The sequence below is a fragment of the Notolepis coatsorum genome (assembly GCF_963971535.1).
Source record: "Notolepis coatsorum genome assembly, chromosome: 7".
NCBI lineage: Eukaryota > Metazoa > Chordata > Actinopteri > Aulopiformes > Paralepididae > Notolepis > Notolepis coatsorum.
Genome location: NC_140171.1, coordinates 34697695 through 34769783, shown reverse-complemented (window position 1 = coordinate 34769783; position 72089 = coordinate 34697695). Strand labels below are relative to the sequence as shown.

General features: G+C 42.9%; 2 protein-coding genes across 2 annotated transcripts; both read left to right on the top strand.

The window, feature by feature from the left end:
* Window positions 1–12354: 12354 nt before the first annotated feature.
* pgam1b (phosphoglycerate mutase 1b) lies at window positions 12355–19209 on the top strand. Its single transcript, XM_084319511.1, has 4 exons — window positions 12355–12738; window positions 16564–16838; window positions 17781–17961; window positions 18347–19209. The coding sequence occupies exons 1-4, from the start codon at window positions 12600–12602 to the stop codon at window positions 18514–18516; spliced, it is 765 nt and encodes a 254-aa protein (XP_084175637.1). The 5' UTR covers window positions 12355–12599; the 3' UTR covers window positions 18517–19209.
* Window positions 19210–27033: 7824 nt separating this feature from the next.
* exosc1 (exosome component 1) lies at window positions 27034–67722 on the top strand. Its single transcript, XM_084318081.1, has 8 exons — window positions 27034–27073; window positions 38559–38674; window positions 52305–52379; window positions 64238–64326; window positions 64925–64958; window positions 65410–65460; window positions 65600–65684; window positions 66153–67722. The coding sequence occupies exons 1-8, from the start codon at window positions 27046–27048 to the stop codon at window positions 66257–66259; spliced, it is 585 nt and encodes a 194-aa protein (XP_084174207.1). The 5' UTR covers window positions 27034–27045; the 3' UTR covers window positions 66260–67722.
* Window positions 67723–72089: the final 4367 nt, after the last annotated feature.

Below are 72089 nucleotides of genomic sequence, written 5' to 3'. Positions count from 1 at the left end.
TTTCAACTATATTTTATTCATATAGACCCTGGATGGAGCTTATAATAATATATGTTATATAGATGCTGGATGGAGTTTATAATAACACATTTTATTCATCTAAACCCTGGTTTGACTTTATAACAGCATATTTTATGTATATAGACCCTGGATATTTCATTTACATAGAACCAGTTTATAATAATACATTTTATTTATATCGATGCTAGATTTTATAATAATACATTTTATTTATATAGACCTATATACTATTCGTTATTTTAAACTCCATCCAGGAGTGGGACTAAGTCTAAGAAAAATAATGACACTAAAAAAGAATGTCTGCACTCAATAAAAAAAATTACTGTAAGAAAAACTAAAGCCCCCTGGCTTGATGATGAATTAAGAAAGTGTATAAAGAGAGAGATGCTCAGAGGCTGCGGTTGCATCTAGTTGCCCTGTTGACTGGCAAGCATATCACGTTTTTAGGAACACATTAACTAAAATGAACAGACAGAAGAAAAAACAGTACTATAAAGTAAGATTTGAGGAATGTAAAAACGACAGTAAGAAACTCTGGAGAGCAATCAATGAAGCTGTAGGTAGAGATAAAATGGGCAAGATGCCTTCATTCATAGAAGTAGAGGGTACATTTATCACAAAACCAGCTGACATAGCAAACTATTTTAATAGTTTTTTTCATTGATAAGTTAAGCACAATTAGAAATCAGATGATGCAGGTGAATGGCAAACGTTCAGAGTCAATCATAAAAAACAAGATTATGCAGGACAAGGTGTGCAGTTTTGAGTTCAGGAGGGTTGATGCAAAGGAGGTGGAAAATATCTTATTTAATATTAAATGTGATAAGCCCTGTGGTGTAGACAAACTGGACGGCAAATCACTGCAGATAGCAACCGAGTTTGTAGCGGTGCCTATTTGTCACATGTTTCATTTATGTTTTGAGAGAAGTGTATATCCACAGTTATAGAAAATTGCAAAAGTCACCCTGCTGCCGAAAAACAGTAAGGAGTCCTTCAATGGGCCAAATAGTAGACCTGTGAGTATCTTGCTGAGTATCTTGCTGCTACCTGTATTAAAGGGGAACTATCTTATAAATGGCCTTTTTCAGTGTTTAGCATTGTTTCCTAGCTATGTGGACTTATATTAATATGATCTATGTCTCTAATTCTCATATTGGCGCATTCTTCCAATTCTCCTCTCACAATATTCACCCTCACTGAACTGAGTCATCTGAAAATGTGCTGATTTGTGATGTCAGAGAGACACCGCTGCATGTTAATGTCCCAGATGCTTCGAAGGCCACACAGTGGTTTAGGAGCCCAGCCTCAAAACAGCTTAAGATCTTCAGGTAGAAAAATTCTGTTTTTGAGGACTTGATTAGAAATACAAAACAATGAATTAAAAAAAAGAAATTACAGAGGTGTTCCATAAACTCACAGGAATTGTGTAAAAGTGCCCAAATAGTGAAAGAAATAGTAAAATAGTTCCCCTTTAAGTAAAATGTTTGAGAAAATTGTATGTAAGCAAATTCAGGGATATTTTGAGGAAAACAGCATTAACTCATACACCAGCATGCATATAAAGTCGGCTACTCCACAGGCACAGCACTAACATCGCTTACTGATATAACTGGTTGAAACACAGACAGAAAGTAAATTGTGGGTGCTATGCTTCTGGATTTTAGCACGCCATTTGATATCATTGATCATGAGCTCCTACTCGGGAAGCTATTAGCATATCATTTCAATTAATGTTCTAATCTATTCAATGTTCTAATCTATAAATTAAAGTTAAACAAAGACTATCATGCTGGCCGCTAGAAATAAATAAAGAACGGATCAGGATCTACATATTGTGTTGAATGGTGCTGCTATTGAGCAGGTTAGAGAGGCCAAGTTGTTGGGTGTGATTATTGATGAAAAGCTTGGTTGGTCAAGGCACGTTAATAACATAGTGGCTAAAATGAGTAGGAGTATTTCAATGATCAGAAGGTGTGTTCATCTATTGAGTGAGAAGACAGTTAAACTAATATTACAAGCTTTAGTCCTATTCCATTCCATGGACTATTGCCCAACAATTTGGTCAAGCACTTCAAAGCGGGATCTGGAGAAACTTCAGTTAGTCAGAACAGAGCGGTGCGTCTCGCTCTCCGCTGCTCTGTGAGGAGCATGAGGGAATGCATACCGCTCTGTCTTGGCTTAGAGTGGATCAGAGGCTGGCATGCAGCCTTGTAACATTTTTGTTTACAACCCACCAATACTAGACATGGCTATGTCACCAGACACGCCTTGGGTATTAATTTTACTCTACCTCTACCAAGAACAAATTCACTTAAGATAACCGTAATGTATAGAACTGCTGCATACTGGAATTGTATACCTGTGATGATAATCATTATCAGCAACATATTTACTTTTAAGAAAAAGTTGAAAAACGCTGTTCTATTTCATTATGGCTGCCGCTCAGCATCATTCTGCACGCACTTCACTTCGTGCACGAGCACTGAATAAAAAATTCCACAATGTACCTTTACATCCCAACATTCGTCTGGCCACACCCCTATCCGCTTACCTTCATAAGCAGGTGTGTGGTCACCTACTCGCCTCCTTCTTCACTTTCACCACAAGGAAGTGCCTTCGGTAGATCCCACACTTGACGAGGTTGTTAGCTGAAGAAAGTTGAGACGTGTTTACATTTTTTCTTGTTTTTTTCTTCTCTCATATATTTGAAAGAAAAAAGCTAAGTCATAATGTCTACTTCGGAGGGTCGCGCTCGCAACGCCACTCTTCACCAGCGGTTCTCCATTGCCGCCTCTGTCGTGCGTCTTGGAGCGGGGTTGAGGCCTCTCTCGTGGTCGGCAGCCACGCCCAGCCACGCGTCCGATGGGTAGTTTGCCTCTCCAAGGAGCTGGTGCACCAGTGCCGTCTCCTGTGCGATGGCCTGGTTCCGGCTCTGGTTCCTCTGCTTCCGGGGAGTCGTCCGCTGTTGGGCGGCCGACTCCTTTGGTTGCGGGGGATTTGAGACGCAAACTTTTTGCGTCGGCTCGCTCCCGTCGCAAGATGGTGGCTTGCAGACACGAACGGCCTGGTTTTGGTGAGTTGCTGAAGCCAGATGAGGATGCGTCGGTCTCTACATGCCCGATGGAGACAAAGGACTACATGATAGAGGCGGACGGGTTCTTGTTTGAAGGCCCGGTGGAGACGTGTCCCCTGCCTGTCCAGGTAACACTGGAGGGGGGGAGATGTCTCCTTGGGGTTCCCCGCCCGCAGATGTTGGGTTAGAACCTCCGACTCGGCGGCGGGATGCCCTGCTATCAGCCACATCAGAATGTGGCTCCTTGACCAGTAGTCTGCTGTATGTGAGGGACGCGGGCTCGGAGGAGGAAAGTATGCAGGGGGAACTGCGTGCTTTGTTTCCTGAGCTCATGGCGGCGGCGGCAGTCGCAAACGGCGTGCCGCTGCCGCAGCCACTGCCTGTTCCTGTCCCTGATGATCTCATAGGTCATCTATGGCAATGTCGCCCGGTGAGAGGTGGTCTCCCACATCATAGGCCTTACTCCTGCCTACGTGCAAGTCACGTGGGTGGCGGGTTTGGTCAACGGCATGAAGGAGGGCGTGCCACGGCTTGATAGGCCGATGGCGCCGCTCCTTTGTCCGGAGGTGGTGTGGGAGCCATTACGGAAGCCGGTTCCCCAAGGGAAATCGGCGAGGCGGTTGGCATATTGGAGCGACCAGTCATTTATCACCGGAACACAATCTCTAGCTGCCGCGTCTAACATCGCGCAGCTGGCGAGATTCATGTCCGGGATATTGACGGGCGGCACGGAGCTGACTGATTTACAGCATGATCAGCTCGCCCAGTCGGCAGGAGCCATCCTGCATCTGACTCAGCCGCAGGCTATAGCCACTGGGAAAGTGCGCGCCCTGGCCACTCTGATCCAGCGCCACCTTTGGCTGGAGCAGGCGCGTGTGCCGGAGAAGAAGAGGACTCCACTTCTGATGGCACCCCTCTCCGATGCTGGACTATTCGGGACGGCACTGCAGCTGATGACCTCAACCTGCAGGGAGATGCAGGAGGAACGCTCCGTGCTCCAGCCTCATTTCCCCCCGCCCGATGTTGTCGGTGGAGTCAGACGGCTGCTGCGTCGTCGAGGTTCCTCCGCCGTGGCCGCCGCTGCCACCACCGCCACTGCTGGACCTTCAGCAAAGAAGGCCAGGAGGAGAGAGGGCGCCTCCGCTACTGCAGCCGGCCCATCTACGCCCGGAGGTGATGGTAGGGATCGTCGAGACCAGCCGCCGATCATTTACCGTCCCTCCGGGGCTCCCCGGGGTGGCAAATCCCGAGCGGCTCGTGGCAGGCGTCGCTAAGACCCAGTGACTTTTTCCCTCTGTGGTCCCCCCCTGTTTCCCTTCCCGGCCCCGCTATGATTTTGTTCGAAAATAAAGAGTCCCCTCTAAAGGGGGACTGTATTTTTTGTTAACAAACTGTGTGTTTATTCACCAAACATATGATGGGGTTGCAACGTGTGAATCTACACTCGGTTGAAAAAGGGGTTTTTCTGCCTCGACCTGAATCTCCACATAAAGGTAGAGGTTAGTTGTGTGCTCTGTTGCTTACACAGTGATATTGAGCTGCAACACTTTTGTGTTGGGTTTGCAGTAATGCTCTTATGACAACGTACCGCGGCTCAGCCGCTCTCTCTCTCTATCAATGTTTTTCTGTGTTACAACATGGATGCGGGTGTAGGATTCACACACACACACAACTTGGTCTTGCTATAAACCCTGTTCACAGATGTGTCTGTGGTTAGCGTGCATTGTATTAGCTTGCGCTATTCATTGGCATTGCTACTAAAGGTATCATATAGCTATTGTTGTTGTTGTATGCAAGGGTTGGGCTTGTGGGGGGGTGCCGGATAAATCCCTCCTTCCCTCTTCTGATTGGTCAGGGGGTTTATTGGCCTCTTTTTTTCGTTCAGTCAGGGCCAAGCTGTTAGGTGGCTTGGCAGGGAGGGGGGTTCCCAGACTCTGCACCCATCACAGGCGTTTGAGTCTTGGGTTTCCCCCCATCATAGCACACGTCACTAGGCACGTTGCTATTGGACGATGACTTCCGTGAGTTTAGACCCGTATGTAGGGTCTGTTGTTGTCAAGTATCGGGGTAGAGCGTAGGAACTTAATGTTCTACTACGCTCAATATACGCGTAACTTGAGTCGGTTGGTCACATGACTCAATGTTACCGTGGCTTTTCAATCTATGGCTCACGTGGGAAGTCTCTCTGAGGAGTTCCGTCTCTCCTCTGTGGTAGGGATGACGGGATATAAAAATGTAAACAATTTTTACCCTCGGCTGCGTCAAGTGGGATTCATGTCAGTCGGTGTTTCTTTCTTTTTTAATAAAAAAGTGTGGAGAATGTGAAGCACGACAACCTTCTTGTCGTTCTCCCAGGCGCCTTGAAGGATCGATGTGGGGTCTGGTTAGACTGTCCATTGATATGTTTTGGGTCCCGACGCATACATAGTGCTGGCTCAGGGTGTTTCTGATAAGAATCATGCGGGTGGCTAGTACGCCTTGGTTACTTGTTATTAAAACAGCGTTTTTATAAAGCAACTGGGATGGGGGATTTTTTCCTCTTCCGAGAGCCTGTTACTGGGTCTTGACGGATTCTCGTTCATATCTGGGGGATGTTAATGGAATAGATCAGAACATAGGTAGAGGGGTCTCACGCCCTTGGGGTGGGCCACCGAGCGCAGTTTAAACCGGACCGTCTGGGTGGCGCCCTCTTTTCATGTTTTAGATCACGCATATCTGCCCCTTCTCCTGGAGTAGGCATGTCGGCGTGGTTAGGGCACGGGACTGGTTCTGGTCATGCTGGTCCAGGTCAGTTAACCCGTTGTCCGCCGGGGATGCAGATCTGCTGTTCTGGTACCCTGAGGGACTTGGGCTTTTTTCAGGCGGAAAAATGCGGGTCGGCCCGGGTGTCACAGGGTTAGGCGTTATGGAGACCCTTTGTTGGGTACACTTTGTACCTGGCACTATTATAAGGGGCTGGTTCTCCTTCTTTTGCTCCTCTCTCACGCATGGCGAAGAGGGGGCTGTTGGGGTGGTCTTCTGGACCTCCTCTGGTAACCCTGTGTGCTTCCCGAGCCGCCGGGCCCGGTCCGAAGTAATGTTTCGTTGGAACCGTAGGCCTGGGATAACCCTTTTTTGGAAACTGAAACACTTGTACTGCGGTATAGCTGGTGTATACCCGCAGGTGTGTTTTGGAGTTTTTTCTTGAGGGGTTATAGGAACAACCACCGTCTGTGTACCGAGAGGGTGGTTGATTCCCTGGTGTGTTGGAGCAGAGTCAACTCCCGGGTTACCCGGTTGAGTGTGCCCCTGCACGTTCATGACGTCTGCCAATCGTGTCAGCCTTCTCTGCCTTGACCCCTCTGGGTGGTTTTTTTTTAATGGAGGCTTTGTCATGGTGCTCAACAACGCCAGCATACGCCCCTTCTGTCGGGGGGGGCTGTTTTCAGTTGACTCCTTTGGCGCCTGTCTCGTCTGCAGTGCTCCAGGCTCAGGTCTACAGCCTGCTGCCTGGTTTCCCCGGTGCGCTGCCTGCTTCCGTTGGTTAAACTTTTTTGAGTGCTTTACGGCCATGCTGACTGCCTGTTCTGCAGGGTCAGTGTGCCAGGCGGTGTACTATTGGGGGGTAAGGGCCCGCTCTTGGAGGGGCTCTATCCGAATACGCTGGCGATGTGGGGGGCGGTGTCACTGAGTGACCGCCTGGTGGGGTCTTGATGCCTGGCGTCATTGACCTCTCCGGGCCCCCTTTTTCCAGGGGATCCAGTCCCTTCAGTGGGTCTGGGTCTTCCTTCGCGCTCCGCTGCTACGGCCTTGCCACGGGGTTGGGTTTGCTCTTGACCCCGTGATTCAGTGCTCGTGCACGAAGTGAAGTGCGTGCAGAATGATGCTGAGCGGCAGCCATAATTCATAGAACTTGGTTATATACATAACCTTACGTTATGAATAATGAAATACAGTTGAGTTTTTTTATTTATTTAGTTAGTATTGTATTTGTGGTTGGAGCCTTTTTGTGTTGTGATTTTGAAGATATTGAGAATGTACTTAAGCTAAAGTGTTTCTTATGTTTTTTTTTTTTTTCTTTTAATCCTCTTTCTCCGATTTTTCTCTGTTTTTCTCCCCGTCCCAATTTTACTCATTGTGCCAATTCCCCCCCCCCCCCCCCCCTGCCTGGTTGTTGTGCGCATGTTCTCCTACTGGTCGGTACAAGGGAACACTAAAGTCATCCGCACGCTTCTTCCGACACGCGCGACTCTTTTTTCACCTGGCAGCGAGGACTCTCATTGGTGAAGCGCAGGGGTGCACACACGCGGTTACACCGCGTGTTATTAGTAGTCACTCAGGGCAGAAGTGCGCGCAATGATAAGTACCCGGCCGTTGTAGAAAGCTACCCGGCCGGCGGCCGCACACTTCTCACCTAGACTTTGCATAATAATAGGAACCTACGAGAAGGTGGGGGGCTGCTTGATCTGCATTGTTATGCATAATAATCATCTGTTCTGTGCGCAACTGAGGGAACATGTATGCGCGTGCGCGGGAGCGCGCGTGCACGTGGCGTGTAACCAGTTCCCATATTACGACTGCACCACTGGTGAAGCGTAACGCGTGGGAGGTCACGCTGCCTTCATCAAGTCCTGCCTCCGCTGAGCAAGCGCCCAGACCTGACCTGTAGGCGTCGCTGTCCACAACGCCAGATTCCCACCCATGACTTCCCTCCCCCTAACTCAGCCAAACGAGCTATGACGATCAGCCCAAGCCAAGGCAATGCTAACTCCGGGAGTCGAGACCATTGGTGACAAGCGCAATCTCCGCTACGCCACCTGACCGCTTGTTTCTTATGTTTTTATATTTTTTTTTTTTTTACTCCAATGTTGTAAGTTATGTGTTCGGACCCCAGGAATAATAGTCTTTCACCCATGGGTGTAGACTAATGAGGATCCATATAATAAACAAATAAACTAAACTATAAATTATTTGTTTACACTGTGAACTTAATTAACTAAAAGTCAATGGCCTCAGTCAGCCACCAAGCATCATGTTTGCTGTTGACATTAGGATTATAGCACCCTATTGAGGCCATTTATGGTCATAGCAACATTTGGCTTAATGTACCGGTATATGCTTTATCAGCAGGGGTGTCTTTGATGGGGATGTGGTGGGGATTGATGTGTGGGGTGTTTGGGGACTGGCTGTTCCAGGGGGGTTCACATGCCTTCTAGCAACACTGTACTTATTGTACTTATTTTATGCCTATTCTTATGTCTGCACGTTCTACGTTGCACTACTTTTATTGTCTTTTATACCTATTCTTATGTCTGCATTTTATTTTATTTTAATTATTCTGTTGACTGTATGCTGATTTTCATGCCTATGTTCATTTTGTGCTACGTGCTGTGGGGCACTTTGGGCTGCGGCCCATGTGTGAAGGGTGCCTTATAGATAGAGTTGTTATTATTTATTATTATTATATTATAAAAAATGTATGCATTGAAATGTCTGTAAGTCTCAACGCCAATGGACAATGAAAATTGTATTGCCGAACCGAAAGAAAAACACATGTGAATCAATGGGTAGGCCAGAAAATAAGGTTTCCAATTAAGTATTTTGTATGTACCTTCGCAAACTGCATGCTACCATGTCCTCCCTCCTCACTCCCCCCTCCTCTTTCTCTGCCGAAGACTTTGCAATCTTCTTTGAGGAAAAAGTGGAGAACATCCGCAGCTCCTTCGACACAGTCAACCATCAGATCCTCCTCGCGTCCCTCGCAGGAATGGGAGTGGCTGGCTCTGCGATGACCTGGCTGACATCATACCTCAATGACCGCTCCTACCAAGTGTCATGGAGATGGACCCTGTCGGCCACCCGCTCCCTGTGGATGGGTGTCCCCCAGGGCTCGATCCTAGGACCCCTTCTCTTCTCCCTCTACACTAAATCTCTGGGTAACATTATCATGTCTCATTATCATATGTCATATATCATGTCATATAACATATCATATCATATGTCATGTTATCATTATTATGCCGATGATACTCAACTCTTCCTCTCCTTCCCTCCCTCAGATATCCACGTCTCTGAGTGGATCTCGGCCTGTCTGTCCGACATCTCTGCCTGGATGACGACCAACCACCTCAAACTGAACCTAAGCAAAACAGAATTGCTCCACCTGCCGGCCAAAGGTCAACGTCAGAAGGATCCGTCCCTTCCTGACAAAAGAAGCCACCCAACTCCTCGTCCAATCAACAGTCATCTCCCGCATCGACTACTGCAACACACTGCTTGCTGGCCTCCCGGCCACTGCCACCAAGCCTCTTCAACTCGGCCCATGTCACCCCACTTCTTAGGGACCTGCACTGGCTCCCCATTGCTGCACGAATCCGCTTCAAGGCCCTCGACCTGGCATACCGTGCGGCAAAGGGAACTGCTCCCGCCTACCTCCAGTCAATGGTCTCTAACTACACACCCTCAAGACCCCTACGCTCTGCATCTTCTGGCCGTCTCAAACCCACTCCTATCTGAGCTCCGGGAGGGTCATCAAGGAGAAGCCGCCTTTTCTCAGTCCTTGCCCCAAAATGGTGGAATGAACTGCCCACCCCAGTTAGGACAGCCGAAACCCGTCCAATCTTTCGCCGTCGACTAAAGACGCACTTCTAACCCTAACTAACCTTACTGTCATGCACTTGTCCTAATAAACTAACCTACACTGTAGCACTCAACACTTTGATGAACATTGTTACTCAGCTGATAGAGTTGTGCCCTTCCTGTAAGTATAAGTAAGTAAGTAAGTAAGTAAGTAAGTAAGTAAGTAAGTAAGTAAGTAAGTAAGTAAGTAAGTAAGTAAGTAAGTAAGTAAGTAAGTAAGTAAGTAAGTAAGTAAGTAAGTAAGTAAGTAAGTAAGTAAGTAAGTAAGTAAAGTTTATTTATATAGCACTTTTCACAGAGACAGCTCACAAAGTGCTTTACATACAGCAGAAATAAAATTAAATTAAAATAAAAAGCAAGAAACCATTCAAGAGATAAGATAGAACAAAACACAATGCATCACAGAGAAACAAAACAAAACAAAAGACATATTCTATACCTGAAGGAGAAGCTCAAACATTACCCAAAGGCCTGTTTAAACAGTAATGTTTTTAGCTGATTTTTTTAAATTTCAACAGACGATACAGCTCTTAGGCCACGAGGAAGGGCATTCCAGAGTCTAGGCGCTACAGACTGAAAGGCTCTGTCACCTTTGGTGATCAGCCTGGTGCGCGGAATGACCAACAGATCCTGGTCAGCTGTCCTCAGGGTCCTGCCGGGCACATATGGTTCCAGCAGGTCAGTTAAATATTCTGGTGCCTGGCCATGCAGAGCTCTGAAAGTGAGCACCAGGACTTTGAAATTAATTCTAAAATGTATAGGAAGCCAGTGCAAGGAGGCCAGAACTGGAGTAATGTGACACCTTCTGCTTGATCTGGTCAGCAGTCTTGCAGCAGTATTTTGGATGAACTGGAGGCGGTCTATGGATGATTTATTGAGGCAGGTGAGAACCGAATTGCAGTAGTCTAGACGAGAAGAAACGAAGGCATGGATGATCAACTCTAGGTCAGAGTGGGAAACCATCGACCTGAGTTTAGCAATATTCCTGAGATGGAAAAAACAGGTGCGGGTCACCGACTTGATATGGGTGTCGAGGTGCATGGTCTGATCAAAGTTTACCCCAAGGTTCCTGAGGTTAGGGCTCACATTAGTTTCTAGGGGCCCAAGGCAACCAGCCACCCTAGATGCAACGCCATCAGAGGCCACGATGAGCACCTCGGTTTTGGCCTCATTTAGCTGGAGGAAGTTGCTAGCTAACCAGGCCTTAATGGCCGACAGACATTCATTTAAAACAATAAAATTAGAATTAAAATCATCAGGGCAATCAGGGTTAAAAGAGCAATACAGCTGGATATCATCCGCATAAAGGTGGTAGGAGATGCCTTTAAAAGCGTTAATAATGTGTCCTAATGGGAGCAAATATAGTGAAAATAAAATCGGACCAAGTACCGAGCCCTGGGGGACCCCACAGGAAAGGGTAACAGACTCAGACACATGGGGGCCTACTCCGACTGAGAAACATCTACCTGAGAGATAGGACTCAAACCACTCATGTGCACTCCCTGTGACACCCACCCAATCTCTGAGCCTATTTAGCAGAATGTTGTGATCCACAGTGTCAAATGCAACACTGAGATCCAGTAGCACTAAAATGGAGCATCTACCTGAGTCGGCGGACATCATTAGATCATTGGATACTTTTAAAAGTGCAGTTTCTGTGGAGTGTTGCTTATGAAAACCCGACTGGAATTTGTCGAGAATGTGGTGTTCATTTAAAATGGATATAAGCTGGTTGGCAACATGATGATGACTTGTCATACAGAACTTGTAAGTCACTTTGGATAAAAGCGTCAGCTAAATGACTAAATGTAAATGTATGTGGTATAACAAAACGTATGGTATATAACAGAACATGTACTAAAATGCTGTAAATTACAGAATTGCCCACTTTGAATCTTAAAATGAAGAGGGTGTGGCTTTTGATGCATAGCTACTTTCTAACTAGCTAGGTATTTTCATTTTCAAATAGTCACAGAATGTGTACAATACAACAGGAAGATGAAAATGTGATTATTTCATTTAAATGTACATGTTGACTCAAATAATGCTTACATAAGTGGACAATTATAATGCCATCGTGGAATTGCCTTTTCATTTTCAAATTAACATTAATAAGTCTCCATAAAAAAAACACCCACCTTTATAATAAAGATATACATTTCTCCAAACAAGATTCCAGATGTAGTTTAGAAGAAATATCTAGACTGGTTGATTTGTTTTGGAATCAGGTTGGCCACGGTGAGGTTGTTTGGGCTAAGGAGTGGTTGTTCTTGTAGGCCAAGGAGGGGTTGTTCATAGGCCAAGGTGAGGGTGTTCTTGTAAGCCAAGGTGAGGGTGTTCTTGTAAGCCAAGGTGAGGTTGTTCTTGTAGCCGCCATGGACTGTAATTGTGATGCCCCTAGATTGGAGGGGACACAATGTTTCAGAACACTGATATTTCATTATTTATTTTAGCTTCTTCCATAATTTTTTTCAGTTGTATAGATTTTATTTGTGTAGGTAGGCTAATTTATACTGCCAACGTGGGCCACGCATCATGATGTGTCATCCTCCACCCATCCCTGCCGACGTGCAGCCGTGCGCACCATCATCCTCCCTGTTCCTCCAGAGCGCACTCAACTTGGATTCTGATTGGTGGAAGCCAGCAGGAAGAGCGCTCGGTCAGTGCGTGAGAGCTGTCAAGTTCAGACCAGCGAACTCTAGGCTATCCGCATTCCGCACCCATCGGTTCCATCATCCCTTACTAAAATACCGCGCCGGTTTCTTTGTAGCCGTTTATAGGCTACGGTGAACTAACACCAAGCGTGCGGACATTTTTACCGCATTTAAAGAGAAGTAATTTACTCCTCAATTCCCGGAACTACAGCAGAGAGGACATTCGTGCTAGGATGGCCGCGTACAAGCTGGTTCTGATCCGCCACGGAGAGAGCTGCTGGAACCAGGAGAACCGATTCTGCGGATGGTTCGACGCGGACCTCAGTGAAACCGGCGTGGGAGAGGCAAAGAGAGGGGGGCAGGCCTTAAAAGGTGATGATGAACGCTCTACATTATTTCACACACACAATCAGATACTGTCTGTCATCATAATAGGGCCTATAATCTACCTAGTTTCCCCACGGTCGCTGGATTAAGCCCCGGTATATGGCCTCTGCATGGTTATATAACTCTGGCGTGCGTCGTTAACAGGTAGTTGAGGAGGTGCGACAAACCGGGAGATTAGGCCCTGGCCTGGCCAGACCAAGACATTTGGCAATGGCACATAGCACACCAAATTGGGTGTGGGGTTTGGGGGTTCCTACATCTGAAAGAGAGAGGGGGGTTGACAATTTTTTTTTATTTCCTGCAATTTCACACAATTCAGACATCACACTAGAAACGGCATATGCAGACTACTTATTTCCTTTTGAGCTATTTATTTAGTAGGCTATGTTTTGTACTTTATATGTTGAGGTTGGGTGTGCGTCATCATTAATAGAATGGGGTTCATATAAAGTGTAATAAAAAGTCTACTTAAAATTAGCAAAACTGATAAGTAATATTGAACCTTCTCATGCAGGTGTACTATCCCTGTGACATTAGAATATTGACTGAACATTCTATTGATGATGACCATGCAAGGTGCCAACCTGTTCATCAAGGTTCGGTGTCTTGCTCAAGGACATGTCGGTATAAAGTTGGGATAGTTTAGATTACTAACACTAACTCAAGCAAACACTTTAAGAGCCCACAAAATTATTTCATTGTCAGCTTTGGGCACCTCCCAAATCCTGCACAAATTTGAGGTTTCTATTTCAAAGTTTAGCTTTAGGAGACGATGGGTGCATGTTCACCAATATGAACTAAACTGTCGTGGGGCACAGGAGTGACACATGGAATTTTTTTATTTTTTATTTAAGATTTTATTTTTAGCATTTTTACAGCTTTTTCAGGTCAGACATGACCAACAGAGAGCAGAGAGAGGAAGGTCGGGAGAAGATATGGAGGGGGAAGACATGCGGCAAATGTATGTCGGGTTCTGGAGACGAACCCGTGTCGACCGCGTAGGTCTGCAGTGCAGTTACGTGGTGCGCCACCCTGGCGCCCCCACACATGGATTCTTAAAATAGCTGCCACTTATCTTTAAGATTACAATGTATGTAAACAAACCCATACTCTTCAGAACCAGTAAGCTAGGCTATATCCTTGATCTGCAGACAAGGGCTTGAAAGACATACCAGGTGTACAGCAAAGCACAAAGTAAATTGTGGACGATGGCATTGACCATCACATCACTTTTAGCAGCCATCGACCACTGAGCCCAACATTGTGATTTTTAGATGATCTACTTAATGAGGTCGCTTTTAGGCTACATGGAAGTAAAGGAAGACAGGGTGAGACCGTGAGGATGGGCTCAAATGTGCAAAAAAGATTCAACATACAGTACATAAACATCAACATCATCATATAAAAAGTATAAAAGAAAGTTTCTGAAAAATTATTGTACCTTTTTATAGGAGTAGCCCATACGACTTCATCATCAAAAGTCAAGCAATTACAAAATATGCTTTTTTTTTCTGAAGGTCAAGGTTAGCTGTAGCCCCTTTCGTGACTGCGATGCAAGCCAGGGGCTCGAATACGCAGTCACTGGCTCCCATGTTACTAGCCATGTTAATGTGCACCTCAGCATTGCTTAAGTTAAAAACGAGCGGTGGGTCCAAAATATATCACATAGACATTTCAAAGGTACCCAGCGTTCCATTAGGGTTTCACACACACACGCGGCGGGGTTTGAAAGCTCGGCGTTGCTAATAAACATTTTAAATATTTTTTATAATCTGGTCAACACTGCTCAAAACGGCTGTATTTCCGTATTTGGCTGCCTGGTGCGCCTGCGCTGTGATCAAAATGTTTATTAGCAACGCCAACGCCGAGCTTTCAAACCCTGCCGCGTGTGTGTGTGTGAAACCCTAATGGAACGCTGGGTACCTTTGAAATGTCTATGTGATATATTTTGGACCCACCGCTCGCTTTTAAGCAGTGCTTGATTTGCACATTAACATGGCTAGTAACGTGGGAGCCAGTGACTGCATATTCGAGCCCCTGGCTTGCATCGCAGTCACGAAAGGGGCTAGGTTAGCTGTAAGGACTCGTAAGGTTAGGTTAGGGCTATTTTGCTTTAGTAGAAGTTTCATCAGAGGTCATCTACAAGTAAGCTAGTGACCCAGCCCTGTCATCTGCTGCCAACACCACCATTCCTCCCAGTTGTCAGGCTCCTCATTCACTTCCATACATTTTTGGAATCAAGTCTAAATATCATACTTATAGCTTTCTTGTAGATTACCTTACATAGAGGTTCAGAAGACTGCTGAAACTTCTATTAAAGTAAAATATCCCTTTTATTTAATTTAATTATGACGAGTTCTCCCTTTTCAGCTAGGCCAGGAATGCTCTAGGGCTTTGTAGGTGCAGGGTAAGCTGTGTAGGTGCTTGGAATGGTGTGTAGGTGCTTGGAAGGGTGTGCAGTTATCTCGAGATAAAGCTGGGAACGAGGTTAGTGTGCAGTGCACCTTTCCTCGAAAGCAACAGTTGTGATTGGAGGATCAAGAAAAGAGGGCGTACGGTGGTTTGAGATAGGTCAATTGTGGAGTGCATGACAAATCCGGTGTTACTGCTTGGCCAACTGTGTGACACGTACTGTATGATGCACACAAACCATCGACAGACACACATAGCTCAACGTTGTGTCACCACAAGGACTGTGGCAGACATCGAGGTCTGCAGCCAGACTCTTCTTCACACATTTTCTCACACCCCTGTGTGTGTACATTGTATACACACACACAAACACAAGTTCAAGTTTCCTTTATTGCCACGCAACCAGGTTGGTGGTATTCTTGTTCGGTACAGCCCAGGGTGGATACATGATAATACAGTACAACATGACACAATAAATACATAAATACAGCACAGCACAACACAGCACAACATAAACACACAGAAGAATATAGTCCATCGGTCAGGAGCTTGGTTAGTGTGGGGGCGGAAGGGGCCAAGGGAGTTCAGGGTCCGAATGGCGGTGGGGAAGAAGCTGTCTTTGAAGCGGGTGGTTTTGGAAAGGATGGACTTAAAGCGCCTACCTGAGGGCAGGGGCTGAAACAGGGTGTGTGCTGGGTGTGAGGGGTCCTTAGCTATTTTTCTGGCACGGGTGGTTGTGCGGGAGGTGAAGATGGAGTCCAGGGAGGGCAGGTCACATCCTGTGATTTTGGAGGCCTTGTTTATGATGTGCTGAAGTTTTTGTATGGATAGTTTTTGTGCGGAACTGTACCAGACTGTTATTGAAGAGGTGAGTATGCTTTGTATGATGGCGGTGTAGAATTGGACCAGCACACTCTTGTTAGTCTTCTTTGACCTACAATAAGCCAACCACACCCTCTATTGACAACTAGTCTGTGTGCTGTGCTGCTCTCTGACAAGTCTGTGCAGGACCAGACTGCAGTGCCAGCACTCTACCAACCTGCTATAGCTCTCTCTGTCACTGGCCCTGCAGGATGTAAACCTATAGCCCTGCATGATGTAAACCTATAGCCCTGCATCACATGATGTAAACCTATTATCCCTGCAGGATGTGAACCTATAGCTTTTACTTGGAAAGATATGTCTTGAATACAGGCTCAGCCGTGTCTTTTTTATTAACATTTTGTTCACATCATCAACACACACATTAGTAATAGTATTCATCAGCACAAATAAAAGTATTTTTTGTGTTGTATTTTGTACTGAAATTCAACTGCTTTTATGGTACTAAATTGCGTATTTGTCACACAAGCAAGTAACATGTTATTGATGATGTATCTCTCTCTCTCTCTCCCCCAGATGCTGGCTATGAATTTGATGTGTGCTACACCTCAGTCCTGAAGCGGGCCATCCGGACTCTGTGGCTGGTTCTGGAGGGCATCGACCAGATGTGGCTACCCGTGCACCGCACCTGGCGCCTCAACGAGCGCCACTACGGTGGCCTGACTGGGCTCAACAAGGCAGAGACAGCAGCCAAGCACGGAGAGGCACAGGTCAAGATCTGGAGGCGCTCCTTTGACACCCCTCCCCCACCCATGGACGAAGAGCATGATTTCTACAACAACATTAGCAAGGTGTGACCAAGGGCATGGATCACTCACACACTCGCAACACACTCACTCAAGTCGCTCATTCACTCACACATGCACACACTCACCTCACATGGACAGGGCTGTCAACGAATATTCTATATTCGAATTCATAATAGAATAAAAAAAATAAACATCCATTCGATTGTAAAAATGTATATTCGAATAGTGTGAATTGTGTGTTTTTTTTTATAATTTTTTTTAAAATTATTATGAAAAAGAAAATGTATTAAACAAGACGACACAATGCAGTAATAACAACAATAAACAGGACTTCACAGGACATGGTAACAACAACAACAATAACGACAATGGAAATAACTAACAATAAAACAAAACATAAAAATAGAATTGTGTTACCACAGACACCACATTTTTTTTTATATAAATATGCACAATAGATATTCAAATAATCGAATATCATCCTTTTTTTTAAGGAATATTCAAATGTAATTTTTGGCCAATTTTGACAGCCCTAGGACAGACGCCCATACACACCAGCATTGTCTGTACAATCTGTGCCACATCAGGCCTGCGCTGTGTCACCTTCAACCCAGGAATTGTGTCAGTGCTCTTTAACACTCACAACTAATCTCACAACACTTATTCTATTCAACAGCTAAGATATGGTACACTGGTCTAATGCTCTTCACACATAATTTATACCGCAGCTGCACCCATGCTGTATGCCATGTGGCGAACACTGAATTACTTTGTAGAGTGATTGTTTGCTGTGGTTGTCCCTGTTCTTTTTTGTGTACTGATTTTGAGGTACTGATGTCATTGTATCATGTGTCTCACACTGTGAACCTTAAGTTGTTGATGTCTGTTTTTGCGCCATTGTCCCCAAGACAACTTCCTGTACATTCACTGTATTTTACGAATAGTGCGTTTCTGATTTCTCGTCAACCATCTGGTTTGCGACAGGACCGTCGCTATGGCGAGCTGACGGAGGACCAGCTCCCGTCCTGCGAGAGCCTGAAGGACACCATTGCCCGGGCTCTGCCCTTCTGGAACGACGAGATTGTCCCCCAGATCAAAGAGGGGAAAAGGGTTCTCATCGCTGCCCACGGCAACAGTCTCCGGGGAATCGTCAAGCACCTTGAGGGTAGGACACAACAACAAAGGGAGGGCAGGAGGGAAGGAGGAGGCAGATGGAAGTAATAGGAGATGGATGTGTAAGGGAAAGATGGATGGATGGATAGATGCCAGAAAGACTAGATAGATATACTGTAGATAGATAGGTACCTACCTCAGTGGCATGCTGTCCCTGATCACTGATTGTGAGTTGTCCTATTGTCTTTTTTTTTACCATGTTTCATGTTGTGAAATTGTGGGTTGTTGAATGTTTCTGTACCACTGTCACCAAGACAAACCGCTGTCCATACCCTTTGTGTTTCTGTTTTCCAGTTTGTACTGTAGATAGCATTATAGACATAGGTAGTTTATGAAGATAGAAAGCACATTCTGATCGTCTCCGATCGATTTCCCAGGTATGTCGGAGGAAGCCATCATGGAGCTGAACCTGCCCACTGGGATCCCCATCCTCTACGAGCTGGACAAGAACCTGAAACCTGTGGGACCCATGCAGTTCCTGGGAGACGAGGAGACCGTGAAGAAAGCCATGGAAGCTGTGGCCGCCCAGGGCAAGGCCAAGAAATAGACACCCTCCAGGCGGGCTGGAGGGAGTGGTGTGCGAGTACAGATCAATCACATTATGCGGTTATGTCAAGTTAAAAAGTTATTTATGTATCATCATCATTACACATGCAGGCACGCACACACACGCACACACTGTTCTAATGTGCTTCAGACATGCAATCGGTTGTCACACACACTGCATTACAATCAGTTTATTGATTTGATTGGTCTATTCTTTACCAACACACTGAGATATTTAAATAGAGTTATCAGTATTCAAATAAAGGGTATCAGCTGTAACATGTTGACCATGATAATTACACACATTTGGGACCAGCAAATAGGATGAGTTTTAGGTCCACTGCACCCGTCTCCACCGATACAGCTTTCCAGTTGCATCTCAATCCATTTGAAAAGAAACACAATGAGGCAAAGAGCTTTGAAACTATGTAGTCTGCCACACTGCTGAAAGAACTTGGATGCGTATTGAGGAAGAAAAAAATTTATCCATTGATTAAAATAGACTAATCAGTGATCGCTAAGACGTGATCATGTCTTCCTTCCACATGTCACATTTACTGTAGCTGAACCCCGTTGGGAACAGTGTGCCTATAGGTAACACTATTGTTCAAAGGGCAAGCTGACATACCCTGCACTGCTGATTCTTGTTTGCTGTGGCGTTGTGTGAAAATTAATAAATGTTTATGATCCATTATTGTGTGTTGTGTCTAATGTCTTTGTACAATATGTCCTTTTTGAAATTGAAACCTCTTTCAACAAAGAGATGTTTAACCTGATACTAGATTTGGTAGACTAAAGTTGACCAAATGGGGAATGTAAATGTAACTTACTGATAAGATAAGATATTCCTTTATTGATCCCCTTGGGGAAATTCAGGTATCATAGCATGGGGGAGGGGGGGTACAGGTAGTAGAAGACATGGTACAGGTCATAGAATTATAGTACAGTGGAGAAGTAAAAATAAATATATATATATATATATATATATAATAATAAAAAAGGCAGTGTTAACAATATAATTAACTTTTGACATGCGCATATGGGCAAGATGAGGGTATGTATGCCTCAGTTATATTTGCCCTACAATAAATATAGTTACAATATAAATAATCTAAAACGAATCTAATGTATAATCTAAAAATGCTAAATATATGCTCTGAAGTATACAGTATACACAATTAAGGGGCGGTATGCATAAGGTAAGTATGCCGTGATATACATCTTACTTTCCAGCTGATTCCAGTTCAGATTGTAAGTTATTATTGTGCCGTTTTAGTAAGTCCAGTAAAAAAGGGACCACTGGTTGAAGAAACATGGCTTGGCTTCAAAACCAAATTTGCATCAATACTAAACAACATGGCCCCCCTCAAAACCACCAGGGTTAAAAATCGTGCTGAGCCATGGATGCATTCAGACATATTGAATGACCGCTATGAAAACCAGAGACAAAAAATTCTCTGAATTTCAGAAAAGTCAGTCAAAGCTTACCAAAAGCTTCAACAGTGATCTCCAAGCCCACATGGTTAAACTCGAACAACAACGAAACAGGCTAAGAAACTATGTAAATATCATGATCAAATCGGCACAAAAGAACTTCATCAATGATAAAACTGAGGGAAACAAAAACAAACCCTGAGAGCTTTGGAAATTACTCAACAACCAACTAGGCTGCAGTAAGAAACTGAAAACCAGATTTACAAACATCAACATTAAGACAGAAAACACTCTCATCACAGACAAGCTGGATGTGGCCAATTACTTACACATATTCTTTACAAACAGCCACAACACTGGTTAATAAACTACCCTCCCACTCGGATGAGGTGTTCAAAAAACTGAGCGCCCTCCAACCTAACAAGGCCACTGGCCATGACAATATCCCCTCCAAATTCCTCAGAGACTCAGCAGCCAGTCATCACCCACATAATAAACCTCTCCATAAAACAGGGACACGTCCCCAAAGATTTCAAAATTGCGAGAGTGACCCCCCTGCACAAAAAAGGCAGCAAATTAGACCCAGGCAACTACCGCCCTGTTTCTATTCTTACCTCCATCTAAAAAGTTATGGAAAAAATAGTCTACGAACAGGTCGAAAAGTACCTCATGGGAAAAAAAGCGAATCTACGAATTCCAATCTGGCTTCAGAACATCCCATTCCACTGACGCATGCCTTCTCTATTTGAACGACCACATGGACGTGGGCAAGTACTGCGGCATGGTCATGCTGGACAGGCACGTGCACACATAGAGGCCAAGGGGTGCTTGAGCACCTGCCTTTTTGAGCCTCATCAAAAAAGTGCCCTTTTTGAAAAATAAAATAAGATTTTTTTTTCTTTTTTTTTACCGTTACGCATATAGACTGCCCTTCCAACTGAAAAATGTCAGGATAGAATCAAAATATTAGGTAAAGAGAGAGAGATGCCCCATATTCCATTGCAGTTTGCACGGCCTCCTCAGCGTGCCTCTATAAAGACCTGTATATTTTATGCATAGCGTGGGTGGTGATGATGATGATGATAGAAACCGCTGTGGCGCATACAGTTGAATGCTGGTATTACACTCATTGAGGGAACACGAAGAAGTCAAGTCCGATGGGATTTGGGAATCTCAAATACAAATCGGGATTGGAATAAAAAATGCATTTATATTAAACAATACAGAATATACAGCACTTCTTGGGGTCTGTAGGGTAAGCACTTATTCCCTCCCCCATGAACATTTATGGAGATGTATGGGCCTTTTAAAGGGGAACTATTTTACTATTTCTTTCACTATTTGGGCACTTTTACACAATTCCTGTGAGTTTATGGAACACATATGTAAGGTTTATTTAAAAAAATATATATATATTTTTTTCTTTCTAATCAAGTACTCAAAAACAGCATTTGTCTACCTCAACATTTTAAGCCATTTTGAGGCTTGGCCACGCCCATACTCTGAATGCGATTTGAGTGACAGGGAGAGAGAGAGAGACCCCCACCTGTAGCTCCGCCCATACGCGTGCGAAAGTGAACTCGTAAACAAACATGGCGCAAGCATATGTTTTTACGCCGGAGGCCTATTGCTTATTAACAGCGGAGCAGTGCTGCCGTTGCTTCCGCATTTTCCCTGATTGGCTGCGACACGCCCCGCGGCAGGTGCGGCAACCGCGGAGCGGAGCGGCAGAGCTTGCGGCATTATGTAGCCCTAATCCGCCATGATTTTCATTTGAAGCTCAGCTCACCTGGCAGCGCAGCGGTCCTGTAGTCCTGCGGTCCGTTGTTGACAAGTTCGAATCCCATCAATTTTTTTTTTTTAACGTGTATTCTTTCGCCGGTTAAGGTTAGGCATGGTTAAGGTTAAGGTTAATGTAGGCGCCGTAATGGAGGTCTCTTTATTATGATTCAGTATTCTAGTTTTGTTGTATTATTAGTTGTACTGTCACTTTAGGTGGTGGGCGTGCTCACGGGGGTGTGGCGCTAATGGGAGCGTCTTATGGAATTTCATTCACCTTTTCACGTTGACAGTTCACAGAGGTTGACAGCTCACGGAGAGAGGGGGTGAGAGTTAGGAGAGCATATTATCTTTTGACCGCAATAACGCAATAACGCAATACCGCAAAGTGCAAATCGTATTTTGTTTGTCTCATGATGAAGCGAAAGAATAAATGCCTTAAAAGTATTTCCTGGACGTGGAACGGAGTTATTTCATGTCGCGCGTCAATTGTTTGAACTCCTCTACTCAGCCCCTCGGCACTACCTGTCAATGACAGTTTACTGCCGCAACAGTTAAGGTTAGGCATTGTTTCGGAGTTGGTTAAGGTTAGAACGGTTAAGTTTAGGCGCTGTTAAGGAGCTGGTTAAGGTTAGAGTTTGTCTTAGAGAATGGCAATATTCTTTCTATGGTTAAGGTTAAGGTTAGGCATGGTTAAGGTTAAGGTTAGGCATTGTTTCGGAGTTGGTTAAGGTTAGAACGGTTAAGTTTAGGCGCTGTTAAGGAGCTGGTTAAGGTTAGCGTTTGTCTTAGAGAATGGCAATAGACAGCCTATTTCCGTACTGCCGCTCTCTCGCGCTGCCGCGGTCACATGGTCAAATTGTCACATTCTTGCACTCCTCCGCTGTTAGAAAGCAACACGCGATCCGGAGAGTGACCCCGACTGCGACTACGAGGAGGAGGACGAGATTGAGCGAGGGCTTCAAGTTGTTTCTGAGTGGTGGGTAATGTATACTGTCTAACAACAGTCAGTAACAGTAATGTTAGTTAGTAGTCATTTATGACGTTATAGCGAGGTATAACGTTAGTTTTCTTTGGGTAAATTAGGTAGCATGCCCAACGAAAAGAGAAGCATAATGTTATATATTGCATCCACGTCTTACAAGTACAGTAGGAATTGTGTTGAATCTGTTCACTTTACAGAAGACACTCTGATGTCACGAGACCGCCGCCATCTTGGTATAGGGGGACCATACGGATTTCTACCATCAAATCCATGCATTGAGCTCCGTTTTTATTACATGTTTTTATCACATTCTTGTTCATTTCATAACATTTTCATACGAAATATTGAGGCCAACATGGCATTTCACTATTTCGAAAGCCTTTCTGGTGATTCTAAGGCGAGATATGAGTCAAAGAAACTCCCCCTGATTACCACGACCACAACATCAGAGCGAGTTAGCCGAACGTTAGCCACCAGCCACTTTTTCCTCTGTGATGGTATAAAACTTCCGATTTGGATTTCTGTTTTTGTCATTAGTATAACGCGTAACACAGCAGCTCTTTGGCATTGTGAAGGACTGAAGAAAAGTCTGCTTGATTGTCTTTAATTTGCCGCTTTAACTATCCGTTTCTCCACTAAATAGTGTACACAATGTACCAGGCGGGGCAGTTTCCCCCCACGCTGCAGTTGCGTAGCAATAACAGACAGGAAGTTGACTTACTTTCGTTTATGCACTGCAGGTGTGTCTGTGGCAACTGTGCTCTAATGCCTACCGCGGTGGAGAATCTTTGTTGCCTGGAAATACCTCAGGTATTGATTGATAGATTGTAAACTTTAGATTGCAGAATGGGTACAGTACAGTACAGCTCAATTACATAAGGGGATGCAGACCAGAGAAAGACTTTCGTCTTGTTTACATCAGGGTCCCCCATTTTCAATTCATCATAACATAAATGACATACAGGTAGACAGTACTGTTGCATCTAGACATTTATGACATACCAGATCTACAAATATACAGTACTGTTTATGAGTAACAAACTGGCTAACAGTTACAGAAAACATGCATCTGGCTAATGTCACATTCTTTAGATTGACCTTGAAGGATGAGGACAGGGTTTAGGGTGAATAAATGGACTAACTGTGTTGTTTTATATAGGTCAGGAGAAGATGTGACCAAGCACCGGAACCCCCTTTGTGCATGGTAGACCACCCAGGTTTGGAACCGGTCTGCCTAAACCCATATTCGCTGCAAATGGCAAACAACATCTACAGGGCAGATTATGGGCGTCTGCCAATCCGGGGCGTAAACAAGTATGTATAATGTAATAACAGTACAGCTGTATAATGTATTTGAATACTGTGTTGTGCATGAAGGAATGTCACTGTGTTGTACAGCACAAAACACAATTTATTTTACATTATAATACCAGCAAATATTACTTGTACATCATCATTTAAGTCAGTGATAATCTTTCAAGGATAAGTGAGCTCCTGCACTGATTATTATAGTTCAATATTCAATATTTGATCACCAAAACCCCCCCAAAAGCATAAAAAGGGGGCCCCCGCTCGAAAAGGCCCCTTAAAAACCGCGCGCTACGCGCGCTCGGTTAATATATACACACCTGCCCCTCTAAAGTCCTGTGCACGTCCCTGATGCTGGACCTCCAAAGGCTTTCGACACTGTCAATCACTCCATTCTGATTGATAATCTAAAAGCAATTGGTTTTGATAGCTCATCAGTGAGCTGGATGCAATCCTACCTGGAGGGGAGAGAACAGATAGTGGAGGTGAACGGTACACTGTCTCCCCCCCCCCCCCAGTGAGCTGTGGTGTTCCACAAGGAAGCATACTAGGACCTTTACTGTTCCTAGTTTATGCAAATGACATGTCATCAGTTTGTGACTGCAACTTGTTTCTGTTCGCAGACGACTCAGCCCTGCTGGTCTCTGACAGGGACAAGTTGCAGGTTGAAAAATCCCTCAGCTCTGAACTTGGCAGAATATGCACCTGGCTCGCTGATAACAAACTATCATTACACCTGGGTAAAACAGAATCCATTCTCTTTTAAATCAAATAGCAAACTCAGCAAGTCCAAAGGCTTCTCTGTTACAGTGGGTGACATCATTGTCACAAGGAAAGATGAAATTATCTCTAACAGGGCGGCTAAGTGACGCAGTGGGCAAGGCGCTCGCCACTAACGCAGGAGACGCTGGGTTCGAGCCCAGCTCTCGGCATGGCTACCAGCTTGGCTGGTCGTTCATACTAACATAATTGGCAGTGTTAGGGGTGGGAAAGCTCATGGTGGGTGGGGATCGGACGTTGTGGACGGCGACTCCTACAGGTCGGTTGGTGCGCCTGTACAGCAGAATCAGGAAGTAACAGGGGCAGCGTGACGGCGCACGGGCACACTGCTAACGAATGAACACGGACGGACGGGCGGCTGCCTCTTCACTTCCGCTCCCATGTTAACGGACGCTACTGTGCACACTGGCCGCAAGCGGGAGCGCGCCGCAAGCGGGAGCGCGCCTCGCGGGCGGCTCCCGGACGGCAAGCTATCTTTTCCGCTTCAATTGGATTCGAGGCGGCGCGGGAGGCGTGCGCCACGCGATTGATTGATTGATTGATTTGAAATTTTATTAACAGATTGCAGAATGGATACAATACAGTCAGGCATGCGTTCTTCATGGGACGGGGTTGCACTCCGTGCCACCCCATGATAAGTACTCTCTATTTGCATATCAATAGCGGCGGTCGTCAGGTGTGTTAAATACGTTCTCAGATGCATGCGTGTGGTGCGTGTCACCCCAGATGATTTCAATAACGCACCACTGAATACAGTACAGCTCTCTCTTTTTCTCTCTCTTTATTCTCCCTGCCTTTCTTTCTTTCTCTCTTTCTCTCTCTCCAGTCTCTTTCTCCCCCTCTCTTTCTTTCTTTCTCGTTTTCTCTCTAGAGAGAGAGAGAGAGGGAGAGAGAGAGAGGGGGAGAGAGAGAGAGACAGAGAGAGAGAGAGAGAGAGAGAGGGAGAGAGAGAGCTCGTGCTGCTGCTGGTTCTATCAGGGCTCCGCGCTGCAGCGCGCTGAGAAGTCGGACTCTGTGTGCCAGGCCAGGCGCTCGATCCCGCGAGGGAGCCGCGCGTGAACTTCGTGCGCGTTGTGTGTGCCCGTGGTGTGAGCCTCCCGAGTCCCACGCCACTGAGAGATCGCGCTGTACAGGTGAAAAGATGCAACAGCTGCCTCCTCGTGTACCGGAGGGGACACGTGATGCAAGGCTTGGTCCTCACTTCCGACCAGTGGGAGGCATAGTCTAGCAACGTTCGAGACAGGGGAGGGGAGAATTGGCGAGGCGAAATTGGGATGGGAGAAAAATAGAAAAAATAAGGAGAAAAAGTGGATAAAAAAAAAGAAATTACCTCTAACAGGAGCACTCATTCAATAATACTACGACTATGCTTGCACCTCATGGTACCAAAGCACCTCAAAGGCCCTAAAAACAAGGCTACAAACATCACAAAACAAACTGGTCAGACTACTGCTTGGCCTTACTCATAAAACCCGCCTTACCCCTGCACATTTTGACAACCTAGGATGGCTTAGAGTAGACGACAGAGTACAGCAACTTGCAATGGGCCTGGTCTACAAGATACACTACACCACTGTCTGGGATACCCGTAACCCATGTCGAAATACTTCCCAAAGGTCAGTGAATTCCACAACCACAACACCAGAGGGAGTTCCACAAATCATGTTCAACCCAGATTCGGCTCAAACAAGGGACTAAACACGTTTCTCAATTATGCCACAATAATATGGAACGCCCTACCTACAACCGTGAAGGAATGTGAATCCCTACCCTCCTTCAAAACCACTCTCAAAGAGCACCTACAGGTGGCTGCAATTAGAAACTGGCCCCTGTAAATGTCCAACCCCCCCCCCCCACCAATCTACAGTTTCTTCCCCTTCGGATGTATATATTTTTTACTACACAGTTCTGTATATCTGTATGTCTTGTATCAATGTCCTGATGAATTGAAAATGGGGGACCCTGATGTAAACAAGACGAAAGTCTTTTTCTAGTCTGCATCCTCTTAGCAGTTGTATTGTATTGAGCCGTAGTGTATTGTACCCATTCTGCAATCTGTTAATAAAGTTTTCAATCAATCAATAAATGACCGGATCATTATTATATCCTAATAAATAATGCCTCAACAAACATGGCGTACTCAGCGCTCCATGCGCTTCTAAGCGTGTAATTGACCAATCGAGTAACGACTTCAACCGCTCGTCACAGCCAACCAGGAAGTGTTTTTCTGCTCTTCTTGAAAACATGTCGCCCATGAAGCTGTGTGTTCCAGGTGAGTCCTGTACTTTTTGTAGTGAAATATCTGACTTGAAATACAGACACGGAGGACGTCGCTTATTTTTGTGAATATGTACCCAAGTTAACGTTTGTTGACGTTGTCCTGCAATTCCAACACCGTAGGGGCAATTATCTAACGGTTGTTGCAACTCATGTTAACTACCACGCGTTCAAGTCGCTGGAGTAACATTGCTCCCATGACTGGGTTTGGTGCGATTGTAGGGAGTGACTGTAACCATTAGTTAATTTCTTGGGATATTCTTTTTTTTCTCCATTCTTCCACAATAAAAATAAGTTGGGACGGTTACCTCGTCAACTATTTGCAGGGTCAACAAACGTGAGTTGACTAAACCTTGTTGAATGCCACCTGCCTTGACCTAACTTTTATTCAAGACTTGTTTTATTTTATTTTTGTATAATGGATTCCACCTCGATAAATAAGCCAGTCGACCCACTTGTCCCCCCGAACAAGCTCGTAACCTCCTGCACCAGACGATCTAAACAGGCAAGGTGCCTTCAATCTCTGGACCTAAAGATGTCCCGTTGGATTTAGATTGATCCGCGACTGTTTGTGGTCACGGGGGGGGGGGGGGGGGGTCATATACTGGCCTGTCTACCAGCTACGGGCAAGTTAACTTTTACTTTCGGGACAGGTTTCACCAACAAGCTCTTGACGTGCCCTGCCCCTGCGCCTCGGGCGGGACTGCAGCAGTTCCAAACATTCCATGTATGTCTTGTTTTGATTCACTCCTCATGCAAAATCACTGGGGGGTTCTCGTGGCTTATTAGCCAGAATAATACATATTGCATGATTTCACAAAGCAAGATTTATTTAACTTTGTGAAATGATGCAAGATTTTTTTCTGGCCTGCGAGGCTATGGTTTACTATTATTATTAATACGCTGATAACAAACTATCATTACACATGGGCAAAACAGAGTCCATTCTCTTCGGTTCAAATAACAAACTCAGCAAGACCGACGGCTTCTCAGTTACAGTGGGTGACAATATTGTCACAAGGAAAGATGAAATTACCTACCTGGGTTCCATCCTAGAGGCTAATCTCTCCTGTGACAAAATGGCATCCAATGTAATAAAAAAAGTCAACCAACGAACTCGATTCTTGTACCGGATCTCCTCTCTGGTAAACAAGAATACCCTGAAGACTCTGGCAGGAGCACTCATTCAGGGGTACTACGACTATGCTTGCACCTCATGGTACCAAAGCACCTCAAAGGCGCTAAAAACAAAATTACAAACATCTCAAAACAAACTGGTCAGACTACTGCTTGACCTTACTCCTAGAACCCACCTCACCCCTGCCCACTTTGACAACCTAGGATGGCTTAGAGTAGATGACAGAGTACAGCAACTTGCAATGGGCCTGGTCTACAAGATACACTACACGACCAAGGTACCCATGTACATGGCAAAATACTTCCCAAAGGTCAGTGAATACCACGATCACAACACCAGAGGGAGCTCCACAAATCATGTTAAACCCAGATTCGGCTCAAATAAGGGACTAAACACGTTTCGCAATTATGCCACATCAATGTGGAACGCCCTACCCAAAGCTGTAAAGGAATGTGGATCACTACCCACTTTCAAAACCTCTCTCAAGAGACACCTACGGGAGACTGCAATGCAACACTGGCCCCTGTAAATATCCTAACCCAACCCCCTCCAATGTACAGTCATTTACCTAGTATGGTCTTGTCAATAGTCCAATGTACAATTTTGTTTGTTTGTACAGAGTCCCCCCCCCCCCCCCCCCCTCAATGTACAGTTTTGCTTGTTTATACAATGTGCCCCCCCCCCCCCCCCCCCACCCACCTCCAATGTAAATTACCCAGTATGGTTGTCAATATCCCAGTGTACCCAACCCCCCCCACCCAACCTCCTCCAATGTACAGTTTCTACGTCAAATGTATATACTCCCTTTTCTTGACTCCTTCTGTATCACAAACAGTACTGTATTTGCAAATCTGGTATGTCATAAATGTATAGATGTAGCAGTACTGACTATCTGTATGTCATGTATGTCATATATGTCCTGATGAATTGAAAATGGGGGACCCTGGTGTAAACAAGACGAAAGTCTTTCTCTGGTCTGCATCCCCTTAACAATTGTGTGTATTGAGCTGTACTGTATTGTACCCATTCTGCAATCTGTTAATAAAGTTTTCAATCAATCAATCAATCAATCAAGGCTATGTCGGAAGTGTTGATCGTTTGATAAGAAGTAGCAGTGAGTAGAGGACCTCAGTTTTCAGTTTACCCATCGTTTAAGGCCCAGATGCATTTGACATTCATAGTAGCCTGACGATTATAGTTCACATGATTCTGTATGTATATAATACGTGGTATTAGAAGCAAGTTACATACAGTAGGGTATTTTTTAGGAAATACAACTAAATAATACTATTCTAAATATATATATATATATATATAGCCTACATTTTCATATTGTTGTCTTAGTGTGATCATGGACAAGAGTTATTTACTTTACCACTGCATCTCTGATTGGTAATGTGTCCACACTGTGCATCTGATCGTCTCGCACTCTCACTGTGGTGGACACTTATTTTTTTTCACTGATCAACTGGTGTGATTATCCAAGCCAGGCTAAATTACAGGCTAAAGCTAAATGTCCTGAGTATCTCACTGTGGCTAGAGAGAGAGCATGGCACTGTCTGGCACTGTCAGGATAAGGGCTTGGTTTTCTACTGGGGCCACCCATGGTTTAAATGTAGTAATAATAATAATAATAATAATAATATTAATAATAAACTATTTGTATAGCACCTTCCTTTCATACAAGAATTGCAGCCCAATGTGCTTCACAGCAGTGATGTAGGCATAAAATGAGTATTGACTCACAAGGCACAACATAAAAGCAATGTATAAAGTGCACTAGTTTACTTTATGCTAATGTTTGTAAATGTAAATTTAAATAAATGTAAATTTATACTAATTGTATGTCTGCAGTGCAGACATAAAATTAGTATAAAATAGACAATAAGAGCAATGCAAAAAGTCTAGACAGAATAAAATTAGTGGTCATTTACAAACATTAGAATAATAGTACAGTGCAATAAAATAACTAATCTGCAGTACAACAATCGCAGTGTGGATGCAATGAGTCCAAGCAGTGTGTATTAAAAGGCTAAGGTGAAGAGGTACGTTTTTAGCTAATATTTAGTGATCTAGTGTTTCATAACTTTGGTGCATAATTTGCGATGGCTGCATCCCCGATTTGATTGTGTAACCCACTCATGGTACTCAAACTCAATCAGCAATGCATCCACCAGATTTTACAGGTTAGATTAGGTTCACATTGAATGAATGAATGAATGAAAACTTTATTTAACAGATTGCAGAATGGGTACAATACAGTACGGCTCAATACATACAATTGTTAAGGGGATGCAGACCTGAGAAAGACGTTTGTCTTGTTTCCATCAGGGTCCCCCATTTTCAATTCATATAGACATATATGACATACATGACATACAGATAGTCAGTACTGCTACATCTATACATTTATGACATACCAGATTTGCAAATACAGTACTGTTTGTGATACAGAAGGAGTCAAGAAAAGGGAGTATATACATTTGACGTAGAAACTGTACATTGGAGGTTGGGTGGGGGGGGTTGGGTACATTGGGATATTGACAACCATACTGGGTAATTTACATTGGAGGTGGTTGGGGGGGGGGGGGGGGGGCGGGGGGCATACTGTATAAACAAGTAACACTGTACATTGAGGGGGGGGGGGAGGAGACACTGTACAAACAAACACAATTGTACATTGAACTATTGACAAAACCATACTAGGTAAATGACTGTACATTGGAGGGGGTTGGAATGATTGGGTTAGGATATTTACAGGGGCCAGTGTTGAATTGCAGTCTCCCGTAGGTGTCCCTTGAGAGAGGTTTTGAAAGTGGGTAGTGATCCACATTCCTTTACAGCTTTGGGTAGGGCGTTCCACATTGATGTGGCATAATTGCGAAACGTGTTTAGTCCCTTATTTGAGCCGAATCTGGGTTTGACATGATTTGTGGAGCTCCCTCTGGTGTTGTGATCGTGGTATTCACTGACCTTTGGGAAGTATTTTGACATGTACATGGGTACCTTGGTCGTGTAGTGTATCTTGTAGACCAGGCCCATTGCAAGTTGTTGTACTCTGTCGTCTACTCTAAGCCATCCTAGGTTGTCGAAGTGGGCAGGGGTGAGGTGGGTTCTAGGAGTAAGGTCAAGCAGTAGTCTGACCAGTTTGTTTTGAGATGTTTGTAATTTTGTTTTTAGCGCCTTTGAGGTGCTTTGGTACCATGAGGTGCAAGCATAGTCGTAGTACCCCTGAATGAGTGCTCCTGCCAGAGTCTTCAGGGTGTTCTTGTTTACCAGAGAGGAGATCCGGTACAAGAATCGAGTTCGTTGGTTGACTTTTTTTATTACATTGGATGCCATTTTGTCACAGGAGAGATTAGCCTCTAGGATGGACCCCAGGTAGGTAATTTCATCTTTCCTTGTGACAATATTGTCACCCACTGTAACTGAGAAGCCGTCGGTCTTGCTGAGTTTGTTATTTGAACCGAAGAGAATGGACTCTGTTTTGCCCATGTGTAATGATAGTTTGTTATCAGCGAGCCATATGCAGATTCTGCCTAGTTCCGAGCTGAGGGTTTTTTCAACCTGTAACTTTGACATGTGACATTCGTTCAGTACTTCTGCCTTAAGCCCCAGTAGTAGAAAAGCGTGATCGGATGTGATAAGGGAACAAGACTAGGCAAGCTATGCGAGTGTACCGTATATCCTACTGTATGAACACTCAGTGGCACTTGATGCCTGCACTACAGTTTGTCGGCTCCTGGTTGCCAAATGTTAAGCCACTAAAGCACCAGCGCTGCTAGAAAAAAAGGAATTAATAATCATTATTTTGGTCAATGTTGAAATCACGATGAGTAACATCAATCAATCATCACTTATTGATTTTGGAAACATGCATTTATTGAATTACAAACGGCATGTGAACGCCGACAACCTACCATCCCTAGTTAAATCATTGAAATATTGTTTGGCTACTAAACACTTGGATAACACTGCACGAGACACTTTGATATTATTTGATGAACATTTGATGTCCTTTGGAACTCAAAAGAAATGGAGCCCGTATATTAGCATCCTCTTTGAGAAGGCCGAGATGTAGCTGCAGTAACTAACTCTGAGTAGTATGTGGACCTTCAAACTTAAATACAAACAGCTACTAGGCAAAGCTAACGTGTTTCCCCCAAGCCGTATCTTTGCTTCAGTAAGGGTGAGTAAATAAGCATCTATTATGCAAAGATGCAAAAGAAAACAAAGCAATGAAATCAACAATGAATTCATATCCAATGCAAGAAACTGTTGTACTTAAACAAGTCTCAGACGATGCAGAGTGAATGTAGCATTAGCTACTGTCAGGAATGCACTACACTGCTGTGATAAGTTAACAAAGTTGGCATTTTGTCCATGCGGTCCACACTATTATACAAAATATGCTGTAGTCATTTGTTTGTGCAGCTCTGGTCAGATGCTCTGGTGTGTGTGGTCACTACGCTACAACACACCCCAGGTCCTGAAAAAAGGCAAGTTTGGACTATGATGATGGGCCAATGCTGTCAAACTCCTGCCCCGTCTGGAGGATCCAGCGTATGCTTATGATTTGGACAAATCATCCTTGATCTCAGCCTGTGCCTATCAAGCTTCTAGTAGCAGGATTCATCATTTGTGATCAGCGACCAGGCACTCTTCAACACTCAACAGGGCTGTACAGTGCGAGATATATGTTGCACGTGCTACACTGACGTCAGTTTGTGCGATGAATGGATTTACCTCAGTAGCAGCCACTGGTGCGATGGCTCGTGCGTGTGGCGCATAAAAAAAAAAAAGAGTGACGGTATTAAGTTGAATGGGCCACGGCGCCACGCTATTCCACTTCAGTTGGTAGTTGTAGTCTCGTGCGATTAAAAACAATGTCCCGTCTGCGTAGAGTCCATATATCAAATCCCATAATTCCTAGCGAACAATATGCCAGCGAGTCGCGAGCTCAATGTACACTGACTGAGTGACTTCGACAAAATGAAGCACTTTTTTAAGGTATTAAATCCAACAAAAGAAGGATTAGTACAAGATCAAAACCCCAAACGAGCCCGAGAGGGGCCACTGTTAATAGAAACGAGACAAAAGGAGAAGATTAACAAGATGTACAGATATAACACAGAGTGTAAAAATTATTTCCTGTGGCTAATTTTTAATGAGGAAGCGCAGCTATTATTCTGTCACTGGTGCCGGGAGGCTCCGGAAAAGATCCGATCAGAGAATCCCTATGTCGTGGGTAAAACAATATCCTAAAAAGGGATAACATTAATAAACATAATACGTCCCATCGACACATTCTTGCCCGGGATGCCTTCAACGCTAAACAAAACCCCGAGCGGGCCGGCACCCTCTTGCACTCGCTGAGTAAACGGGCGACCAGAGCGGATGATGCTGATCTCAGTGAGGTAAAGCTTAAGATGAATGTGGCATATTGCATCTCCAAGGAAGAAATGCCGTTCACTAAATTTAAGCTGCTAATTTTTATTTTATTTTAAAAGAACGGAGCCGATATAACTCCATCGTATGGCTACTTAAATTCCCCTCTGGGATCAATAAAGTATTAATTATCTATCTATCTATCTATCTATCTATCTATCTATCTATCTATCTATCTATCTATCTATCTATCTATCTATCTATCTATCTATCTATCTATCTATCTATCTATCTATCTATCTATCTATCTATCTATCTATCTAATAACGAGACAATATGCAAATAAGGTAATAATAATAATTCATTTTATTTATAAAGCACTTTTCATTCATGCAGAGTTCCTTGTACTTCTGATTAATGCAATGGTGTGTGTGTGTGTGTGGATCTGAAAAAGTGGCCAGCAGACATGATGCTGGAACTGTGACACGTGTGTGTGTGTGTGCGCGCACACACACACACACTTTAATAATTATAATAATAATAATAATTTATTTATTTGGTTCCACAAATATGTTCAGGTGTTTACGCATTATATCCATTTGTTATGTTGGTTTCTAGGTTGGTTTATAGCTTTCCCTGTAATCTGAGTCCACACCAGCGCTGCCTGGTCTCAGACTGCTTCTGTTATATCGGTTATATGGTTATGTCCTTGTTTTTTTAGTTTTACATTATGGGCAAATAAAGAGAGAATTTGTCTGAAAGAATTTCTTGTTAAGTTTGGATTTTATGTGCCCTGTATGCAAGATTAATCATGTCCCTTGTAGGGCTGGGCGATATGGCCTCTAAATGATATCACGATATTTTTTTGCTCCATCACGATACACGATATATATATTGCGATATTTTTACATTTCAAAGCACTTAAAAATGCTTGATTTAACCCTTTGATGGATACAGTCATGCCAATATGATGATTATATAAACCTCTGTTGTCAAGCCTCGTCAATATAACCCCCCCCCCACTAGGGCTGGGCGATATGGCCTAAATATGATATCACGATATTTTCTGACCTTTCGGCGATACACGATACGCATCACGATGTTTTTCTTTTTTTCCCCAAACAATTCATTATGAGGCTTACCAAGACAGTATTTGAGTTTGCAAGCTAACATTAAAGACAAAATAAAATACCCATGCATTTAGCATTTTTATATTATATATTAGATTTAGATTATTGGATTATTAGATTATATATTGCATATATTTAGCAATGCGATATTATATGATTTAGATATGAAATATGATGAATTGAAAATGGGGGACCCTGATGTAAACAAGACGAAAGTCTTTCTCTGGTCTGCATCCTCCAGTCCACTGTTGACTGTTGTTGTATTGAGCTGTACTGTATTGTACCTATGCTGCAATCTGTTAATAACGTTTATATTCATTCAGTCGGCAAACAGAATCATTTTGATTGACAGTCGCGTCTGCCAATTACGTCACATCGCTTGCACCCGCCCTGCTGTTCTTAGCACCAATCGGCAATTCATTTTTTTTTTACTTCCGCCATTGGAGAGCTCAATGAAAACAACAATGGCAGCGGTAGCTCGCCGCGGCCGACGTTTAGCTTTTAGCTCTGCAGAATGACTAAACGACTGGAGGCATAATGATTTTACTGCAACGGATGTTATAATAAAAGCCTTTCCATACATCTGTCTGATTGAAAACGTTATTAACAGACCGCAGAATGGGCACAACGGAGTCAGCACGGGCTGAGATATGAACGGCTAATGCTTGCTATATCTAGGTCGACCTCGGTCGTTGCTATGTAAATACGCTGATGTTATTGAAAGTGTAACTATATAACGTCAATGCCACAAAACGAATGCCTTTGTTATCATAAGTAGTAACTTTTGATGCAGTAGTGTGTGTGTGTGGGGCGGCGCTGTTCAAAAGTGTCAACGTGTGGACCAGATTGACGCAACACAAGCCTCTTGGGCAAAACATCACGATATCCACGATACGTTTAAAAAGTGTATCGTTAATGAACTGTACCCGATATTTATATAATATCGTCATATCGCCCAGCCCTACCCCCCACCCCTTTCCCTACTAATGGAACTGGTGTCGTGGATCACTCTCCTGTGAGCGTTTCCAGGGTTAGCGGCTAACTTAGTTACCGCCTCTCTGGGTGTGTGTGCGTACGTGACGTAAATTGGGCGAGTGTGTGTCTGTGTGAGGGAGAGAGGAAAGTGCTGCGCTAAAGTCTCATCTCAGCTGCGGCGGCTTAGAAACTGACGTGAGGTTTTGTGCAAAACATCACGATGTCCACTAGGGATGCACCGATATGAAAATTGGCCGCCGATACCGATACCGATTGTTCAACTAACACTATCGGCCGATACCGATACCGATACCGATATTTGTATATTTGTATATAAGTATTTGTATTTATTTTTATTTTTTTTTTAATTTTTTTTTAATATATTTTTTTTTAAATGAAACTATTGTATATTTGTATGTGTATGTTTGTATTTGTAGGCCTCTTTACTTACTTAAAAAAAGGAAACATCAAGAAATATGTTTATGGTATCACTATCTCTCTCCCAGTATCGTCTTGCGGCCTGCAGAGGGATACTATTTTCTCAACCAGAGCTTTCAACCAATGCAATGGAACCATTCTTGTGGCCTGCAGCGGGATACTATTCTCTCAACCAGAGCTTTCAACCAATGCAATGGAACCATTTTGATTGACAGCCGATTCGGCCAATTACGCCACACCGCTAGCACCCACCTCCTGTTGTCCTTACCACCAATCGGCAAGCGTTTATACATTTTTCTACTTCCGGGCATGCCGCCACTGTTCTGTTTGCGAGAGCAGAAGAACACACTTAACGTAGCTACGTTAGCTGCCCGGCCCGGCGCCCGCCGACCGGCGCTCCACGCATGACCAAATGAGACATAATGATTTTACTGCAACAAATGTTATAATAAAACAAAGCCTTTCTATACATTTGTCTGGTTGAAAACTTTATTAACAGATTGCAGAATGTGTAGTTGGGTACGGAATGAGCAACGGAATGGAACCGAGCTATGAACGGACTAACGGAGTAATGCCTTGTTTACGGCTATCTTCGGGTAAATAATATGCTTGTTATTGAACGTGTAACACTTCATTTTAACAGCAGATACTTTCTTAAATGCCATCTTCCCGAGAGAGGGTGTTGACGGGGAGTTGTGTTATTAATAGCATTGAACAGCTAACCGAAAGCTAGCGTTAACTATTGTTAAAGGTTTAGCCATAACGTTACCTTGGCTAAAGTTGGGGCTATTAATAATGCAGTAATAATGGCTGCAGACCTGCAAGCAAAGTACAGCAAGTTGACAAAGGAGTATTCCAACGCAAATCACATTTTCACCAGTAACGTTGGTCTTGCATCTCCCGGTAGCTAATGAACGGACTCGGAGTAATGCCTTGCTGCTATGGGTAATAATAATATGCTGATGTTATTGTCCGTGTAACACTAACTATATAACGCTAATGCCACAAAACGAATGCCTTGTTAATCATAAGTACTAGTTACTTTGATGCAGTAGCTTGTGTGTGTGGGGGACGGCGGGCGTTGTGCAGGAGGTAGGTCGCGAGTGAACTTTTTTTTTTTTGCCTTTTGCCGCTACACAAATTGATGGGTATTTATCGGCGACTGCTATCGGCACATTTGAGCTTATCGGCCGATAGGCCGATAGCAGTCAACAAGGCACTTATCGGCCGATACCGATACCCGACCGATATATCGGTACACCCCTAATGTCCACGATATGTTTAAAAAGTGTATCGTTAATGAACTGTACCCGATATTTATTTAATATCGTCATATTGCCCACCCCTAGTCCCTTGCCAGTCACATACCTATTTAAGTAATGAACTGCACTACTTGTGGTTGTTTTTAGAGATTTTAGAGATGTTTTATACTCGTGCTACAAGATTTTGGCCTGTGCTACAAAACTATCAACCTCTGTAGCACCAGTGCTATGTGCAAAAAAAGTTAACTTACAGCCCTGCTCAACCCTTTAATGATCGGGCAGGATAAAATTATCCAATATCAATGACACTTTTTGATACCGATACAGTCATACTGTAGTAACCATGTACTGGGTTTCCTTTATATATAGCCTACTTTTAGCAGCGGTCTGGAGGAGGCCCCCTGCTGCAAAATTACTGCCATCGCTGCTTCAGAATTTTATGAAATGTCATGGAAGTCGCAATTACACGACTCTGCTGCACTACTTACGTCAATACACATCTGTAAAATAATTGGCAACAATGTTTATATAAGCTATGTATTAAAATTTATTAATTTCTTCAAATAAATATTTCCCCAAAAAGAGAGATGACTGATGTCGATGAGGAAGATAGTGAGATAAGTAACGTTACTTCAGCTAGGGCAGGGCTCAAGGTTCTTGCCCTAAAGTTTTGAAGGAAAAGAAATGCCTTCTAGTTCTATTTTTTATGTTCTTACTGGTTGCATGATCATGCTTTGTGATGAGAGAATTATCTAACGTTAGCCAACTCATTCTCAAATGTAAAGCCATCAGGCTGGGCCTATAGGTAGACAAGACTCATGGTTCTACCACACTGATACCACTGATGATCATAGTGAGTAGATGCTACTCGGTACACCATATCATGCAATTCAGTGATTTCAATGTACTATATTGTTTGTATGACATTTGTTTTGAAGTGTCAAAACGAACAAAAAAAGACTAAGACTGATGTAGGGCCAATAATTATAGGTATATAGGCTGTAACTGTAGCTATAACTGGGGCACAAGACCTCACAACAGACTTCTACTGTATTGCACACCGTCCTTTACCTCATCCCATCTCATCTCTGCCCTTTTTGTCTGTCTCTTTCTCTCTGCCCATGTCTTCGTCCTCTTGTTTGTATCAAGGTGACAGGCTGTGCAGTACAGAGGACTGTATGCCTGGTACGGGCGTGTACCTCCGGCACGGGTACATCTACTCGTCGCTAGCAGGCTACGTGCTGAAGAAGAACGAGGGAGAGGAGGTGTGTGGTGGTGGTAGGCAGGGTAGGGCTGAGGGAGAGGAGATGTGTGGTTATTTTAATTTTAATATTTTAATAGATCAGTATTGGCTATATTAAATAGGGATGCCCCGATCACGTTTTTTGCCACAGATACCGATCGTCTATGAGCCATATCGGCCGATACCGATCGTTTTTGGTTTTATAAAAAAAAAAAAATTATATATAATTTTATTTTTATTTTTTATATTAATTATACTTGTAGTTGTATTATCTGCGAGACATCGCCACCACGCAACATGTCAAAATGCTTGCTATCTGCAAACAGCTCCACTGTCTGTGTGTATACTCTGCTTTGGTCAAATCACATTCAGCATTGCCGTGATAGCTAATTAGCCAATGTTATAAGACATTGATATCAGGAGCTATCTGTAGCTACTGATAGCCGGCTAGATACCGTTAGACAATGCATCATGTATTAAAATAAAGTGAACTATTTAGTTTACTGGGTCATTTCGTTTAAACAGTGATCTAACGTGAGCTAACGTTAGCTACCTATGCTAACGGAGGTCTCATGCTGGTGCATCCCTATCATTCTTAAACTGAAATGCGCATTTGTTGATATCAGGAGCTATCAGTAGCTAGCCAGTCAGACAATGCATCATGTATTATAGTGGATAGTTGACTGTGTAGTTTTGTTTAAACCGTAACGTTAGCTAGGTAGCTAAGATAACGTTAGCTCATAGGTCTCACGGAGGGAGCCTCTGTTGACACAGGTCTGGGAGGAGGAGGAGGCAGTGCGCTGCAGCAACAGCAGCTGCTAAGAGAGAAGTCAGCGAGTGAAAACTCCGCTGAGAATTGGATGTTTTTCGATCGGTTTTTCACGATCGGCGAAAATATAGCATTATCGGAATTCACTCTCATATTTATACTGAATATCGGCCGATACCGATCGCTGGCTGATCGATCGGGGCATCCCTAATATTAAATTAAATTCAGATCCTTTTTTGTTAAAAATATTATGAACACTCAGTGGCACTTGATGCCTGCACTACAGTTTGCCGGCTCCTGTTTGGCAATATTAAAATCATTAACTCATTGAGCGCCACGCGCTTTCCCCATCTGTACTGCCTGGCGCCAGCTTTTTTTTGACCATTTTCACGATATTTGCGGAGCTATTGTATATTCTATATTATAGCTATGGAGACAATAGTATGGCTCATTTGACAGACACTATTTATAGTCCAACATGTAAAAATAGAGTTTGCTTCTACATACCCTCGTTCGTTCACAATCCCAAGATAAACATTGCCCCGTTTCAAAATAATCCAGGCTGGTTTTCTAGATCATGAGATAAAGTGTGTTTTGTGCAGCGTATGCGCAAATCTCGCGGCTGCTCGCTTGAAACCTATATTATTGCCAGGTCAAAGGTAAACACATGACCTTGTTTCTTCACAAAGCCGGGGGGGGGGGGGGGTCGTTTATCCGACGCTGCGATCATACAAACGCATGTTTTATGATGGAGTTTCACGAGTATAGTCAGGTTTTAATCGTTATTTCTTTTATTAGCGATATCCATTCATTTTCATCCATCCAACCTGATGTTATCGTTGGGAATGGGTCTGAGCTTGCAAAAGGGCAAATGCCGCCGCCTATCGTCTCCCGGATGGTATTGCACATCATTGGATTGGATTGGCTGGGGATGTGCATCCAGAAAAAAAGTCCGGTCCGGGTTTTGCTTTTCGGGCATGCAGTATCGTTGTACCACGTTGACTGGGGGGACTGGGAGCAGCATGCAATATGTGTTTTGGACTATAACGTTGGATCAATGGACGCGATCGATATTTGGAATGGCGATCAGGAATTGGATTAATCTTTTTGCAGAACATTTGATGTGAGGTAAGGACTCTTATGCTACCAGTATTGGGTTAATCGGATGTTTTTTTCATAGCGATCACAGCGTGTGTGTGTGCGTGCCGTTGGCGCTGAGCAAGGCACGGATAAGCGATTTTCAGCCCGCTTTTGTATCGTGCATAAGGACACATATACTATCGATAATCTAGTGTTTATTTGAAAACGATTAAATCAGCGTGTTTTGTGTATTCCACTAAAGGGCTATTATCGCGTCTTTCTCTGGAATTACTAGAAATCTCAAACTATACTCTTATTCAAAACGGTATAAAACGGAAATGTACAGATGAAAAAACAATCAGTTTCGTACATTGTTGACTGCAAGCAAGTCATTGATAAGCGACGGGTGTATTAGACCATAGCCATAATTTAAGATATATTTTAAGCACTCGCAAATTTCCCTGTCCTCCCATTGATTAAAGCGCTGGCGTGGTAGCCCTAATTTGGTCATATAGGCCCGGCGCTGAATGAGTTAAGGGGAGACCACCCCCCCTAGATAGGGAAAAATAATAATAAAGGATGAAATCATTTGCAAACATCTTAATTGTTAACACTTTCAGTGCCGGCCGTGTTTTCCTTTTTTCCCCCTTGAATGCCGCCACCCACTTCAATGATGGCGTTAAAAACGTATAATCTATGTTTTAAATTATGTGTCTAATCTGCTCGTCGCTTATCAATGACTTGTTTGCAGTCAACATTGTCGAAACTGATTGTTTTTTAATCATATGTTCATATCCTTTTTTATAGCATTTAGAAAAGCTATCGTTTTCTCAAATGTCCAGAAAATAGAAAGATTCCGTCATAAACGGCATTTATTGGAATATTCTCGAATACACTAAACACGTTGTTATTTGTTGGCCTATTTATGAATAGTTTTCAAATAAATGCTATATTAGGGCTGGGCGATATATCGAGTATACTCGATGTATCGCGGCTTGTTCTACGTGAGATGTAGTAAATTACTATATTGTGAACATCGAGTATATGTTGTCACGTCGCGGCTGATAAGCGTTCCTCTCATTTCATTATAGACAGACCAGCGCTGACCTTAAATTACATGCAATTGTAATTTCATTACACAGACCAGCGCGGACCTTCAATGACATGCAATGGGCTAACGTTAGCTGCTAAGTTAAACCATAATAGGCTAAGCTAACTAGCGTTAGCTCTTAGCTGCTAGCTCTTAGCTGCTAGCGTTAGCTCAAAGCGGACTCCACGACACTAGTTCCATTAGTGAGAAAAGGGGGTGGGTTATATTGACGACGCTTGACAACAGAGGTTTAAAGATAACTTCATATTTATTGGTTATTCGTTTCTATATATATCAGCATCCAGTTTCCATCTCCGTGTCTTAAACTCTTCCTGTTTACATTAGAGTGTGACGTCATCGCCTACGGCAGCTTAGATGCTCAAAACGCGAACGCGTTCTCTCGCTCTCTCTCTCTACCTCTCTCTACATTCAATAATTTAAAGTGGCCAAACGTTACAGTATAATACTAACTGGATAGTTGATGATATAAACATTTCATTTCATTATCTGAAATATTCTAAAATTATTAAGTCTGCTATAAGCCATTATCCCTTTGTAAGGCTTTGTGTGTGATTATTATTTTCTCACAGTAGTGTGTATATATATATTAGAGCTGGGCCGTTAACGGCGTTAACGTGCTGCGTTAACGCTATACTAGTATTGTGCGATAATATAATTAACGCATTAATCTAAAAAAATAAAAACTTTTTTTTTTACATTTCTTTTTTTACATTTTTTTTTTACCTTATTTACCCAGGGTAGGTTCGCTGAGCACAGATGCTCTTTTTCAGGAACGCCCTGCTTCACATTCACACAGTTCCATTCACACCTGGGAGCTGCCCAGTACAACCACAGTTGACACCATTGGCCACTGAGCAACTCCACTGGAGCAGTTGATTCAAGCCATGTCACATAGTTCAAGTTTGAAATGATTCTTTCTGTTTTGCTCCTGAGAGTGTGCTAGATACTGTACTGTACTGGTAATATTATTTATTTGTGTTAACTTCTGAATAAAACTATTTATTAAACACAAGTACATCTTATTGAACATTATTTTGATATTTCATTACCAATTATCATAGCAAAACAGCTTTTTCAAACAGTCTGTAATGCATTTTGGAAACGGGAGATGGGCTCATGGTGTAATGGGCCACCTGGCCTGAGAAACATAAGGAGGAAAGAAAAAGTAAGGACTTACTTCTGGTCATTATTTGGGTAGAACACACATATTTTGAATGCCTTCTGCAGTTTTTAAATTTTTTTTGAGCCATTTTAATCTAGATTAATCTAGATTAAATCCAGGATTGCAGATCGATTAATCTAGATTAAAAAAATTAATCTATGCCCACCTCTAATATATATATAATATGTGTGTTTGGCTAAAGTGGATAGAAAACACAGTACTGTGCAAAAGTCTTAGGCACCCAATCGTTTTTATATAAATTGTCTTAGATATAAATAATTTTTTTTATTAGTGTGTCAGTAGACTACTCTTAGTACATTTTCATTAAATTATTTTTTAAAGCATCTTCATGGTTTAATAATGGAAACATATTTTGCAGGGACTTATTATAATCATCATATTGGCGTGACTGTATGCATCAAAGGGTTAAATCAAGCATTTTTAAGTGCTTTAGAGGAAATGTCTAAATATCGCGATATATATAGTGTATCGTGATATGGCCAAAAAATATCGCCATATCATTTAAAACTCAATTTTTATTTGCATTTTTGTATTACAAGTAGGCCTGCCGCGATAAGCAATAAATCGATTAATTGCTGCGATAATTAAAATGAATGCAATGATTTTGACGGGCGCGATTAATTGCTATTTGCGCGTTTGTTTTAATGAGGCGGAACCAGTGCCCCTTGTCAGTCACTGTCCGTGTTGGGAGGCGGGCCGCTGACGTTACTAGAGTACAGCACGGGAGCTCCGTGGGGCAACGCCACATAGACATTTCTCAATAGTGTTGCTCCTTTTAACCAAGTAGCATTATTTGTAGTGTAACGTTAGCTATTTTTAGACCCAAGTAGTTACTCGCTACTGCCCGGAGAAACTGGACTGCTAAATAAAGATGAAAGATAGAGCTTTGATTCTCATTCCATGCTAACAACATTAGCTAAATAGCTAACAAACGAAATACAACGTATAGCATAGCTACAAGTACAACACAGAATAACGTTAATACAATTACATGCATCATTGTTTACAATGAACGGGTGGGGCTAGTCAAAGGACTGGACACGGGGACAAGTTAAACATGAATTAATTTATTATAACACTCCGGTAGTTTCGAGTCGTGCTGCAGTGCTTACGCACCACAGCTATTCTATTATATACTGCTTTGATGCTTCCTCCTCATCGTTGATTGCCTGTAGTAGCTGCATCTAACGTTAGTAGCTAACGTTAAAACTAACCTAAAGTTAGTTGTTCACCAACAATTTGTTTTATCATTAGCTCAAAAACAGAACCGGAGGAGACAAGTTGTCGGCTCATAGTTTCTGCTTAAAATAATCGCAACAATACTTCCGGTCCGGTCGGTGGGCTTCAAAATAAAAGTCTAAAACACCGGAAAAGACGGAGCGGTGGGCTTCAAAATAAAAGTTTGGGAACCGGTCGCAATAATATCGCTTATCGTGATATTTTCGGGGGCAATTAATCGCCCAGCAAAATGTGTTATCGTGGCAGGCCTAATTACAAGCATACAAACAACATCATATTTGAATATTATTATCCTCTCAGTCGGTCTTCCAGGTACATATTATATAGACATAATGTACAACACCGTTAATCAGACAAATTATATAAAAAAAAAAAAAAATGTAATACCCAAAAACAGAAATAATAAATACAGACTTAAAGGGGAACTCCACTATTTTGGGAAATTAGCTTATTTAACATCTTCCCTGGAGTTAGACAAGAAGATATATACCTTTTTTGTCTCTGTGCGTGCATTTTAGCTTTGGGAATAGACGCTCCGTTAGCATAGCTTAGCTTCATCACTGGAAGTGAGGCAGGACAGTAGCCTTACAGTGCCTTACAGTGTATTGCAAGGTCTGACATTGACCAAATTTGATATGCATGACCTTGGTGGGCTCTAGGTCAACTCCTGAAAAGGGGGTCAATGTCAGACCTTGCAATCAAAAGTTAGGGGGCGCACTGAAATTATGGCAAGGGTTATTAGCCCCCTAACTTTTGATTGCAAAGTCTGACATTGACCCCCTTTGCAGGAGTTGACCTAGAGCCCACCAAGGTCATGCATATCAAGTTTGGTCAATGTCAGACCTTGCAATACACTGTAAGGCACTGTAAGGCTACTGTCCTGCCTCACTTCCAGTGATGAAGCTAAGCTATGCTAACGGAGCGTCTATTCCCAAAGCTAAAATGCACGCACAGAGACAAAAAAGGTTTGTATCTTCTTGTCTAACTCCAGGGAAGATGTTAAATAAGCTAATTTCCCAAAATAGTGGAGTTATCCTTTAAGCAAAAGTTCCACAGACATAAATAATAAATTGAAAAAACATAAAGCAATCGTCCTACCCAAATGATAGAGATAGAGAATACTAACTAAAGCAAAAATGTGTGACATGGGTTCAGAGACCCTCCTTGAACCTCTTTCCTCCTTTACCCTTCTCCCTCTTGTGTTGCATTTGGTTCTTCTTCTGTGATGTCGTTTTCGTTCCCCTTATAGTCCTCCCACTTTCCCCATCTTTCCCCAAATTTCTCTTCCTGTAACCTCAGCATGTGTGTTATCCTCTCCATATCCTGTATCTCTTCCACTATTCCTACCCATTGTGCTATTGTCGGTGGGTCTTCCTTGTACCACAGTCTCGTTATTGCTTATCGCGATATCATTTAGAGGCCATATCGCCCAGCCCTACGCTATATTATCAATAGTATATGTGTACTTATGCACGCTATAGAAGCGAGCTGAGAAATCGATTATCTTATTTCCTCAACAGCACACGCACATATACACATACGGGACATGCTGAGATATAGGTCAAAACAGCTCCGATTACCCCAAGACTGGTAACATAGATTCCTTACCTTAGATCAGATGTTCTCCAAAAAGATTATTCCAATTCCTGATCGCCATTCCAAATATCGATCGTGTTTATTGATTGATTATTGGCTGCTGTAAATATATATTCCAGGCTGCTTTCCATCTCGCGATCACTTCCCTCTTCATCAGATCCCTCGCCAGCATAGTGGAGCCAGTAGGCTCCCCCCCCCACAGATCCACCAGTGTAATCGAATGGCCTGCAGTTACACAGGGATAGACGATAGGGGGCGGTATTTTCCCATCGGAGCTCCTAGAGGGGCTGCTGTACCAACAGGAGACTCCGTTGATGAAATATGAATTCAGATCGCTAAACTACAATTGGCGTCGTCGGCACTCAACGGGGGGGGGCATGAAATAACGACATAACACGTTGCTGGCACTCAAAGTGTTAAGAATAGTCAAAAAAATAAAAGAAATTTATAAAAAAACTAAACTAAACATCTGGATGAGTGATGTATCAAAAAATCCTCTTAACAGAAAGTTGTGGTATGGATAGGAGGAAACGTGGCCAGTTTGGTGTGTGGAGGTACGGTACTAGAGAAATTGAGATATTTTGTTTTATGTGTAATACAAACTCATAAAATCTCATTTTGAGAAAAACGCCTTTAAAGTTTTGTATTGTCTGTAAATCAGGCTATGTATGACATATCAACAAACCCTTTGGCACAAAGAAGCAGGATATAGATATGAATATAGGTGCAGGGCTCTACAGTGCGACCATATTGCTCGCATATGCCCCTAAAAATATGTGCGTGCGAACATGCAAAATCAAGTACTCGCACGGCGTGCGAGTGGGGCCAGCGAGTGCAGAGTACAGCCTCTCATTCGTCCTTTTTTTTTCTCCGCTGCGAGAATCGTTAAAAAACTACAAGTCCCACAGTTCACAGCCGCATAAACGTTCCAATCACGGTAGTTTCCTGTGGTCACGCGACTGGAAACCGAAAGTAATGATCAGCGGCTGCGTCACTGTCTGAGTCAAACAATAATACAGCCATGTCGAAGCCCATTCATTTTTATTTTGCGCGAAAGATACCGGAGAATGAGAAGTCAGGCGAGGCAGCTCATGTTACAGAGGTGATGGTTAACGTTAACCAAGATACTGACGCTAGCCAGCATGCTAGCGAAGTTGGCCAAGCTAGCGAGGCTACACCCACTGTAGCACCCAATGTAGCCACTGTAGCTAGCGAAGCTACACCCACTGGAGCCGGAGGGAAGACATACAAATTTTTACGTGAATTGGCTAAACATTTCCCCATGGCTAGAGTTCGAAAACAATGTCATGTTTTGTAAATATTGCAAAGTAGGATCGATACATTGCGATGCATTGTTACACCCCTACAACTGGCCCACTGTGTATGTGTGTACAGCTAACTTGGCTAGCGTTATCAACCGCAGAGGTGGGCAATGGGTCCAGCTGTAGCGCTGGACGGCCAGAGTGCAAGCGGTGTGACGTCGTAATTGGCAGAATCGACTGTCAATCAATGGTCTACCTGACACGCAAACTACTATACTGGAGGTGTACAGTATTTCAATAGGCAACCCTGAAAGGATTATTTTTCTAAAAGAGCAACACTAGCTCCCCCCTCTACTGATGGCCCTGGTTGTAAAGCCAGTGTCTCCTTTTTGTTCAATATCACTGCCTTTCTTATTAGGCCTAGTTGTTGGCTACAACTTTGCCATAGTAGGCATTAATCACCTAATTAATAGTTCAAATGTCTGTCCCATTCCCGTGTGCACACGCAGATGATACACACACACGCACACAGTGGGCCAGTGACTTTGGTGGTATGTGCTATTGCACAGATGTGTCCCATTTGCACATGCACGCACAGTACAAATATACATTTCTTTTTGAAAAAAAAAAAAAAACTCTGTTACCTGTGCCCCTAGTGAAAAAGGTTAGCGTAGAGCCCTGAGGTGGACAGTTTGGTGTGTGTAGATGCTAGGGAAATGGTACATGTCTACCCTTTGGGAAAACGCCTTCAAAGTTCTGTATTGTAAAATGCCATAATTCTTTTTTTGAAACCGCTATTTACAAACAACACCCAATCAAACCATTAGTAATAGACAACCTAAACACATGCCTGATAACTGAATAACATAATAATAATGGGCGGTCAGGTGGCATAGCGGAGATTGTGCTTGTCACCAATGCAAGAGGCTGCGGTCTCGACTCCCGGAGAGTCAGCATTGCCTTGGCTCGGGCTGATCGCTATACTAACTCGTTTGGCTGAGTTAGGGGGAGGGGAAATCTATTTATTTTTTGCCTCCAAAATCTTGCGCCTCCATTCCAATGAAACGAAAGTAAGCGGCCCCTTCCCGCCTCCATTCCAATGAAACGAAAGTAAGCGGCGCCTCGACTGCACCGCTCTACAACAAGCACGTGGAGATTATCTGTGTTGAAAACAACAAGGACATGTGCAGCAGACATGTCGACAAAGAAGTCATCAGACGTGTGGTTACACTTTAAAATATGCAAAGAAAATGCCCAAAAAGCCGAGTGCCTGATATGCCAGAAGAAAATGGCATATCACAACTCTACAACAACTTTGTCAAATCACCTAAAAAACGTAAGTATTGTTATACACGACGGCGACGCCACACAAAACATTAATAAGGCTATGCCTATGCTGCTATGACTAATGTGTTACCAAGTTGGCTAATTTAATTGTAATGATCTGCTTTTGTAGGTGCATTGTCTGATATAATTATAAATTAAATATAATATAATTGTTTGCTTGATAGACGAAGGTTGCAGCGCAGCCGAGTGAAACCTTGTTGGCTGCGTCACAGTCACGAAAGGGGCTACTTAATTAATTAATCCAATCCACTTTATTTATAGAGCACATTTAAAAACAACAAAGTTTACTAAAGTGCTGTACAAGTCCCACAACATAAGATAAAAAATATATATATTATGTAGCACTTGTGTCACTAACGGTAACAGCTGTTCGCCACGGGCACAGTTCTAGGTTCGAATGAGGCGAGGAGTAATATGCACAATTAAAAGAATAGTAGACCAGAGGCAGAGTTATAACAATAACCGGTGTTTTAATTAAAAGCGCGCTAGCTAAACAGTAATAATACATACAGACGTAAAGTACAAGTAATGCTTTGAAGTATCCCTTTTAGGTTATTTCAGTAACCTCTCCTTTCGGGAGGGTTAGGTCGAAACAAGTTTCGTTTAGCTAACGCCATTATGCATCGGAGCTGTGGTTTCGCTGTGATCAACATGACTAACAAGCAAATCAATTCTTTCTATTTTAAGGAATGTTCTGTAGGATATGTCGGCAACATAAGAAGCCAGCTACTAGGGGTAGCTGTTTGTGTGAAATAACAATAGAGGAGACTAGAGCGTGTGTCAACTGTGCGTCTGTATTGCAAGTTTGCAACCAATAACATAACATGGGCATCATATAGCTTACATCCTGGTCCCTGCTGGGACGTACCAACTGAACACACCACTGTGGGGGGGGGGGGGTATATAAAAATTCTAGGTTGATTTGATTTTGTATACATTTTAAGGCTCAAGGAGCTGATTGACTGCCTACCTCAAAGACTGTTCACTTATTTAGCAAATTTTCAGTAAATATTTGATTGAAATAAAAATTGTATCTGGTGATTATTTGAGTGATTGTTTCATATTGGCTCAGCCAGGTTATATAGGATGTCATGTCTACATCATTTTGGTTGTTTATAGCACAATCACATCTGATTTAATGTGATGGAAGAAGTGACATTATCATTTGTGTAAATATTTAATTTACCACAGCCGTGTAAGATGCTGGAAAAGGCACCTTGAAAAAGCTTGAAAAGTGCTTGAATTTTGCTTTGGAAAAGGTGTAAGAACCCTGTATATATATTTTTTTTTTGCACTACCTATCTCTGTGAAAGTGGCTTCTCAGCTCTGGTCCAGCCAGCTGAAGACTTCTTAGCTTAACATAACAGACCGACAGTAAGTTTGGGGGAACTAATGGGATAACTGGGGATGTTGTTTGGTCCTGACGAGAGTCTCGAAGCAACTCTGAGGTCATGCTCAATGTCCAATCTGTTCCTCTGCTCGGTCTTCAGCTGGACCAGAGCTGAGAAGCCACTTTCACAAAGATAGGTAGTGCAAAAAAAAAATATATATATATTTTTTTTTATAATTGTTTTTCGATTAGTCGACTTATCGAAAAAATAATCGACAGATTAGTCGACTACCAAAATAGTCATTAGTTGCAGCCCTACTGTCATACCGTATACCGGGGTGTGATTAGAGATGTTCCGATACCATTTTTTCCTTCCCGATCCGATTCCGATACCTAAGCTTTGGGTATCGACCGATACTGATCCGATACCAGTGCATACCGGTACATTACAAAAAAAAATGCCTTATATAAATTATACTTTTTTTTTTATTTTTATTTTTTATACAGATACTGTTTTATATATACTGTTTTTTAGTAATAACTAGAAAGTAATGGTATTTATTCAACAACAGGTGATTGTATAGATTAGTATTAGTATCATTAATCAATGAGTATGGGGCTGCAGCACTGCAGATATACCTTACTCCAATTATCCGCATGGACGTTAGACAGTGTTGCACTCGCTACCCAGTCTGTTAGTAGCAGAGGCTCTGGCTAGTAGTAACGTTCATGTTGTGATTTTCGATGCAAAATAAATATTCAACATTCTCTTTTGAGACTCCGCCTCAGACTCTTATCCTTTGGCACTTGGAACTTGCTGTATTTTGCTTGCAGGTCTGCAGCCATTATTGCTGGATTATGAATAGCACCAACTTTAGCCACGGTACCGTTATCAAGCTAAGCTAGCTGACCTAGCTCGTCTTCCCTGCATTGACATTTGATAACGTTAGTCAGCTAACGCTAGTCAGTAGCTACTTGACTTAATATACGATTCACCATGGGTGCATTATTGTTGATAGACGGACAGTGTCAGGTCCTGGAGAAAGGACAGGCGATCATCTGATTTGATGTAACGTTAAAGCGGATGTTGTTCCAACTAGCTAGCTTTTCAGCTAATGCTATCATAACACCAGCAAGCAAAACACATCCCGTCCGAGCTCCCCGTCACACGCTCTGTCGGGGACAATGGAATTTAAGAAAGTGTATGCTGTTAAAATGACAAACGGCATCACACTTTAAAACACGTTCATTTTATAATCCTCACTCTCCGCAGGAGATAAATGACGTCATGGGATCCGAGGCTAGAATTTACCTGTACTCGCCGATACCGATGCCAGCATTTTAGGCAGTATTGGCGGCATTTCCGATACTTGTATTGGTATCGGAAAAACTCTAGGTGTGATGTAGGGCTGGGCGATAAAACAATAACGATAATTATCGCGATATATTTTAATAATCGATATCGATTGATAATTAAAAAAATCAATAATTTTGTTTGCTTTCTAATTTAAAATACAGTTTGAAACCGTCTGTACACAGTAGGCTATGTGTGCTAGCAGAGCTAGTCTCCAGTCGCGAGTCACGGTGCACATGTGCTGTGGTTTGTCCACCAAAAAAGCGCCAAAAGATAGAAAATAAACGAGCAGAGCCAGAACTATTCAACTCCAGCAGAGAAGCCTGTTTACTTTCGCTTTCAAACCAGCTGCAGCCTGAGAACTGGAGTGTGAGGGGCTGTAACACTAAAGATGGCGACAACGACAAAGAATTGCTGCAAAATAAACATACATCTGTTGTTTAAAAAAATATATATAATATATATATATATTTTTATATCTATAATTATCGATATTGTTAAGTATCGAGTGATATGATATCATGATATCATCTTTGGCCATATCGCCCAGCCCTAGTGTGATGTCAGAAAGGTATGAAAAAAATTATACCGCCCAAGCCTAATGCCACCTGGCGAGATTCGATCGGCATTGCAATTCCAACGTAGGCAGATGTGCCAGGGAGCTCCGGCTGAGTGTTTAGAATGGGGATCAAAGGATCTAAAAACGAGATATTACGTTTTTGGCACTCAAGCGTTGGCGGCTAAACACGATATATTACGTTTTTGGCGCTGAATGAGTTAAGGGAAAGCTGTAATACAGCTTTCCCATTTTCTATTTTTCTCCCATCCCATTTTCGTATCGTCCAATTCTACCCTCCCCTGTCTCGAACGCTGTTAGGCCATGCCTCCCACAAGCCGGCTGCAATGTGGACGAAGCCTTACATCATGTGTCCCCTCCGGTACTCGAGGAAGCAGCCGTCGCATCTTTTCACCTGCACAGCGCGATCTCTCAGCGTCGGGGGTCTGCGTGGGAGGGACACGCCGCCCTTGTCGCTTTCTGATTCTGCTGCGCAGGCGCACCAACCAGCCTGTAGGAGTCGCTGTCCACAACGTCCGATCCTCACCCATCAGCTTCCCACCCGCTAATACTGCCAATTGTATTAGTATGAACGACCAGCCAAGCTGATAGCAATGCGGAGAGCTGGGCTCGAACCCAGCGTCTCCTGCATTGGTGGCGAGCGCCTTGCCGCACTACAGGCTATTTTCTTAATGCAGAGGTAATCGATTGACATCCCTGATTAAATATGCAGTCATGTACTGTAATGTTTTGACAAGCCTCCTGGCTGTTTTCGATGGGAAACGCACAATCTGAACAGGTTTTGTGTGTGTTTGTCTTTTACAGTTACCAGTGATCTCAGTGGTGAGAGAAACAGAAGCACAGCTACTCCCAGATGTTGGCGCAATAGTCACCTGTAAGGTAAGGGTCAGACTTTGTCACCTGTAAGGTAAGGGTCAGACTTTGTCACCTGTAAGGTAAGGGTCATACTTTATGTCACCTGTAAGGTAAGGGTCAGACTTTATGTCACCTGTAAGGTAAGGGACAGACTTTGTCACCTGTAAGGTAAGGGTCAGACTTTGTCACCTGTAAGGTAAGGGTCAGACTTTATGTCACCTGTAAGGTAAGGGTCAGACTTTATGTCACCTGTAAGGTAAGGGTCAGACTTTATGTCACCTGTAAGGTAAGGGACAGACTTTGTCACCTGTAAGGTAAGGGTCAGACTTTGTCACCTGTAAGGTAAGGGTCATACTTTATGTCACCTGTAAGGTAAGGGTCAGACTTTGTCACCTGTAAGGTAAGGGTCAGACTTTATGTCACCTGTAAGGGTCAGACTTTATGTCACCTGTAAGGTAAGGGTCAGACGTTATGTCACCTGTAAGGTAAGAGTCAGATGTTATGTCACCTGTAAGGTAAGGGTCAGACTTTATGTCACCTGTAAGGTAAGGGTCAGACGTTATGTCACCTGTAAGGTAAGGGTCAGACTTTGTCACCTGTAAGGTGACTCTTGTCAGACATCATCAGGGCCTATTCACTGTCTATGAAGTTGCTCGAGACTTTATACCTGATGACACATTTGAGTTTTAGCACTTTTTAGTTTTAGAGAGTTTTGTCAACAAATATATTTGCACTGTTTAACTCTTTCAGTGCCACGCCTGGTTTTCCATTTTACCGCTTGAATGCCACCATCCGCGCCAATGTTAACGTTAATATCGCCTAATCTATGTTTTAAATTATGGCTATGTGTCTAATCTGCCCATCGCATTATCAAAGACTATTTTCCAGACAGTGCTGTGAAGGCAGATTGTTTTTTTATCGCGTCGTTGCCGTTTCAGAGCAGTTAGAAAAGCCCCCGTTTTGATATAAAAAACATCTCATTCTGGAGCATTCTATGAAAATCGTCTTTTAGTGGAATATTCCACAACGCTGATATTCGTCGGCCTTTTTATGAATCGTTTTCAAATAAACGCTAGATGATCAATATTATACGTGCACGCACGCACATTACGGCCGCGCGCGGATAATCGCCTCGTTGATTTCCTCTGAGTTTTACATTGAAACCGAAAGAAGACATTTCACAAAACAGCTTATAACTTCATCAAACTTACTCTGATTATCCTACCACTGATAACATAGAGTCCTTACCTGACATCAGATGGTATCCAACTGGTATATTCCAATTCCTGATCACCATTCGAAAAAATCGATACGTGTATGGATCCAACGCGACACAGTGGATCTCCATGATCCGCAGGGATCTGAGGCTCCAGAATGAACTCTAGTAACCCCGGCTGGATCAGTGAACTGGAAAATGTGGAGTACCGGATTTTTTTCCCCATTCATTTTCATTGAGTCCATTCCAAAATCACTTATGTCATCTGGGAGACGACAGGGGGCGCTTTTTTCCACAGTGATCACCGGCTCAGCTCGGCAATACTCGGGTAGGCTCGGGTGATGCAATCATTTTTCAGATCGCAAAAAAAAAAAAAAAAAAAAAAATCCGAGAAATCTCGTGAGTGGCTAGCAACCACCTATAAAAAAACACGAGAAATCTTGTGAGTGGCACTGAAAGAGTTAACACTTTGACTGCCATGAAACGTCTTTTGACGTCATTGCGGGCCATGCTCAAGTTGCCGGAGGACGCTGTACAGCGTCCTTATATCAATATTTCAAAAATCTGCGATCTGATTCATATGTCCCCTCCGCTGGCCTGAGATCCACCAGCAGGACCCACTGAGCTCTCTGGCGGTTCAGGAGCGCCATCTGGTGGCCGATCGGCGCAATCGCCAAACAGGATGTGCCATAGAGGTTGTGCTAGACGTCCGTAGTACTTCCGGGCGCTCGCTATAGGTCATGGGACTCGGCTCGTCACGCTACACAGTGATCGATTGGCAATAACTCGATAAACAACATGATTTGGACGTATATACCATTATACAAGCTGGAGATGGACCGGGTAAAAATATATCCCATAATGATAAGATTTCTACTCTACGATGATCGCCCAACGGCGCGCGGAGACTGGGGTGAGTTTCAGCGTGTAACGTTACCGTCTTCGATACTAACTGCTATTATCAACATTTGACCCACATTAGATGATTGGTATAACGCTGCCCACGGAATTATAAACGCCCCCTCGCCCATCCGGTCAACATCAGATGACGTGTAGTAACTTCTAGAAGTACGTCTAGTTGGAATTTTTTATATCGCGCTGATTGCCATCAAACTGTATTTCATCATCAATATAATGCATTTGGGGCTATATAGCACGTTCTGGAGAAAGCTGCAGAAAGAGATTAAAACATACTTATACATTAGACCATACTTTACTATGAATATGTGAATGAAAAAGTTTAACGTTGCTACACAATGAACAATACATATAGGACTTTGAATGGGCCCTAATAATGGCAATGTAGCAATAGAATTTAAAAAGTTATAGCCCTGCAAAGAAGGGGACTTTCTCCATAGAGAAATAGAGCTGGCAATCTATGGTATATCATGAATTTAACCTTAGGCAGCCAAAGTGTTAACACTTTGGATGCCACGCCCGAGATTTCTCTGGTTTACCCCCCGCGGGTTGAATGCCCATCACGAGAATACTCGTTTTTTTTTAATTTTTTTTTTTTTATAATTATTAGCGATCTGAAATCATATTGGAAATAAGAGCAGCGATTATCAGCGAGCGGCACGAGCGTGCATGCGCACACATATACTATCGATCATCTAGCGTTTATTTGAAAACTATTCATAAATAGGCCGACAAATGACAACGTTCTAGAATATTCCAGTAAAAGGCGATTATCATAGAATGGGTTGTTTTTTCCGCAAAAACAAGTGATTTTCAAAATGCTATCAAACGGAAATGAAGCGATAAAAAAACAATCTGCCATGACAATGTTGACTGGAAAATTTGTCTTTGATAAGCGACGGGCAGATTAGACACATAGCCATAATTTAAAACATAGATTAGGCGATATTTTAAAACATAGATTAGGCGATATTAAGTTAACATTGGAGTGGGTTTGGGCATTCAAGGGGGTAAAAAGGAAAACACGGACTGGCTCTCAAAGTGTTAAGACTACGCTCGGATGAAGCTTCTTTTTGAAGCACTTGCACGCAGTTTTCTATGGAACATTGTTTTCTATGGTTTTCATGCTCCGGTGCTCCATGCGATGCTTCTCGCTGCTTTCTCGCATGTGTCAAAGTAGAAAGCCATCCTACTTTTGCGTGGGGCATTGTGTAGGAAAACAGCGAACAGTAGTGCTTTATGGACGGGAGATAAAGACGAGCTCGGCCAAGAGAGGCTGTACTAGGCTCGCATTTATTACGTGCTATCAAATTAGTCTTGTCTGTACGCATCCATAGGAATAACATGTACAAATTCTTAAATTGGGCATAGTTCTCTAAGTCAGGGGTTCCCAAACTTTTCAGGCCGGGGCCCAGAAAATAAGGCGTCAGAGAGCCGCGGCCCAATGCACATCGTCTGGCTTTTTTTTTTTTTTTTTTTGCCAGGCGACCGATTTTTTAAGCCAAATATCACTTCAATCCTATTAAGTTAGTTCAAGTTAGTTATTCATTTATATGTGCTATTTATGAGAGGGCTAACTTGTTGCAAAATAATAATGATAATAATAATAATAGCCTCATTAAAATACTATTGTTGCTTCGGTTGTTTTCAGCGTTTTATGTGCATAATCTGTTATTTAGTTTGAAATGTTCGTTGAAATAAGTAGATTTTTTGTTTTTGTTTATTTATTAAGTTAATATAAAACCATATAGTCACATTTTAGAATACAATAGAATAGAATTTTAGAATACAACTAGAAACACTGTCCTGGCCTGCTTCTAAGTTCAGTGGCCTGACAAAAAAATAAAAAATAAAAAAAAAAAAAAAAAAAAAAAATAAAAAAAAAAATTTTTTTTTTTTTATTTTTTTTTTATTTTTTTTAAATCATCTCGCGGCCCACCCGTGGCTGCTCGCGGCCCACCTTTGGGTCGCGACCCCGACTTTGGGAACCACTGCTCTAAGTCACCTGTAAATTGAGGATCAGACTAAGCACTAGATATGTAGTCAGGTTTCTTGTTCACTAGGGACGCCACGGTGAGGGCATCTTCACGGCGGTTAATAAATGCTGGTGTTAAGTTACACCAGACATTTTACAAGGGATGTGAGTTACATTTAATTTCACTGACATTTAACGATGTGAAAAAATAAGAAAAAGATTTAAGAGGTTACACAGGTATTTGACATGCTAAATGGGGAAGCATCAGCAATACAACACTACACCACTTAAACTGAGTAATTTCAAACTCGCAGTGCACACTCATTATCCCAACTTGTTAAACTTTGAATGTTACAGCTGAGCAGGCTGCACTAGTTAGCTAACGCTAGTTTGAACATACGGTAGATTACTGTAGTGGACTGATACCTGCTCTTTGCTAAATCTACAGACGACAGTGAGGGACACTGCTAAATCTTGCCATGTAATGTCAAGTTAAAAGGCAAACTTCAAATCCTTTCCAAATGGCGGTGAGGAGTTGTAGCAGTTAGCACATTGCTAACAACAAAGCTAGCTACAGAGGAATGAATGAATGAATGAAAACGTTTAGGTAAAATGGACACCACAGCTACATTGGACCAGCCACAGTGGACAGACCAGATGCGTTGTTTTGCGTATTTATAGCACAGGTGCTAGTTTTTAACACTAGTCCATTGAGGCTTTTCTAAAAGATATAATAAAATTAACAGTAAAATACAGAATTAAAATCGCAAATCGGAACAAATATTTTCCAGAAGAAGAGTCCATGATCAAAAACGACAAAACCCGGGGCGGCTGATTGGCGCAGTGGGCAAGGCGCTCGTCTCTAACGCAGGAGACGCTGGGTTCAAGCCCAGCTCTCGGCGTTGCTACCGGCTGGCCGGTCGTTCATACTAACACAATTGGCAAGTGTTAGAGGGTGGGAAAGCCGGTGGGTGGGGATTTTACGTTGTGGACAGCGACTCCTACAGGTCGGTTTGGTGACGCCGGTGCGACGGAAGCAGGAAGTTACGGGGGCAGCGTGAGCCTCCCACACGTTACTCCTCGCCACAGAGTTCGAGCTGCTGCGGTGAAAAGATGCGACAGGCTGCTTCCTCGTGTACCGGAGGGGACACGTGATGCAAGGCTTCTGTCCTCACTACAACCGACCTGTGGGAGGCATAGTCTAGCAACGTTCAAGACTGAGGGAAGAATTCGATACACGAAATTGGGATGGGAGAAAAAAAAGAAAACAGTCCGCGTCTACATATGTGAGCACTGCTGCTTTGTTTTCACCCATACCTTGAGTCTTCTGCTGAAGACCTTGGCATTGGACTCCAGTTTTAAGCCAGTAGGCAGAGAGTTCCATAAATTTGCCCCGTTAACAGAGAAGGCAGACTGGCAGACATGGGAGCAGTACAGTCACCATTATTGGAAGGAGTAGTAGCAGTTAGCACGTTGCTAACAACAAAGCTAGCTACAGAGGAGTAGTAGCAGTTAGCACGTTGCTAACAACAAAGCTAGCTACTGAGAATGAGAGAGTGGGCTGTGTTTGAGAGCAAAACGGTGGGGGCGGTGGGCAAGTAATGTAATCGGTGTATGGCTGAACACCCATTAACACTTTGATTACCAGCAATGCGGTGCGCCTTACCCCCGTTGAATGCCACCACCCACTTCAATGATAGCGCTCTAAACGCATAATCTATGTGTCTAATCTGACCGTCGCTTATCAATGACTTGTTTGCAGTCAACATTGTCGAAACGGATTGTTTTTTAATCGGTTCATTTCCGTTTTATAGCATTTTGAAAAGCCCTCGTTTTCTTGAAAGTTTCAGGAAAATATATAGATTCCGTGATAAACGGCATTTACTGGAATACACAAAAAACGTTGTAATTTTTCTGCCTATTTATGAATAGTTTTCAAATAAACGCTAGATTATCGATAGTATGTGTACTTATGCACGCTAGAGAAGCGGGCTGAAAAATATATTCTCATTTCCTGATCAGCACACACACACTGGGGCAAACGCTGATATATAGGTGAAAACAGATCCGATTACCCCAAGACTGGTAAAATAAATTGCTTACCTCAGATCAGATGTTCTCCAAAAAGATTATTCCAATTCCTGATCGCCATTCCAAATATCGATCGCGTTTATTGATTCAGCGCTGGGTACTGTAAATATGTATTCCACGTTGTTTTTCCGGCTCGGCAATCACTTCGGTCTCTTCAGATGACTTGCCGGATATGTAAAATTCAGTCTAATCCAATGGGGTGCAGTTACACAGGGAGAGACGATAGGGGGCGGTATTTTCCCAATGGAGCTCAGAGAGACTGCAGCACTAGCGTGAGGCTCGATTGATGAAATATGAATTCAAATTGCTAATAAAAAATAAAATACAAACAAACGCTATATAGCGTTGCTGCCATTCAACTGGCGGCATGAACTAACGACAAAACGTCCGTGGCACTCAAAGTGTTAACATTGGCTACCGTGACGTGACCCTATTATTAATAATAATAACAACAACATCTGTAGGTGCGTGTGCAGCCAGGGGTAATAAACATTGTTGGTAAACCACAGCCAATGTGGAATTGTGATCAGTATGAGCAACATTTAATTTGTAAATCTAGTTAACATATGAATAATGTTGGGAAATCAGGCACATTACTTTTAAGTGGAACACATTGTGGAAATTGTACACTTAATTCCTGTATATACTATATATAGCTTAATTGGCTCAGACTGAGCCTACTGCATTCTCAGCAGTGATGAGCTGTTATTGCATTGCAGAGAAACCTGCGCCTATACCTCCAGTCTTTTTCTATGACGTTTTACAAGTTTAGATGAGGGTTGTGCAAGAATCCTGCATGCTTTGCTGACAGCCTGACAACCATAAATGTTGTTTCTAACATAACTGCATGTAACCAATGCAGCCAACATTTAACTTGCAACATGTGCTTTCAATACCTCTAGTGTCATTATATAATATACAATACAATTCCCCTTAGGGCAATTTCAGAGTAGGGTACAGTAACTGCTTTGTCAGTAAAGACACACAAGACAGATGAGCCTGAACAAGTAGAGAAACGGCAACCACAGGGTCCTCGCAGATCCTTAAAAAGTTTTTAATGTGGCGGCTACGTGGCGTAGTGGGCAAGGCGCTCGCCACGAATGCGGAGACGCTGGGCTCGACTGTTCGAGCCCAGCGCTCCACATTGCTTTCAGTTTAGCTGGTCGTTCATACTAATACACATTGGCCGTATTAGGGGGTGGGAAACTGATGGGTGGGGATCGGGCGTTGTGGACAGCGACTCCTACAGGTCGGTTGGTGCGCCTGCGCAGTAGAATCAGGAAGTGTCGGGGGCAGCGTGAGCCTCCCACGCGTTACTCCTCGCCACTGAGAGATCGAGCTGCGCAGGTGAAAAGATGCGACTGCTGTTACCTCAAGTACCGGAGGGGACTTGTGCTATGTATGACTTAGTCCACATTGCAGCCGGCTTGTGGGAGGCAAGAAACAGCGTTCGTGACAGGGGAGGGTTGAATTGGATGATACGAAAATTGGGATGGGAGAAAATATAGAAAATGGGAGAAAAAGTGGATAAAAAATAAAAAAGTTTTTAATGTGTTTTGGGTAATTCAAGGTCTAGAAATGTCTTTAAAATTTTAAATTTTTAGGAGGGTAGGAGTTATATTTTGAACCTATATAATTCATACATGTCAAAGAATAACAGACCTGCACCTTTACACCTCATTACAATATGTATTATAAATATATTCATTATTCCTCTTACAACCTGCGTGTCTGGACATGGTTTGTTTACCCAGTGTGGTGGAATGCCCTCAAACACGCTAAGCCGTAGAGGATGATGGTTAACTCCAAATCACACGTATCTATTACTTTTGTAATAACTCTGTATTATCCAAAACAATCATCCGACCAATTAAGTAGTTCTCAGGAGGTACATTTATGACAATAGGAACAGGGAGTGCTTTTTATCAGTTTAATAGTATACATCTAACTCCTCCTTAAATGGTGCCCTCCAGCTCTATACCACTTATTTCAACAATTGTTGCAATATATGGCGGCTGGGTGGCGCAGCGGACATTGCACTCGTCACCAACGCAAGAGACACCGGGTTCGACTCCGGCTGTCGGCGTTGCCTCCGGCTTGGGCCAGCCGCCATACTAACTCAATTGGCAGAGTTAGGGGGTGGAAGTCGATGGGTGGTAATCTGGACGTTGTGGACAGCGACTCCTACAGGTCGGTTGGGGACGCCTGCACAGCAGAGACAGGAAATGGCGGGGGTAGTGTGAGCCTCCCACACGTTACACCTCGCCAATGAGAGTCCGCGCTGGCAGGTGAAAAGATGTGACAGGCTGCCTCCTCGTGTACCGGAGGGGACACGTGATGCAAGGCTTCTATCCTCCCTACAACCGACCAGTGGGGGGCATATGCGAGCAACGTTCAAGACAGGGGAGGGGTGAATTGGCACACTGGAATTGGGATGGGAGAAAAATAGAAAACGAGGAGAAAAAGTGGATAAAAAAAATAAATGTGTTGCAATATACCGTACTTGTTACAAATGTGTGACTGCCATACGCTCTGTGTGGGTGTTCAAGGACATTGTATGTAGAGATTAGCTCCGATATCTTTGTAACACACACACACACACATACATACAAGCATACACACACACTCATACATGCATACTTACACACACACGCATACATACACACATGCGGGCATACACACAAAGATGCTGTGTTCCTTAACGTTTGCATAGCAACTTTTTTTGTTATATACACTACCGTTCAAAAGTTTGGGGTCACCCAGACAATTTCGTGTTTTCCATGAAAACTCACACTTTTATTTATCAAATGAGTTGCAAAATGAATAGAAAATATAGTCAAGACATTGACGAGGTTAGAAATAATGATTTCTATTTTGAAATAATAATTTTGTCCTTCAAACTTTGCTTTCGTTAAAGAATGCTCCCTTTGCAGCAATTACAGCAATGCAGACCTTTGGCATTCTAGCTGTTAATTTCTTGAGGGAATCTGAAGAAATTTCACCCCACGCTTCCTGAAGCACCTCCCACAAGTGCCTTCTTGCGTACCATACGGTCAAGCTGCTCCCACAACAGCTCAATGGGGTTGAGATCTGGTGAACTAGGGATGACCCCCGGACCCCGGTTCTAAACGGGAACCGGTACTATATTAGAAAAGACCGGAGTATTTATAAGCTCCGACGAGTTTCTCTAATTTAAAAGTTGCGAACGATCTCTCCTCTCTCTGTCTCTGCACGAGAAGCGAGCCATTATTATACACACACTCCTCGCGAGTCGCGATAGTCATACACATACGGGTACTTCTTAACTAAGGTGCTGTCTCCGTGCTGACACAGACAGCTCTGCCTCTGCATGCACTGAGTCGTGATGGCGGATAGAGCGAAGCGGTCGAAAGTATGGATATACTTTACAAGAGTCGATGCCGACAACGCACGTTGCCACAAGTGTAACAAAACATTTGCCAGTAAGGGTGGCAATACGAGCAATTTATCAAAACATCTGTTGGCAGAACATGATATTAGTGTGCAGAAATGCGCCGTATTCGACTGCCTTGCGCGCAGTGTTCCATCTGCATCCACGTCCACTGCAGCCGGTAAGCCAAGATACGGAGTTGCCTAGGCTAATAACGAATTATTACAAATAGGCTAATAAACAAAATAATTGTTTAGCTACAAATACTACAATCTAAAAACATTTTATAGATCGTCAAGCTGAGGCGTCAGCCACCATGTCCCAGCCCAGTGAGCCCAGGGCCACCACACATCCTTTCTACCTCCACCACCCAAAGTCCTTTCTCCCCCCTAGCAGCTAGAGGAAGGATGACAGAGGATAGGGTGAACGAGTGTCACAGGGCTGTGACAAAGTTTGTTGTCAAAGGCCTGCACCCGTTCTCTACAGTGGAGTCCAAGGACTTTAGGTAACAACTAATCATTCAGTGTATATCGTTTTTTTTTGTATACATAGTTGTCTAACTTGTCTGTTGTTGTTATAAGTTATTATTGAAGCAGCTATTCCCACCACTCCACACAAATTTACAATAATTCAATCATTTCTAATCTTTACTGTAGGGAGATGACCAATGCTCTCAACTGCAAATATACCCCTCCCTGCATAAATTATATTTATTTATAATACTTATTTATAAAGTTGTATAAATAATAAAGCAATGTCGATTCTGTTCTTAATTAATTGTCTTTTTTTCTTGCAAAAAATAATCAAAAATAACCGTTAAGAGTATCGATAAAGTACCGAACCGTTAAGCAGTATCGATAAGAGTAGTAGTATCGATAAAATCCTAACGATACCCATCCCTGACTGCGCTGGTCACTCCATTACAGACAGAATACCAGCTGCCTGCTTCTTCCCTAAATAGTTCTTGCATAATTTGGAGGTGTGCTTTAGGTCATTGTCCTGTTGTAGGAGGAAATTGGCTCCAACCAAGCACTGTCCACAGGGTATGGCATGGTGTTGCAAAATTTAGTGGTAGCCTTCCTTATTCAAAATCCCTTTTATCTTGTACAAATATACCACTTTACCAGCATCAAAGCAGCCCCAGACCATTACATTACCTCCACCATGCTTGACTGATGGTGTCAGGCACTCTTCCAGCATCTTTTCACTTGTTCTGCGTCTCACAAATGTTCTTGTGTGATCCAAACACATCAAACTTCAACTCGTCTGTCCATAACACTTTTTTCCAATCTTCCTCTGTCCAATGTCTGTGTTCTTTTGCCCATATAAATCTTTTCCTTTTTATTGGCCAGTCTCCGATATGGCTTTTTCTTTGTCACTCTGCCTAGAAGGCCAGCATCCCAGAGTCGCCTCTTCACTGTAGACATTGACACTGGCGTTTTGCGGGTACCATTTAATGAAGTTGCCAGTTCAGGACCTGTGAGGCGTCTATTTCTCAAACTAGAAACTCTAATGTACTTGTCTTCTTGCTCAGTTGTGCACTGGGGCCTGCCACTTCTCTTTCTACTCTGATTAGAGCCTGTTTGTGCTGTTCTCTGAAGGGAGTAGTACACACTTTTGTAGGAAATGTTCAGTTTCTTGGCAATTTCTCACATGGAATAGCCTTAATTTCTAAGAACAAGAATTGACTGTCGAGTTATTATGAAAGTTCTCTTTTTCTGGCCATTTTGAAAGTATAATCGAACCCACAAATGGGATGCTCCAGATACTCAACTAGCTCAAAGGAAGGCCAGTTTTATAGCTTCTCTAACCAGCAAACCCGTTTTCAGCTGTGCTAACGTAATTGCACAAGGGTTTTCAAGGGTTTTCGAACCATCCATTAGCTTTCTAACGCGATTAGCAAACGCAATGTACCATTAGAACACTGGAGTGATGGTTGCTGGAAATGGGCCTCTATACACCTATGTAGATATTCCATTAAAAACCTGACGTTTGCAGCTAGAATAGTCATTTACCACATTAATAATGTATAGTGTATTTCAGATTCATTTAATGTTATCTTCATTGAAAAAAACAGTGCTTTTCTTTAAAAAAAATAAGGAAATTTCGAAGTGACTCCAAACTTTTGAACGGTAGTGTATATATATACGTATACGTATTTATCGTGGACTACAGTACATAAAAACCCATACCTTTACATGGATCCATGACTGTATACTTTCATATTCGGTATACCTCCCAGGCCTAAGCCCAGCTGTCTTCTGTCTGTGCAGGTCACCGGCATTAACCCCAGGTTTGCCAAAGTACACATTCTCTACGTAGGTTCCACACCACTGAAGGATCGCTTCAGAGGCACCATCAGGTAAGTAAAGTCCTCTGACCTGTGGGGGTGGGGGAAGGGTAACTACCAGCCCTCTGACCTGTGGGGGAAGGGTAACTACCAGCCCTCTGACCTGTAGGGGTGGGGGAAGGGCATCTTTGGGAATCTCACGATTTGATTCCGATTCCTGAGGTCAAACTTTCATTAAAGAAATTGATTCCTGATTCATCGTGATTATCTACGGTAGGTAATTTGATGGATTATTATTCTAGATTGCTATTAACCTTCATGTTAACAAAGCTCATGTATTGCACAAGTCTTTCTGTTTGACTGACCTTGGTAATCTGTAGGACTTAGTGAGCTATAGGATCATGAGGGAGCTGAGACCATATCACAAGACTGAATTTTTTTTTTTTTTGGAATTTGTTAATCTACTTTTAATCTTAGAATATAGAATCTCTATTCTCTCTTTTTTCCCCTCCAGAGTCAAGAGTTTTATTTGTCACGGCATACAAGCATACAGTGAAATGCGGGGGGTCTTGCCCGCAACGATTGTATATGACTTATACACAGTGTCTGTTTGACTCTTAATAGCAGGGTTATGGTATTGCAAAAAGCTAAGCCTACTCTATCCCTGCAGGAAAGAAGATGTACGAGCAACTGAGAAAGATAAGGTGCGTTGTAATTCATAACTAAATAAATTCAAAAATAAATAAATGCAAACACAAACTGGACTTGAAAGGAACATGTATTCCAAAAAGTGGTGGAGAATTAAATCTATGATCAGAATGTTATGTCATTATCTCGTTAGCTAACTTCAAGTGACTGAAATAATAATGAAACTATTCCTGATTTGTCGGGGATGCCCTGTAACTACCTTGGTGAGCCCAGTTGGGAACCACTGATTACGTTACATAAGTAAATGGTGCATTTTAGGGCATCCATAATATGATGATAATGTAAATGCATTGTACTGGCTTGTCTCTTATTTAGTTTCGGTATTACAATTCATTCAGTTCATACAAGATGATCCATCTTAATTCTACGTCTTAAAGTCATACTTGACTGCTGCTGTGTGACACCTACTAAAGCCATTTCCGTGTGCTTTTGCATTTCCCTATTTAGGTGGAGACGTACAAGAGCTTCAGACCTGGTGACATTGTCCTGGCCAAAGTGGTATCCTTAACCTGCTCCTTCGTCAATGACAAAATATGGTTGTCAAATAATTGTTACAAGTTTTAATTTCTAAACTAATTGGCTCTTTGAATGGGGCACTTGGCTTGCATGTTGCTGACTCTTGACCTGTGACAATAAGATCTCCCTGGGTGACGTGCAGTCAAACTACCTGCTGACCACGGCAGAGAATGAGCTTGGGGTGGTGGTGGCCCACAGTGAAGCAGGTAAGTGCCAACTGCTTAACCTGTTGAGCCCTAGCCATATTTTCAGAAAATTTGCCTAAAAGTACATACCCAAGTAAATGGAAGATTGCTCCACTTCTACAAGGTCCATTTGCATGTTCTTGGTATCTAGGGACATCTATGGACCTCAGGGAATGTATTCCCAGGTGAAAAATTGCGACTGAGCTCAGTCATGATTGGAATGAACGAGCTGTCTATCAAACCCTAGTGACATGCATGCTTGTTATGCGCATAACAGTTGCGTGCAGTCTGCTGCTAACACATGGCTGCCTGTTAGTTACCTAGCGGGGCGTGGCTTTGGAGGCAACCTGACGTGTTCCGATTGGGAAGGGAATTGTCGAATTCGGTTTAAGGATTGGAAAAAGTTCTGCCCAAAATCAACGGCCGCCTAATGCTCCTTTAAACTCTTCTCACCCTCTTCTTCACCTGGTCACTGACTTTCATCCTCAGGTGCCCAGATGGTGCCCATCAGCTGGTGTGAGATGCAGTGCCCGCGGACGCATGCCAAAGAGTTCCGCAAGGTGGCAAGGGTGCAGCCAGAGTACCTGCAGGCATGAGGAACCCAGAGACCTTCTCCACAAGGAACACACAGCTTCCATCTTACCCCCTCACAAACCAACCAGGCCTGAACACACAGCTTCTCTCTTACCCTCTCACAAACCAACCAGGCCTGAACACACAGCTCCCCCTTGACACAATCCCAGGACAGCCTCCTAACCCTGTGCACTTAAGAGTTCTGAAAGAATGGACCATGTGTGTGTAGATGACAGCTTCCTGGGTGATGAGTTTATTTTTATTTATTTATTATAAATACCCATTTCTTGGTGCATCATAGCATATAGATTTCACCATTGGCTCTTGCTGTCTGCCTTGCAAAAATTACGAGGATACAATAGGAAGGACTACTGTAGCCAGGGTTGAGCATTATTGTTATTCACTGACATATTTGATCAAAATGTCTGTGACCGTGGTAAACTTGGCTTATTTCTCATCCAGTTTGGCTCAGACATGGTGAATAGGTTGATAGTCAGCCAGTGACCTGGACTGTTGAATTTCCTTCACATCTGTCAAACATCGATGGCGCAGATAAAGGTTTAAGGCATTTGTGTATATTTTAAGAACTAGGATGCTGAATGACAAGGTGTCCAGCTGAGGGACACTAATGAGGTTGGGGAGGGACATAAGTCTAGGGACATGAGTGAGGTCGATTCACTCAGACTACATACCGACTGTTCTCAGTCTACTTGATACTCATAAATATTGGACTGGAGTGAGTTATCAGATCGGCATGTGGGTGTAGCATCTCACCTGCCATTCTGCTTCATTTGGGGAACGCTTCAAAAGTGTTTAACTAACAAACATTAGTTCATCAGCTTGCTGGCAAGCTGAGACAGGTGTTCATTGGCAAGGAAAAAGTAGCAATGCATAGGAATGAACTTCCTTTAAGTTAGCAATGAAGAATGTCCAAATGACGTTTCACATTAAGTAAAGATTAACAAGCGGTCCTGATTTTGGTATCCAGATTAATTCTTGCAATCGGCAGCAAATGTCTTTGACGAGACGTTGCGGAGGCCTTTATGATGTCATCCAGGGGGCTGAAGGGCTTCATGACTACGGTCTACGAGGTAGCTCTTTACCAAGATGGTGAAAAAACGTCACAAGTCTTTGAGGACAACAATGTGGATCCTTTTGAAGCCAATTCTGTGCTTGCATGTCCAATTCTTTCAGAGTTCAAGTAAATGGACAGGGGAAGAGGTGAGGAGTTGTATGTAGACTAAGCTGTACACTTTTAAAACTGAATGTGAGCCTAACATTCAACAATTGTACAAACTACAGTAGACAGGATAGCTAAAACACTCTGGATATTGAAGTATGACACAAGTCAAAATGGTCCTTTTTTCTTTGCGGCACTGTTTTCAAGACTATGAGCAATATTCTAACTCTGAATATACTGTACTTTTGCCTCTCTAACATTCCATTCCCAAGGATGATATGTAAGAATTAAATAAAGTGACTCAAAGTGTTGATGTGTGTTTTTTTTTTTATCTACTTCCTATCTAAGGTGAGAGACATCACAGTTGATGAACTAACATGGTTAAAACATCAAAAGCAGCTATAAATATAACATGTTTGTACAAGCTGCATTATACACACTAAGCTACTGGAAAAACTTTAATTGCGATTTTATGCTAAATGTTTCACATTAAGGGGATGCAGACCAGAGAGACTTTCGTCTTGTTTACATCAGGGTCCCCCATTTTCAATTAATAATGACTAAGTCTATGTAATAATCTCAAAATAATAGCACAGCCAAAGACTACACACATCTTCGCCCACAGAAACATTTGACAGACAAGTCTCGTGATTTGCTGAGATGTTTAAACCAGCAATCCCGAGTGTGATTGGATGACGGGCTGGTTTTCTTGCTCGTTCTCTTGCAATCGAGTCCCGTGGAGAAGCATCCATCTGCAGACGGTCAGCGCTCTCAGGCCCCGCGCTCTCCCAATGGCTGATTTGGGTCACGAGACCGCCGCCATCTTAGCGCCACCCACCCAATGGCTGATTTGGGTCACATGAGCTAGACCCTATTGATATGAAGTCTAAATAACGAGAGGATGCCGTCATTATTGCACTACTGAGTTATTTGCTGCTATGTTTCAATATTATAAGAAGAATTATAATAATACTTTTGAGTTTTATATTGTTTAAAACTTCAACAGCAGAAGCTTATATGCTAACCATCAAAACATTGAAGAATATTTGGAGCAATTCCATAAACCTTTCAATATCATAGCTATATCCTAAACTTGGTTTAGCTCTGAGAAAAAAGTTGACATTGAGTTGAATGGATATGAACTCAATTATATTAACAGGATTGGGTAAAGAGGTGGGGGTGTAGCCCCTATTACTGTGTGGAGATTTGGGGTAACACTTATAAAAGTAAAACCATTTGCTATATGCTATACACTACAGTCTATGATTTGGTGGGTACGTATGATGGTAATTAAGGAATTATTATACATGACTATTATGCAAGTAGGCTATGTCTAAGCTATTTTACAATATTATACATGAACTGCTTGTTTTTTATCTTTATTATTGTTTTTTATTATTTATTTTCAATTTATGTTCTAAATAAATAAACTCATTCATTCAAGATATTGTGTGAGCAAAAGTATAGTTACTGGCCGTACAATACTGCTGTAGGCCTATAATACTTATGTAAATAAGTAAGGCTTGATTGATTGATTGATTGATTGATGGAAAAGTTTATTAACAGATTGCAGAATGGGTACAGTACAGCTCAATACATACAATTGTTAAGGGGATGCAGACCAGAGAAAGACTTTCGTCTTGTTTACATCAGGGTCCCCCATTTTCAATTCATCATAACATATATGACATACAGATAGACAGTACTGCTACATCTATACATTTATGACATATCAGATTTGCAAATACAGTACTGTTTGTGATACAAAAAGTGTCCAGAAAAAGAGTGTACATTTGACGTAGGAGGTTGGGTGGGTGGGTGGGTGGGGGCTGTACATTGGAGGTGGGGGGGGGGTTTGGGTAGGGGGGGGCACTGTACATTGGAATACTGACAAAGCCATACTTGGTCATTTACTGTACAACTGGGTTAGGACATTTGTAGGGGCCCGTAGGTGTTCTTTGAGAGTGTTTTTGAAAGTGGGTAGTGATTCACATTCCTTTACAGCTTTGTGTGATCAGCCACGTTACCGTCTGCTCCGCGGAATTCATCCCCCCGGTAATAATAATAATAAGAAAAAGCTAAACAATGTGTGAATATACTCTATGTTATTATTAGGCTACTTGTGATGCATCATCCAGATGGGATGTATAATAAATAACGGCCCAGGCTCCGTCCAGAGCCTTTGGGTAGGGCGTTCCACATTGATGTGGCATAATTGCGAAACGTGTTTAGTCCCTTGTTTGAGATGGGACTAGATTTCACAATACAAACCTGTTCTCTTCGCAGGCTTTGGAGGCTTCAGAGCATCAAGCAGTTGACGCTGGCGATCGATCTCTCCTTCATATTGATGTCGACCAATCACAGCTCACCATACTCATTGGGGCATTGACATTGGCCAATCACAGAGCTCTGTATAGGGCAAGGAAGTGCCTCTGATGTGGATTAGCTTCAGAGCTAGCTAAACTCAAGTAGTCAACAGGCCTCTTAATTCGTTGAATATGTATAAAATACAAATACTGAGATCGTTAGTCAACGAGCGACTGACTGCAGCCGTTGAAGATATATTTGGAATATTTGAAAGAACTTTAGAAGAATATGAAGGAGAGATCGATCGCCAGCGTCAACTGCTTGATGCTCTGAAGCCTGCGAAGAGAACAGGTTTGTATTGTGAAATCTAATCTTGTATTGTGGAATAATATTGGAAGACAATAAAGATGAAATTATTACAAACTGAAAAATCATCAACATACACTGGACGTTACCTGGTGTGTTGCCTTGCACGGAATGTAAATGCCAATTTGGAAGAGACAACGGAATGCAAAACAACGGTTGCTATGTGTTGATCTATGAAAAGATCAACAAAAATGTCATAAGAATACCCTGAAGACTCTGGCAGGAGCACTCATTCAAGGCCCAGGGTACTATGACTATGCATGCACCTCATGGTGCTCAAATTAGACCCGGGTAACTACCGCCCTGTTTCTATCCTTACATCCATCTCGAAAGTCATGGAAAAAATAGTATACGAACAGATCGAAAAGTACCTCGCGGAAAAAAATCTAATCTACGAATTCCAATCTGGCTTCAGAACATCCCACTCCACTGACACATGCCTTCTCTACTTGAACGACCACATCAAACAAGAGGTGGACGCGGGCAAATACTGCGGCATGGTCATGCTGGACCTACAAAAGGCCTTCGACACTGTCAATCACACCATTCTGATTGACAAGCTAAAAGCAATTGGTTTTGATAGTTTATCAGTGAGCTGGATACAATCCTACCTGGAGGGGAGGGAACAGATGGTGGAAGTAAACGGTACCCTATCCCCCCCCCCTCACAGTGAGCTGTGGTGTTCCACAAGGAAGCATACTAGGACCGCTACTATTCCTAATTTATGCAAATGACATGTCGTCAGCTTGTGACTGCAACTTGTTCCTGTTTGCGGACGACTCAGCCCTGCTGGTCTCTGACAAGAACAAGTTACAGGTTGAAAAAGCCCTCAGCTCGGAACTAGGCAAAATCTGCATATGGCTCGCCGACAACAAACTATCATTACACATGGGCAAAACAGAGTCCATTCTCTTCGGTTCAAATAACAAACTCAGCAAGACCGACGGCTTCTCGGTTACAGTGGGTGACAATATTATCACAAGGAAAGATGAAATTACCTACCTGGGTTCCATCCTAGAGGCTAATCTTTCCTGTGACAAAATGGCATCCAATGTAATAAAAAAAGTCAACCAACGAACGCGATTCTTGTACCGGATCTCCTCTCTGGTAAACAAGAATACCCTGAAGACTCTAGCAGGAGCACTCATTCAAGGGTACTACGACTATGCTTGCACCTCATGGTACCAAAGCACCTCAAAGGCACTAAAAAACAAATTACAAACATCTCAAAACAAGCTAGTCAGACTACTACTTGACCTGACTCCTAGAACCCACCTCATCCCTGCCCACTTTGACAACCTAGGATGGCTTAGAGTAGACGACAGAGTACAGCAACTTGCAATGGGCCTGGTCTACAAGATACACTACGCGACCAAGGTACCCATGTACATGTCAAAATACTTCCCAAAGGTCAGTGAATACCACGATCACAACACCAGAGGGAGCTCCACAAATCATGTAAAACCCAGATTCGGCTCAAACAAGGGACTAAACACGTTTCGCAATTATGCCACATCAATGTGGAACGCCCTGCCTAAAGCTGTAAAGGAATGTGAATCACTACCCACCTTCAAAAACACTCTCAAAAAACACCTACGTGAGACTGCAATTCGAAACTGGCCCCTACAAATGTCCTAACCTAGTTGTACAGTAAATGACCAAGTAAGGCTTTGTCAATATTCCAATGTACAGTGTAAAATGTGTGTGTGTCCCCTACCCAACCCCCCCCCCCCCCCACCTCCAATGTACAGCCCGCACCCAACCCCACCCCACCAACCTCCTCCAATGTACAGTTTCTACGCCAAATGTATATACACTCCTTTTCTGGACACTTTTGTATCACAAACAGTACTGTATTTGCAAATCTGATATGTCATAAATGTATAGATGTAGCAGTACTGTCTATCTGTATGTCATGTATGTCATATATGTTATGATGAATTGAAAATGGGGGACCCTGATGTAAACAAGACGAAAGTCTTTCTCTGGTCTGCATCCCC

What these genes read in the sequence shown, in the direction of transcription:
- exosc1 (XM_084318081.1), top strand. Translation starts at nt 27,046, where the DNA reads ATGTCGCCCATGAAGCTGTGTGTTCCAG. An exon ending in GAGCAACTGAGAAAGATAAG is followed by an intron (nt 64,959 to 65,409) that starts GTGCGTTGTAAT and finishes TTCCCTATTTAG; the next exon opens with GTGGAGACGTACAAGAGCTT. An exon ending in ACATTGTCCTGGCCAAAGTG is followed by an intron (nt 65,461 to 65,599) that starts GTATCCTTAACC and finishes TGTGACAATAAG; the next exon opens with ATCTCCCTGGGTGACGTGCA.
- pgam1b (XM_084319511.1), top strand. Translation starts at nt 12,600, where the DNA reads ATGGCCGCGTACAAGCTGGTTCTGATCCGCCACGGAGAGAGCTGCTGG. An exon ending in TCTACAACAACATTAGCAAG is followed by an intron (nt 16,839 to 17,780) that starts GTGTGACCAAGG and finishes GGTTTGCGACAG; the next exon opens with GACCGTCGCTATGGCGAGCT. An exon ending in AATCGTCAAGCACCTTGAGG is followed by an intron (nt 17,962 to 18,346) that starts GTAGGACACAAC and finishes TCGATTTCCCAG; the next exon opens with GTATGTCGGAGGAAGCCATC.